Raw genomic sequence first — 72089 nt, 5'->3', positions numbered from 1 at the left:
TTGTGTTTTGTATTTATTATTGCTCTAACTCGTTCTGTGAAGCACTTTGGCATACCTGTGTTTTTTTAAATGTGCTATATAAATAAAATTGTATTGCATTGTATTGTACACAGGAGGTGATATGGGGAAGTGGGAACAAATGGGGAAACAGCTGACTGACATTAACATAATGACGGGACAGGAGAAGTGAACCTAATACAAGGAACAAAGAACACAAGACTCAAAATTAAAATAAAACAAAAATAAAACAGAGAAAACGGCCAAAAAATACAATAAACAACAAAATAGCACTAAAATACACAAAACACTGGGTCTCAGACCCAGTACCATGACAGCGATACCCTAATCCCATGAGCCCCCTCCTCTTCACTCTGCTGACCCATGACTGCACCCCATCATACAGCTCCAACCTCTTCATCAAGTTTGCGGACGACACAACGGTGGTGGGTCTCATTAGCAACAGGGATGAGACCGACTACAGAAGTGAGGTGAGACGCCTGGCCACATGGTGTGCTGACAACAATCTCTCTCTGAATGTGGAGAAGACGAAGGAGATTGTTGTGGACTTCAGGAGAATGCACACCCAACATGCTCCTCTGACCATTGACAGAGTGTCTGTGGAGAGAGTGAGCAGCACCAAGTTCTTGGGTGTGCACATCACAGAGGATCTCTCCTGGACGTACAACACCACAGCACTGGCCAAGAAATCACAGCAGCGTCTCTTCTTTCTCCGCAAACTAAGAAGAGCAGGAGCACCAGCCCCCATCATGTACACTTTCTACAGAGGCACCATCGAGAGCATCCTGTCGAGCTGCATCACTGTGTGGTTTGGAGCCTGCAATGCGTCCTGTCATAGAACCCTCCAACGCATAGTGAGAGCTGCAGAGAGGATCATTGGTGTCTCTCTCCCCTCCCTCCAGGACATTTACAGCACCCGTCTCACTAAAAAAGCCCTTTGCATAGCGGCTGATCCCACGCACCCAATGCAAAACTTCTTCAAGCTGCTGCCGTCGGGGAGGAGACTGCGGAGTCTCCAGGCCAGGACCAGCAGACTGAAGGACAGCTTCATCCATCAGGCTGTCAGGAAGCTAAACTCCCTCCCGATTCTGCCCCCCTCTCCCCTCTCTCCTCCACGGTCTCACTGAACTCTGTCACACACACACACACACTCTGACTCACTCACTGGCCTGCACCAGTTACCAGTCACTTGGTGGAGCATTGGACTGCCATTACCTCATAAGCCTTTGTTGTTACACTATCTCTTACCATACATTACTAAATCTCCATTTGCACTATTTGCCTATTTGCACTACTCTGCCTGGTTTACACCCAATGTCATTTACCCTTATATTGTATATTGTATAGCTTTCTTGTTATATGTAAAATTGTATTGTATTGTATTTATTTAAATTTTTACTTTTTAATTATTTTACTTGCATTTTTAATCACTCTTATATTTTAATGTTCATTTGCTATTTTATCTAGGGATTGAGAGTAACGTAGTTTCTATTCTCTGTATGTCCTGTACATGTGGCAGAATTGACAATAAAGTTGACTTTGACTTTGACTTTGACTTGACTTTGACCATGGGTCATGTGGTCGTCTGCGCACCCACTGAGCTTGAACTGGCACCCTGCACAGTCCAGACTGGTCAACACTTAGTATTATATTACAATGTAGGGCTCAGGTTTGCTCTTGAAATATTTTCTTGTCTTCTCCTTCAGCTGAGATGTTTTTTTAAGAGGATTGCAGAAAATATCCTATTTAAAACCATACCTATGTATGATTGTAACCTAAGACACGAGGTTACAATCATACATTCACTCAAAAAAAATTATACAAAATCTGAAATGTCTTTCTAACTAATAATAAAATCAGTTGATTCACCACCAGATCAAGATAAAAAGAATTGAATTTTTCATAGAAGGAGGAAGAAATGTTCTTTTTGAAATAATTTACAGTGAACATCATCAACAGCATCATCAGATCGATCCCACTCCCTGTTGCAGTCATTTCCGTAGAGAGGCACTTTGCATCAGCAGCACCATGCTCCAGTGCTCTGGGAGAGTTTATAGTCCTGAGAGTTGAACACTGGATGACTGACAGCTGTCCTTCATCACAACAGAAGCCACAGAAATCCTCCTCATCAAAAACATGACTTTGATCTGCGTCCTCATCTGGACTCTCCTCTGCTGCTGCTTCACAGGTAAAGTCCAGAGAATCAAACTCCTCTCCTCTATCAACATCTGTCCCTCTGAAATGAAGCCCACAAAACCATGAAGCTGCTTTATGTTTTTGTCTCTGTGTCCTCAGAGTCCAGAGGACAGATCACAGTGAGTCAGCCTGAAGCAGTGAGCCTTGCTGTGGGAGGAACTGTGAGCATGAAGTGTAGGACCAGTCAGGATGTTTATGACAACAATCGTTTAGCCTGGTACCAACAGAAAGATGGAGGAGTTCCTAAACTACTCATTTATGGTGCTAGCACTCGACAATCAGGGATTCCAGCTCGTTTTACAGGCAGTGGATCAAACTCTGACTTCACTCTGACCATCAGTGGAGTCCAGGCTGAAGATGCAGCAGTTTATTACTGTCATGGGGAATTCAATGTTAACAGTCAGTGGGTGAACACACAGTGAAAAACAGTCGTACAAAAACCTCCCTCAGTCAGACTGAACAGAAACTGAAGTGACTGCTGCAGCTGGAAGATACTGCAGAGACTGATACAGTTCACTGAGGACACACACACACACACACACACACATACACACACACACACACACACACACACACACACAAATTTCATTATCATAATTTTAAATATTATGGACCAGGTCCATGAAGCCGATTATAAATGCGATAATTAATAAGAGCAACTTCTCCATGAACGTTATCAAAAATGAGAGTCTGAAAATAAATCATAAAGGAAGAACTTCCCCAGCAGTTGGAAGCTTTCATTTTCTAAAATGAATAAAATGCTCAAAATGTCCTTCTTCTCAGATTTTAGAGATTTAAGTTAGTTAATTTTCATTTACAACTCTATAAACTTTATGTGCTGTTTAAGGTCATGAAATACAAACCTGAGGATCAAATACTGAATGGTTTGTTTTTACACACAAAACCTACTTTTAAAGATTTTTAAAAGTTTTTTGAGCTCTAACTGAAGATAATTTCCTTTTTTCTTTTGCACACATTCATTCTTTATGGTTGTAATTTGTTGAGAAAGTTCAATTAGGGATCCTCAACTAAGCCTCCACCTGCTTCACCTCTGCCACCACCAGCTTCTAGACTCTTCTCTGCTTTGGTGCTTCATCACAGTTTCACTGCCAAATAGTTCATTAATCAAACATCAGTAAATCTTCTCTTAAACTTGATTTAAATGATCTCTGTTTAATCATACAGATGACATCCTGCTCTTTAATTTTACTTATTAGGTTTTAGATCAGATTAAAATGTAGATCATAAAACAGCTTTGAGACTAGAAATTATGAAGAGCACACAGATAATCTATGGTTGACATGACCTCAACATCTTATAGAGAAATATTTAATATGTGGATTTAAAAATATATTAAGCTATTTGAACTGCACATTACACTTGATGTGTCTGCTGACATTTTTTTTGGTCCTTCTAACTAAATTTTACAACATTTTTTATTTTTTGAAGTGCATTTATTAAACTCAAAGAACATGTTTCCTCGTTACATTTTTATTGTTTTAAGTTTGAAATATCAGCTTTACAACAGACACAAAAGGATGAAACTAGAGGAGATTGATGCTCTGATTGTTGTCATTATGAGATGGAAACATGACTGTTTAATGAGTTTATTTTTTAAATCTGCAAACACAAAGAAACAAAGAGACAGAAGAAAATCAACATCAAAGACTCAGTGATTGACATCAGGACTGGGAACACTGGTCTCTCCTCAGTATCTCTGAGACCGGAGTGTGGGAGCCCTGGGTGGCCTCACAGGTCACAGAGCCCACCTTCCCCCACTGGTCTGCAGTGAGCGTCAGGGTGCTGCTCCAGCTGTAGAGGCCGTCATTCTGCAGCACTCCAGGAGTCCTGCTCTCCTCCCCTCTGATGCTGCTGCTGCCACTGCTGTCGCTCGTCTTCCAGGACAGACTCCAGTCTGAGGGGAAGCCCTTGTTGGCCACACACATGAGCGTGGCCTTCCCCTGCTCCAGCTCCTTGTTGGAGGGACCCAGCACCTTCAGGGCGGGGCGGGTATCACCTAGGAAACACCAATCAGCTTAGAGGACAGGAACCACAATTTGAATTTCTCCGTTAAGAAGTTTCTGTCAGGTGTTTTTTCTGCTCCACCAGTCATTCACTCACACATTGTTTCACTTCCCTTTAAGAAACCTCTCATGCATATCAGCACAGAGAGAATCATCACACAGTTTGAGCTGAAATATGTTCAAACTACACTGGAAATAAAAGAAGCAGATGTGGAAACATTTACAGCAGAAGTTTGGCTTTAAAATGATTAGAAGTCTAAATCATGGACGACTGAAGACATTAGTGGACACAAGCACAGAGCAGCTACTCATTCATACAGATTCAAATGTTATTGAACAGCTCACATGATTTCAAACTAAATCTGAAACATCTGACACGATAAAAACATCAGAAAGCAAACTTTAACTCATCCAAACAGCAGCTGATGTGGTGGAAATTTACAAACTAATCATAAGATGATGAAGTTTACTCTTGTCTACAAATATTTCAAAGTGACAGAAATGTAGATTAAACAAGAGAAACTCGCAGAGCTCATCTGAATTAGTCCAGTAAAAAGGACAAACATCAAACACTAAATTATTTTAATAAAAAAAATAGTTTTCTCTCATCTAAGCAGCCTAACAAGTAGTTATAAAAGAAAATAATAAACACAGTTAATTAACTTACTTCCAACATCCAGTCTGGTTCCTCCACCAAAAGTCCACCACAGTGATACAAACTCATTGAGGCGCCGTACAAAAACCTCTGACTGTAGAGAGACACGGCTCTCTGACTCTGAAACAAACAAACTCAACAAAATCATTCACTCCTTCCTTTTCAGTTTTACCAACTGATCTAAAAAATGAAATTATTGCAGTGCTACATATTTAAAGAAGATATATTTTTATTTTGAATATATGAGTTTTGAAAATGGGACTTCTTCCTCTGATGATATCAAATCAATCAATAATGAAATCATCAATTTAAATGGAATTTTAAACTTGATTTAATATGTGTCAGTATAAACTGAGACCTTTTTGATTCCCTCAAATATCTTTTGTTTTTAACTTTTCACGTGATTTACAGTGTAGGTTAATTGTGATAAATCCATAAATACTGAAAAATACATAAAGACATATTTGCCTCCAATAAACTGAATATATATATATATATATATACATTTTAAAACTAGTGTCTAGTTGGCACTGAAAGGAACATCTTCAGTGCTCCTTGGCACTGATTCTCAAAGAATTTGAACTGTACTGGAGGGATGAGGCCCTTTCTCCCAAATCATGCAGACGAGAGCTCTGTCTAACACATCGGCCCAAAATCTCCTTGACATTTAGATTAAACTCTAATGATTGTAAAACACATAATTTCACATAATTTCCATCCTCATTAAAGCATTAACTGATCCCTAGTGTCAGGGGCTGAGTCTGTGACCCTGTGTTTTGAGTTTATTTAGTATTTTTGATTTCTTAGCTTATATTAAAATATGTTACGTTCTTGTGGTGTTATGCTTAGTTAGGGTTTAATTGAAGTTTAGCCTAGTTGTGTTACCACCTAAGTCTCCTTGTTTGTGAGTCTTTTCCTGTCTTCTGTGTTAGTCTATCACATGTTATCATGTCTATGTCTCTCCAAGTTTCCTGTTTTACTTTGAAGAGTCGAGTATTCCCATGTTCATGGTGTTTTTTTTAATTTTCCCTGTGGCATCATTGGCTGTGTCCCAATTCAGGGTCTGCAGCCGTAAAGTACGCATTTCAAGGCCGATTACGTCACAGCGGCGCGCCGAAGGCTGTCCCAATTCAAAGGCTGCTCGAAATGCGGCCCTGAAATGCGTCCTTCATTTCCCTGAATTTTAAGGCTGTGGCGGTGTAGACTTCGTGGCCCAACATATCCCAGAATGCATAGCGCGGCGATGGGTGTGGATAAATTTGCAGAAAAAAACGGCGGATGAGGGGCGGCCGAAGAGTAAACTTTGAGTAAGTACTGAATATCATGTCACTTATTTATGTGCAAATGTTTAATAACGAAGAACATTAAACATTACTGTTGGCCACATGTCGGCAAAGTCATGTGACATTAGTGACGTTTGTACTAACTTGGTTTTAAAGCCTTTACTTTAAAATATACGCCGTTCAATAGCTGAGCTTAATCCTACAGAGAACGATCAAAGCTCATGTAGAAAGAAACAAATGAACCAAAGATTTTCTCCTTCATTTCTGTCAAACACAGCTGTATGACACGTTTCCAGCTGTTAGTATCATGGTTGCTAGGCAACCTGGGCAGCGCAACGGAGGCTAGACTGTCCCATTTCACAAGCCTCACACTTCCGGCCTTAGCGGTCTTTGAGTACGCGGCCCTTGAGGATCGTTGAGGCTGCGTACTTTAAGGCTGCAGACCCTGAATTGGGATACAGCCATAGTTCCTCCTGTCATCTTGGAAAAGCTCACTCAACTCAAGATTGAAAAGTTTAATGACAGTAGTGATCACTCAGAACAAATATAATAGATGTCGTTTAAGTCTCCATTTATGAAAAGGATCTACATCTTCCTCTGCATTCTTCAGTAAAATCTTGGCTTTTTTATATTTATTGATATGACACTGACAGCATGAGAAAGCTTTTTAATATTCAACAGCTGGAAAATCTTTGGCTCACAAAAACTCGATTAACTAAAGAAAGAGTCATCTTTAAAAGAGCAAAACAGACAAAAGAACATTTTTCTATTTAGTTTTGTTAAACGTCAGGATAGGATCAGAGATGAGAACTTTTTAAACAGAGAGCTGATCCAGACTTGCTGTATTGGGGTGCTGGTCCTGCAGATCGACACTACGTCTTTACTAGGTTATGGATTGGCAGTGGTGTGTGGGATTGTAGTATCAGGACATTTTCATGAAAGGTAACAATTAATGCATTTATGTATATGTTTCAATAATTATTTATATTCATGGCTACCACAGCATGAGTCATCACACACTCTCTGAAAGTAAATGATGGAAGAAATTGGAAAAGAAAAATTGGCCAAGTTTAACCTTTTAAACGCAAATTGATAAAACATTGTGGAGATTTGGATACTTAAGTAAATATACGTGTTCCTGTGTGCTGAAATATCTTTAATTAATAAATGCAAATTAAATAAATTAAAAAGACAAATGAAAAAAATCAGGATGAACATGTCACCTGACACAGGATGAAACGATGAGGAAAGATGACTGACTCTGTGTGTTTGCATATGTGTCCTGCCTCTCTGCTCACAGCTGTTAAGAGGCCAGTGTTGATCAGTGGCTGTCCAGGCCTTTCAGAGCCACTCACACACCAGCAGCACAATGATGATGTCACTGACTCTACTGCTGGCCACCCTGGGGCTCCTTGTTCAGGGTGAGACTCTCTGTGAAAACTTTGCTTCAGCATACAGGATCAACAGATGTTCACATTTTAAAGCATCTTTTATACTTTTTTTAAATTTTGTGATCATTTTGGCTGTGTTATAACTTGTGACATGGATTTTTGCAGGAAATCTTCTTTTTGCCTCTCCGTGAATTGCTACCTTATCGTGGTGGAGGGGTTTGTGTGTCCCTGGGATCCCAGTGGCTATGTTGTCTGGGGGCTTTTGCCCCCTGGTAGGGTCTCCCATGGCAAATTGGTCCTGGGTGAGGGACCAGACAAAGAGCGATTCAGAAGACCCTTATGAAGAGAACATTGAGGGAACAGTTTACCCTGCCCGGGATAGGGTTACCGGAGCCCCGCCCTGGAGCCAGGCCCGGGGAGGGTGCCCGAGGGCGAGCGTCTGGTGGCCGGGCCTTAGTCCATGGGGCCCGGCCGGGCACAGCCCGAAGAGGAGACATGGGCCCATCCTCCCGCAGGCCCACCACCCGCAGGAGGCGCCATAGGGGTCGGGTTCAAGGTTCAAGGTTCAAGGTTCTTTATTTGTCACATGCATAGTTATACAAGTATAACACACAGTGAAATGTAGCCTGACACGCTCCTCAACATGTGCAAAAATTGGGGGGGGGGGGGGGGGGGGGGGGTGTAGAGGAAGAACATTATATATATATATATATATATATATATATATATATATACATATAGTATATACACTGGGTGAATGTGCAGTAGTAGCAGCAAGCAGGTGAATTCTGTACATTAATATGAATAGACATCTGACTATTTTACAGGATAGACAATATAAACATATTTAAATTTAAAGGAATTTGAAATGTACATTGTGCCTTGGTTTAGTGTCTGGAAGAGAGTCCTGTCTCAGTCAATTATAGATGATGTGAGAGGGCGGGTGTGTGTGTGTTTAGGGCACGGATGGCTTGGGGATAGAAGCTCCTCTTGAGTCTCTCTGTCCTTGCCCGGATGATGCGGAACCTTCTACCAGATTGCAGAAATTGCAGATTGCAGGGTGCATTGTGTGCCGGGTGGCGGCCAGGAGCGGAGGCCCTGGCGGACTGACCCCCGGCTGCCAAGACTGGCAATAAGGACATGGAATGTCACCTCTCTGGTGGGGAAGGAGCCTGAGTTAGTGCGTGAGGTTGAGAGGTACTGGCTAGATATAGTCGGGCTCACCTCTACGCATGGCTTGGGCTCTGGAACCAGTCTCCTGGAGAGGGGCTGGACTCTGTCTCAGTCTGGAGTTGCCCCTGGTGAGAGGCGGCGGGCTGGGGTCAAGGTCAAGGTCAAATTTATTGTTAAGCACATTTCAAACAGCCGATGCTGCACAAAGTGCTTAACAATATAAAAATGGTATTAAAAAGCAACAATGTAATACAATAATAACAGTAAAAAACAATAAAAGGACAGTAAAAGAATTAAAACAATAACTAAACTAATTCAAATAAGACCAAAATGCTTGGGTCATAGTGTGTTAAAAGCCAGGGCATAGAAATGTGTCTTTAGTAAAGATTTAAATTGCTCAAGTGTTTGTGCAGATCTAATATTTAAGGGGAGACTATTCCAAAGTCTGGGACCTGCCACAGAGAAGGATCTATCACCACGGGATTTGAGGTTAGTCCGTGGGATGGACAGCATTAGTTTTGAGCTAGACCTCGTGGCTTTTCCTGGAGCACAAACAGAGAGGAGCTCAGACAGGTAAGGAGGGGCTCGGGCATTAAGTGACTTAAAAACAAAAAGTAGAAGTTTAAATTGGATCCTGTAGGAGACAGGAAGCCAGTGTAAAGAAGCTAAAACTGGGGTTATATGCTCTCTCCGTTTGGTACCAGTTAGCAGGCGAGCAGCAGCATTTTGAACCATCTGAAGACGATGGATGGTGGCCTGATCTAGACCATAATACAATGAATTACAGTAGTCCAATCTGCAAGTAAGAAAAAGGTGAATAACACGCTCAAAGGCTTTACCTTGGCTAGCTGTCTTAACGGAAAAAAACAGGACTGAACTACTGCACTCACCTGCTTATTCAATTTAAAAGAACCATCAATGTAGACACCGAGGTTTTTTACATGTGTTTTACAATACGAGGAAAGGGTGCCCAGAGTGCTGTCGATATGATTAAAGTTGCCAAAAATGACAACCTCAGTTTTATTTTCATTTAGCTTTAAAAAAATGTAATGAAAACCACTGTTTGTCATCATCAAAACACCATTAAAAACACCACAGCACTTTACAGGAAGGGCCAGAGTCGTCTCTATTTTTTGAGGCGACTGAGGTCCTTCAACATCTGCCAGAAAATGCTGAGGATTTTCTATGAGTCTGTGGTGGCCAGTGCGATCCTCTATGCTGTTGCATGCTGGGGGAGCAGGCTGAGGGTCGCAGATGCCAACAGACTCAATAAACTGATCCGTAAGGCCAGCAATGTTGTGGGGATGGAGCTGGACTCCCTCAAGGTGGTGTCGGAGAGGCGGATGCTGTCCAAGATAAAGACAATGTTGGATAACACCTCCCACCCACTCCATGACATGCTGGTCAGTCACAGGAGCACGTTCAGTGAGAGACTGAGATTACCCAAAAGCACCACTGAACGACACAGGAAATCTTTCCTGCCTGTGGCCATCTCCCTGTACAACTGTCAATGGAAAAGTGTATTTAGTAGTCAGTATAATCTTTTAGTGATATAAGTTTGCTTATGGTAGGATGCTGTTTGTAGTTATTTGTATTAGGAAATGTTTAACCATGTATACTTAGAGGCATATAATTAATTGTGTAGTGACAGGATGTGTGCACCCCAGGAATGCACCCCCACGTCCTGGGAGCATGAGAGCTCGTACCTTGTCTTATTGTTTTATGGTAGGATTAACGTAGCTATGTCTGTTTTAGTTTAAGTGCTTCTTTACATATAGATGAACTGCTGGACTTCCTCACTGTGTTATCCAGGGTGAGGGGGGGTCACCCTTCTCCTGACCAAGGATGTACCTTTTGTGCTTTATGACCCTTTGATCAGAGACACACACACACACACACACACACACACACACACACACACACAGCTCAGAGCTGCCCTTGCTAAGCAACAAGTAAAACTGTCTGTGTTTCTCGTCTCTGAGTCTTTACTGAAGAAGTGTTTTAGAATATTTTCCTTAACAACAACGCATCCACTTAACACACTGTTTACTGCTACAACTACACATGTTTCTTTTCCAGCTATTTATTTATGAGTGACTTATGTATGTATGTATATATATGTATATATTGTACTATTCTTAGTTAGTGTATTGTCTGTCTTGTCTTAATGTTGGTTATAATGGAGCACTGTAACAAAAAATAATTTCCCCCAGGGATCAATAAAGTATTCTGATTCTGATTCTGATCAAGGCAGCGTAATAAGAGCTGCGGATGGTCTGACCCTGCTTTTAAAGGTAGATAAATCTGCAAATCATCAGCAAAACAATGAAATGAAATGCTGTACCGCGAGAAGATGGAGCCCAATGGCAACAAATAGAGTGCGAACAGGGCAGGACCCAAAATAGAGCCTTGAGGTACACGGTATTTAAGAGGGGCTATTTTGGAGTTGTGGGGGCCCATATTGACATAAAAAAAACTTTCTGACAAATAGGAACGAAACCACTGTAGGGCAGATCCTTTTAGGCCAGCATGAAATTCTAGCCGTGATAACAGGATGTCATGGTCGACCGTGTCAAAAGCTGCTGACAAGTCCAACAATAAAAGGGCAGCAGGGCTGCCAGAGTCCAGAGTTAAAAGAATATCGTTAAAAATCCTTAAAAGTGCCGTCTCAGTGCTATGTAGTGATTTAAAACCAGATTGAAATTTTTCAGAGATCATATTAAAATCAAGGTGTGCCTGCAACTGTAGGTAGACCACTTTCTCCAAGACTTTAGATAGGAAAGGAAGCTTTGAGATAGGCCTGTAGTTGGACAGAACAGTTGGGTCCAGGTTTTGTTTTTTAAGAAGAGGCTGAACTACAGCTTGTTTAAAGCATGATGGGACGCAGCCTGCAGCAAGGGACGTATTAATTAATATCAGGATAAAAGGCCCAACAGTATTAAAAGTGCTTTTAAGCAAGCTCGGGGGAGACAATCAGAGGGGCAGTGTGATGATCTTAGGTTACTAACTACCGCGGTCAAGTCCTTAAGGGAGACGGGATCAAACTGCTCTAAGACAGCTGAGCACACAGGAGAAGGACTCTGATCTGAGGCAGCAGACAACGAGACAAGGGCCCTGATCGATAGGATCTTGTCATTAAAAAATGCTAAAAAATCATCGCACATACTTGGTGAAGAAGTGACTCCAGAATTATCACATAAACTAAGAAAGCGATTAAGAACATTAAAAAGTACCTGAGGCCTGTGACTGTTTACTGACACTAAGTTTGAGACAAACTGTGTCTTTGCAGTTTTTACAGCTTCTTGGTAAGCAGAAAGACGAGTCCTTAAAATCTGTAGGGAAACATACAATCTGTCCTTTTTCCATCTCCTTTCAGCGTGTCTGTAGTCACGTCTGAGGGAGCGCGTATGTTCATTCAACCACGGCTCTGATAAATGCTTAGGGCGCACAGTCCTGAGCGGAGCAATAGAGTCCAAGATATCAGTGCAGGTAGAATGAAGAATGTCCGAAAGGTCCTCAACACTTTTACAGTTGGAGTTCATTATTCCAGAGTCCATAAAGGCAGCAGAAAAAGCGTCGCTGTTAGTACATTAAGCGATCGCTTTTTGTGCGCTGGGACGTACGGCTTATCCATCGAGCAGCGCAGTGTTAGAGTGAACAACACAGGAAGATGATCGGAGATGCGCAACTCGGATATTTCCGTGATGCACACATCCAACCCGTGGGAGAGCACCAAGTCCAGTGTGTGACCTTTTTCATGCGTGGGACCAGTAACCCACTGGGTCAAGTTAAAAGAGTCAATAATATTTAAAAAGTCCTTGACCAAAAGTTTAGAGTCACAGCAGACATGGATGTTAAAATCACCAAGGATTAAAAAACTGTCAAATTTAAGAACGATTCCAGCCATAAAACCTTAAAACTCTTTGATAAAATCCTTGTTAAACTTGGGAGGGCGATATATGAGGGCACACAGCAAAGGTGCAGCAGAATTCAGGTGTAACTCAAACAGCTGGAGTTCAAAACTAGAGCAACTTTAATACATTTTCAGTGACCCTTCACTCTAAGAGGACAACTGGTTCCAAGTCAATGCAGCAAACTGACTCACAACAAAAGAGTCAGATGATTTCCATAGAGAGTCACTTTGCATCAGCAGCACCATGCTCCAGTGCTCTGGGAGAGTTTATAGTCCTGAGAGTTGAACACTGGATGACTGACAGCTGTCCTTCATCACAACAGAAGCCACAGAAATCCTCCTCATCAAAAACATGACTTTGATCTGCGTCCTCATCTGGACTCTCCTCTGCTGCTGCTTCACAGGTAAAGTCCAGAGAATCAAACTCCTCTCCTCTATCAACATCTGTCCCTCTGAAATGAAGCCCACAAAACCATGAAGCTGCTTTATGTTTTTGTCTCTGTGTCCTCAGAGTCCAGAGGACAATATACAGTGACTCAGCCTGGAGCAGTGAGCTCTGCTGTGGGAGAAACTGTGAGCATCAAGTGTACGACCAGTCAGGATGTTTTTCTCTCTAGCTATTTAGCCTGGTACCAACAGAAAGATGGAGGAGTTCCTAAACTGCTCATTTATCGTGCTAGCACTCGAGTATCAGGGATTCCAGCTCGCTTTACAGGCAGTGGATCAAACTCTGACTTCACTCTGACCATCAGTGGAGTCCAGGCTGAAGATGCAGCAGTTTATTACTGTCAGAGTTATCACAGCATCAACAGTCAGCATGTGTTCACACAGAGAAAAACAGTCGTACAAAAACCTCCCTCAGTCAGACTGAACAGAAACTGAAGTGACTGCTGCAGCTGGAAGATACTGCAGAGACTGATACAGTTCACTGAGGACACACACACACACACACACACACACACACACACACACACACACACACACACACACACACACAGTCTAACCCTAAATGTTAATGTGGGTTTGACTCAAAACATCAGACTTGTGTCCATCCTGACGAGCTCGCACAGAAGAACATGTGAAACACAAAACAGTTGATACTGTGAGTCAGATCTGTGATGAAGAAACTCTCCTGTAAATATTCAAACTGGGAAGTAGTTATTAAATGAGAATATTTTAGTAAACTGCAGTACTGATATATGTATGTATGCAGATTGCTCAGCTACATTCTTGGTCACAGAAATATTTCACATGATTTGATCTGAAGATTTAAAGTTTAGTTCATCAAGTCTTTAACTTCATCTTTGTGACATAAATTATTCTGACATTTACACTTTTTAACCTGCACTGATGTTCTGAAAGAGACATTTTTAGTGTCTCCTATGTTGATAAAGAAAGTTTAGTTTTTCTTTGGGTTATTTTATCAATTCTGACTTTGAAGAAAACCAGGACGGGTCTCATCACGGGTCACATGCAGGTTACAATAATCTGTCACCATGATTTCTACTTCTTCTACACCCAACAGCAAAGATCATCACAAAATCCAACATGATGGAAAATAATGCAGCTGCAAAAGACCTTAAAACTATTTATAACAGGGAGCAGCTGTTGGCTGTGATTCTATTTTACTTATAGCTTTTGTTTTCTTTTTTTTAGTTGTTTTCATTTTTTTTACATTTACAGTCTGATGTGATACAGCACATGTGATTCTCTCAGTCAAAGTTACTGAAGCAGAGATTTTCAGTGTATGGAAGCATCACTGCTGAAGCTGAAGGATGATTATCAGACAGAAGAGCAGCTGAATGGAAACACATGAAAACCACTATTTGAAGACCTCAGTTTTTATTTGAAGTATTAAAACCATCAACAGTGCCACAAGCATGAAAACATGAAAACTATCAAAGCAATACAGACACAGAGGGAGCAGACTGAGAGAAGCTGCAGACTAAAGCCAGTATCAGAGTCCCAGTGAGTCAGCTCAGGACTGGGAACACTGGTCTGTCATCAGAGTCTCTGAGAGTGGAGTGTGGGAGCCCTGGGTGGCCTCACAGGTCACAGAGCCCACCTTCTCCCACTGGTCTGCAGGGAGCCTCAGGGTGCTGCTCCAGCTGTAGTGGCCGTCATTCTGCAGCGCCCCGGGGCTCCTGCTCTCCTCCCAGCTGATGCTGCTTCTTCCATCCACCTTCCAGGACAGCCTCCAGTCTGAGGGGAAGCCCTTGTTGGCCACACATATGACTGTAGCCTTCCCCTGCTGCAGCTCCTCACTAGAGGGCGCCAGCACGGTCAGGGAGGGGGGGACTCGGCCCACTGCAGAGAGAGAGAGAGAGATGTTAGAGAAACTGGGAGTTGAAACTGCTCTCCAGCTGTTTCACTTCTCTATCTGAGATTGGTAACCATGGTAACAGACAGGCTTCACTGCTGAACCATGGCAACAGACGAGTTTCAGTACCAAAGATAAAAATATTAAAGCGTTTCTTTGACTTCTGATGTACTCATGTGCGTTATGTTTGTATTATTTATTAGTTTTATAATTAGAAAACAAACAGAAATTAACATGTCAGATTTTTCTCATAAACTTGTCATAAACAATTGTATGTAAAACAGAAAAAAGCATAGACCTTTTTTTGCTCTATTAGGGAACAATAAAGATAACTGTACTTACTCACACATTAAAATTCATAAAATCATCAAATCTCAGACAGCAAACTGTTAATGTGTCGTTAATAATGTTAAATCTTTAAGAACTATTAATTTTAGTTTGCAGCAAAAGGTTGAAGACAAAACTTTTATGAGAATGTAAAATATATAAACGTTTTCTACTTTTCTTCAAGAAAAAAAAAACTTTTGAAAGTTTAATTTCCAGTGAAAATAAATACACAAGACGATTTTAGTCTGAATTCAAAATTTACACTGATATTAGATTTTATATTTATGAGAAACATGAAGTATTTATGTAGAAGGAAATGAAATGAACCTTAATGATACAAGTTTGAGCTTCATAAATGAGTGAAATGTACTTACAGTTAACATCCAGTCTGGTTCCTCCACCGAACGTGTACCACAGTGATACAAACTCATTGAGGCGCCGTACAAAAACCTCTGACTGTAGAGAGACACGGCTCTCTGACTCTGAGACAAACAAACTCAACAAAATCATTCACTGTTTGCATAATGTTATAAAAATAAAAAAGAAACAGTGCAACATGCTTTTATAAATTGCATTTTTAAAATTAGATTCACAGTTCAGATAATTTTATTAATTCCAAAGTTTGTTTGCAGCTTTCCCACACTACCTGCTCACACAGTCAAACTCACACAGCCTACAGTCTTTAAACAATAATCACGAGCACTGTTGCACGTCAAGGCAGAGATAAACAAGCAATGAGGTCAAGGAAAAAGTAAATAAATGCATCAAAATGAACAAAAATGTTCGAAATAAATAAACAGAATATGAAGGGTAAATGTCTGAAAATGAAGAATCACAGAAACATTCATCTAAACGACTCCTGTCAGCGTTCAGGAATCTAACAGCTGAGGGAATGAAGGATCTGAAGTTTCTGTTTGTTCTACACTGAGGTTCAAGGTAACGGTGACCTGAGAACAACTTCCTGAACTCAGATGACAAAACAAGTTCAGGATGGATAATAATGTTTTTGTCCTTCATTTTCAGAGTGTCTCTCTGCCTGACCTCCGTGGTTTTGGAGCAGGTATTTATAAATAAAACACTGAACCAGCAGTTCAAGAAATGACTTTCTATAAATGGACATTAAAAGTGTCATGGTCAGGGGGAGCTGGCTGTGTTTTTCCATGATGTCTCTGTGCTTCCACCTCTGGGCGGAGCCCTCGTCAGCACACCTGCCATGCTCACCTGATTGTGATCCAGGACAAGCGGCAGTGTTTAAGACCAGCATCAGCATCTCTTCTTTGCTGGTCCGTCTGCTCAAAACATGTTAGTAACAGGCTGCCTTTACGTCTCGTGCTGTGTTTACCTTTCCTTGTTCTCCTTGTGCTCTCAGGAGCTTCTCAGATCCACCAGTCACATTATCAGCAGTTTGCATACCGACCTGTACGCAGGTCATGCTCACGCTGCTTCATGTTCACAGACTCACATTTCATCACCTGTCTGCTCTCCTGCCTTCAACTGTTCTTCATCACTGGATTAATCATGTTGAGCTCAGTACACTCATCCATCCAGCTCACTCAGCCAACATCACTCCCACTGGAGCGACCCCCACTCCACCTGCCAAAACCTTCACTTTTGTGATCCCCACACTAAGAAATCGTCTCCAGTGCCATTGTTCATTATTGTGTTGCATAATAAAGCTTCTGAGTGAACTTTATCCTGACTTCCTGTGATTGAATCTGCATTTCTCTCCACATCCATGTGCCAGCCTTTATTAACTTTTTTTATTGACATCAAAAAAGTTCAACCTTCTTCTTCTTTTTCTCTAAATAAATAAATAGGTTTGTTTTAAATGCCAGAGGCCCACCGGAATGTTTGCCTGTCGGCTCTCCACTGCTGTATTCAGAATCAGAATCAGAATACTTTATTAATGCCAAAGGAAATTATTGCCAGATGGAAGAAATTCCACATGGCAACTCTGCTTATTTGTTTTTTCTATTCAATCATTTATATCAATGTATTGACACCAATAAACTATACCAACAACTACACCTACATGACCTTCTGTGAAAGGACTGCTGCTACCTACCTGAATGAGTTTGTTTTAGAATTTAGATTTTATGTTATTTATCCCTATCTATATTGTTGCAGTTTATTACTGCCTTTTTTATTATTTATTGCTGCTCTTTTTTAAACGTATTCTTTTTAAACTGTATTGTTTATTGCACTGTAGAGGCTGGTGAGAAACAGTATTTTGTTTCAGCCCGGGTAACACCATACGAAATGACAATAAACTTCTTGAGTCTTGAGTCGTAGAGCTAAACCTTGCCAAGCTAAGTATTTGATGGAGCCTACAGTCTTCAATAATCCATAACTTGCTTCCTCCTTTTATCTGGCAACAGCTGAAGAAAGCTGTGAAGCTACAGTTGTCATATGCCGTGGGAGTGTCTGGTCGGGTGTGGTCCAGGTTCCTGTTGCCCGTCCCCTGGGGTGGAGTTGGCCAGCTCATCACCTGCTTCCAATTTCTGGGCCTCCATCTGGAGGGTTTTCAAGCCAGCGCTGCCTGCCACTCCTCGCCAGTTCGTCCTGCTATACTAGTGGTAAACTAGCCTCCACTGTGTTTGGACTCTGTTTGTCTGGACCGTGGGTAAATGTGTTCTCCGTCTCCTGTGTTCTCCAGATACATCACCCGTCGTGCTCTGTTTCCACTCCGTTCTCCAGTCTGCCTAGAACCCTAGGACTACACACTCACCTTCTCCTCAGCCTGCCCTCCAGCCCGTACTTCAACGGTGGATCCCTCTCCCCTGGACACCCTGGAACCTGGACCAGCTTCCCCACATTCTCAGCCATCCCTGGGATGCTCCCACGGCAACCCCTCCTCTGCCTAATAGTCGGTGTTTTCAAGTAAGCACAAGACTCTCCACTAGTACCACTCACCTCAGCCCTTTAATTGTTTACCAGATCAGTAAAACCTCTTTCCTGTGTTTGCAGAAGTTCCCGCCCGTGTTCTCTTTGTGTTCCACGTCTGTTTTCCCGTCCTCTGGTCTCCTTCAGTTCCTGCGAATAGTTTCTGTTAGACCCAGCCTTGTTTAAGTACCTTTTTCCTTCAAATAAATTGTACATAGTTCGAGCAATTGAGTCTGCTCTCGAGTCCACTGCATCCTTGTTTGTGACAACAGTATTCTCTTTTTGAGCAAAGATGTTAATGGCATGGATATGTAACTGACTTTTTGCATGTCCTGAGAACCTGAAGATAGCCTTTTCCCTAAATTTCTAAAGCCTACACGGACAAAGGCTGGGTCACACTTGTTGACTGATTTGAATAAACTTTGGCACAGTGGAAAATAAGCCCCCTTGTACAATGTTATGCAACCAAGGAAAAGTTGTGAATCGTTATTGTTGAAACGACAACACACATTCAGCTCGCTTCTGCACTACTATAAACTTCGGCTTTGAGAGTTTGGAGAACGCTCTCGAAAACGCATACATTTCAAAACGGAGCTGTCCCGTCGCAGTGTGGACACTCTAAAACGTCGACTTTCTAAAACGATGACGCATTTTAGTCATGTGATGCAGTCATGTGACCAATTAAACAAAGATAGCAGAGGGCATTATACAGCAGTTGTTTTGATTGCTCTCAATTTTGACAGCACTAAAAAAAGATTAATATCAGTTTGTACATGCTCCAGATAGCTTTTCTTCAAATTCTTTAATTCTCACTCGCTTTTGCGCAGGACTGGAACGTTTTCAATGTGGACGCACAACTCTGTGAAAACGACTGAAAACGCTAGTGTGGACGCGGAGCATTTTCAGAAGAAAAGGCTGTTTTCAAATCTATCCGGGCTAGTGTGGACGTAGCCTTAGGATCAGGTTGTGCAGGCTTTGTGCAGGTGATCATGTCTGAAACATCAAATTCTTCTCTGTCCCTGTCACCTGCGTGTGACTGGTTCCTGACATGGAGCTCATGTCCCTGACGTAAAAATGAGGAGAAAACTTGTCACTCTATGAAATGCCTCTGACTGTGAAAAGGTGCGGCTGTAAGGAAAACTGGAGAGGACCCCGCCTGGGAGCAGTGTCATGACCAAACATGGCGAGACTCTCCCAGGCCCCTGACAATCTGCTCCTATATAAAGGAATAATACAATGTTTGTGTAAAAATCCATCATTCTACCCTTATCTGACTTCTACAGCACTCCAAACTTCTTAAAATGTATTTATTTTAAAAACCAAGAAAACAAAATATAGAAAGAAAAAAATACAAAACTATTTCCTTCAAAGTAAATACTGCCAGTAGAATGAGCTGCCTTGGTGGAGATTTATGTTCTTGGAGGGCCTCTCGTCAATGACAGATATTAAATTTTAAAAAAAAGAAAACTCATTAAATTAGTTAAACTCGGACAACATGCTGATTAAGTGCTTTTATTTCTGCTATGCAAAAGTAAACCTTTGACAAAGGGAGCACAAAATGTAAAATATATTATCTCTGAAATTGAAAAACTTCAAACAATATTTGCTTTAGAGACAAAAGTTCTACTGAAACATTTTCAGGGAGACAAAAGAAGAAGTGAAGAAGATATTACTCTGTCTGAAGACAAAATGTAACAAATCCAAGAGTCAGAATATATAATTAGTAAAGTTCAACAAAATGTAGCAGCAGCATCAGGGTTTTAAAATGAATCAATAAAAGTACAGAATTTAGTTCTTTGAGTGACTCAAATCTACTAACAGTTAACTTCCAGCCTGTTGCTCCACCAAAAGTCCACCACAGTGATACAAACTCACTGATCAGCTCTCTGACTCTGAAATCGATAAAATGTCAAACTTGTGTTCAATCAAATCTAAGGAAGACAGTGAATCATGAATTTAAAAATAATCGCGTGACCCTCAATGATCTAATGATCATAAATTAAATGATCTCATTTAATAATAGTGACAGGACTGATTTTATCCATTTTCCTGAAAATAGTTTTCTTCAGTTTTCTCTGTCATTTTGTAAAACTATAAAGTGGGAAATGTTTAACTTCTTTAAGGCGCTTTAAAGTGGTATGAAAACCATAATGTTATAGAAAAATTAAGTGGGTTTAAATAACAGACATTCAGAAAGGAACAATTTCAACACAAATGCGTCTAATTGGAGACTGTTGGTCAATATTATCATGAAGTGATTGATCCACTGATAGAAATCATCAGACTGATCCAAGTCTCTGTGTGAGTCAGTCAGATGATTTCCATAGAGACACTTTGCATCAGCAGCACCATGCTCCAGTGCTCTGGGAGAGTTTATAGTCCTGAGAGTTGAACACTGGATGACTGACAGCTGTCCTTCATCACAACAGAAGCCACAGAAATCCTCCTCATCAAAAACATGACTTTGATCTGCGTCCTCATCTGGACTCTCCTCTGCTGCTGCTTCACAGGTAAAGTCCAGAGAATCAAACTCCTCTCCTCTATCAACATCTGTCCCTCTGAAATGAAGCCCACAAAACCATGAAGCTGCTTTATGTTTTTGTCTCTGTGTCCTCAGAGTCCAGAGGACAGATCACAGTGACTCAGCCTGGAGCAGTGAGCTCTGCTGTGGGAGGATCTGTGAGCATCAAGTGTACGACCAGTCAGAATGTTTATAACAACAACTACTTACACTGGTACCAACAGAAAGATGGAGGAGTTCCTAAACTGCTCATTTATGTTGCTAGCACTCGACAATCAGGGATTCCAGCTCGTTTTACAGGCAGTGGATCAAACTCTGACTTCACTCTGACCATCAGTGGAGTCCAGGCTGAAGATGCAGCAGTTTATTACTGTCAGAGTTTTCACTGGCCTGGCAGTCAGCTTGTGTCCACACAGTGAAAAACAGTCGTACAAAAACCTCCCTCAGTCAGACTGAACAGAAACTGAAGTGACTGCTGCAGCTGGAAGATACTGCAGAGACTGATACAGTTCACTGAGGACACACACACACACACACACACACACACACACACACACACACACACACACACACACACACACAGCATTAACATTGAGTGTATTGCTGTAAATTAAAAGACCACCAAATACTTTGAACACACAGAAAACATCAGTAGATAAATTAAGTATTTATTAATTAGCTGCTGTAGAAATTTAAATAGTAAACTTTTGAATCCAGCATTCGTTTCCTCTTTCCCATCATTGCTTAGACTCCACTTTGTTAATTGCTTTATCAGAGCATAACTTTGAAATCTTTAAATGATTTTTTTAGTTTGAATCTTAAGTCTTAAATTTTAAAGCAACATGAATAAATAAGGAGCTACAGAAAAACCACTTTACTGCTCACAGACGTTCCTACATGATAGAGAACAAATAAGTTTAGAGTTCAGAGTTATCTCAGCACAGATGTGTTTACACATTTTAATATTATTTTACCTCAGACTGAATAAGAGCTGAACTGACTGCTGCAGAGACTGATGGATTTCCTCCAGATTTACCTTAAACAGCATCATAACCACTCATAGCAACACTATTAATAGAAGCAGTAATAAACATGCATTTCACTCTTTATACAATGTAATCAGAGTATACAATGAATGCATTGTAACTGTATTTGGTATCAATAAACACAGATTTGTGTGTGATTGTGATTCATGACTTCAACTTGGAAGCTGATCTTCTCTGAGCTGAAGACTCTGCCTCTCATTCCACTTTTCAAAGTCGTGCCAGGTGGTCCTTGGGCACTGTTCTCGGCTCGTGCTAGGACATCCGACTGATGCCTGTTGCCTCTGGTTCTCTGAGACTCTCACCCTCTGGGTGCCTCATCTGGGGCCTTCCTCCTTCTCCTGCTGTGGGCTCCTGGATCTCCTGGATCTCCTGGATCTATCGCTGTCTGACTGTCACGGACCCGGCTCTGGAGGACTCAGGGGTCCGTGAGCAGTGGTTATTATTATTGTTGTTATTATTATTATTACGACTATTATTTGGGGTCTGTCGTCTACTGTTCTGTCCACGTTTGTATGTATGTGTCTGCTTCTCTCTCTCTCTCCCCCCGTCCTCGGGGCTGTTGACGGAAGCGTGCGTCGTGGAAGAGGCGTGTCCGGGCAACTGTCGTCATCGGGAGTCGCTCTTTGCTGCTGCAGCTGATTACCTGACCAGCTGGTGGTGATCATCCCTCCCAGCTAGGAAGAGGTATTTAACCTGGACTCGCGGCGACAGTCGACGTGGGATTATTACTCTTGACCGGTATAGTCGGCTAGCGTGTGTGGCTTATTGTGGTTTTTCATTCTTCCTCCAGGAAAGTCGGGCGAAGAAGCGAGTTGGGGAGCACACAAACTAAGCGAGCTACAGCACGGGACGCACTGGGAGCAAGGGATGAGCACCATTGGCAAATTACATCTCTGAGTTAATTGTTGGACTTACCTGTCTATTCACTGTAAATAAAGTGCACTGTGGCATCGCAGAGTCCTGCGTTTTGGGTCCTACTTTCCTCATCCCCACGGTCTGCCAGCCAGACCGTGACACTGCCTCTGACACCCAGGAGGGCATTATTGCACCTCCCTGCCCTCATTATTGTCTACCTTTTGTGACAATGACACACACCACAAAAAGATTGTTAATTTATGTATCTGTGCATTTTCATATCTTTGTGTTCCAGGTGCTGTATGTTTTTGTTCCCTTTGTTTTTTCTTACAGGTGCAGCAGTTGGTGACACATTGTTGGACAACACGACAACAGGCAGAGGAAACAAGAGGAACCATAGAGAACTTATAGAGCTGATCTTGCAACATGTTTTTGGCACCACAGTGCATTCAGATCATAATTCAAATTGCATAAACTGCCAGACATGACAGGATTAAACAACATATATTAATAACATGTTTCTGTACAGGAGTATTTGAGTAAAGTAGCTCAGAGGTAAGGCAGGACAAAACCATTTAAGAATTTAAAAAGAAACACAAAAACATCAAATTACCAGGACAATATCTCTGTTTCCCATTTTAATATCATGATTCAAACAGGAATTAAATGCAATTTGTAAACATTTAGATATAAAATTAACTAAACTGAAGCAAAGTGGTAAAAAGTAAAATATTTATAGCTTTCAGGCTCTCGGACGCTAAAAGTTTAAATACACTGATATCCTGGAAAGATGAAATGGATATGGATATCGTGAATAATTAAATGAAGTGCTCACTCAGGTTAAAACACCATCACATGAGACACATCACACTTCTACATCTGGCTGGCTCTGTGTATACTAATGTTTGTTATTCAATGTCCTGTCATGTTTGCTGTATGGCAGGCAGCATGAAGGTTCCTGGATTCAGGATTCTTACACGGAAACAAATTTAAAGAGGCAGCTTTATTTGTTGGGAAATAATGCACAAAATAAACATTTACGAAAAACAAACCAAAACTTGAACATGGAAAATAAGAACTAGACTCTGGGGGACTAGAGACAGAAACACTAGGAAATAAGGAGCATGGAACTAGGAATGATGGACAGAAACATGGAGAAACTTACAGCACATGGGACAACATGACAACAGGCAGAGGAAACACACAAGGGAATGACACACAGGAGGAGAGCACAGATGGAAATAATCACACATAAGGAGACCAAGGGGAAGCAAAACTGAACACAGGACAAGGACTATCAGAAGAAAACAGGAAGCATGACGAATATGTAGATGCAGAAAAGACACTGTGACTGGGGGAACAAAAACAGAGACAGACACTAGACACTGAGACATGGAGACATGACTGCCTGTGCAACAGAGGGAACAATAAACATGGAGACAAGAGCTTATACACAGGCTTGAGATGGACACTGAGGGAGGGAGAACTAGGATCACTAAGAACTTAAGAAAAAAAGATAACCAAAACCATGAATAAAAGTAATCAAAGAATATAAATTAACAACACAGACAAAACACTGGGTCACAGATCCAGCACTGTGACATGTCCGCTTCTAAACAGGACTTTTTTTTTACATACTTAGCATGCTAAAACAAAAGCAGAAGGACAAAGTATTGTTTAAAATACTCATTTAAAATTGATTTATTTCCAGACATCCAGTCTGGATCCTGAAAGAAAAGAGTTTGTATCATCATGATTGAGCTAAAACCTCTGAGTGTAAAGAAACACAGCTTTCTTCTTAATCGTACAGTTTGGTTGTCTGAAATCAAAAATGAAAAAACTGTAATAAATAAATGCAAAATAAGAAGGCATTTTACTATTTTGGTATTATATCCACATTATCACATGCTGATGATCTGACAATAATAATGAAACTATACATGCATCCCATCCTATTCCAGCTGTCTTAAGGTCAGAGGCAGGGTACACCCTGGACAAGTCAAATAGTGAAACTAATAAAGACTTTAACAAAAAGAATGAATAATTCAAATAATGTCACGATCTGCAGCAGCAGATTGTGTGGAGCGGAGAGTGAGAGGACCCAAAATCAGACACGTGGAAACAGGATGGAATTTACCAGAAAGCGAGGCGTTCATTGAGACTGCATGAAAAATACAAAGCAAAGGAAAAACAGGACTAAGACACAAATACCTAAACTGGGCAAAAACCAACACTGTGAATGTCGTGCATGAAACATGAAAGCTGTAACTTCAATAACTCTGATATTCTTTATTATTAACTGGGAGAAAAAGTGCCGACTCAGTCTTTTGTTCCAGGACAGACTGTCTCTGTCAGATGTAAAACCAGCAAGCGTCCTCCTGACAGACCGTGGTCTTTTTCTTGTGTTAAGAGGTTTAGTGAAGTGAGTTTCTCTCATTTTGCTGTGAACACTAGAAGAGATTAACTTCTATATAAGTTGATTAAAGCAGACCTGTAGTCTCTCATCTGCCTGCATTCCTGTGTTTGTTCTGTTAGTCTGTTCTTAACATCATGTCCACTTCAAGCTCAATTCTGTCGTCATTATTTGAGTCCAGTTATTGTCTCGCTGCCTTCTGTGAGTTACTCAGCCTCTGTTTTGTGTGCTTTAACTCTCAGACTCCTGATCTCATCCTGACAATTAGAGATCCTCAGCTAAGTCTCCACCTGCTTCACCTCTGCCACCACCAGCTTCTAGACTCTTCTCTGCTTTGGTGCTTCATCAGAGTTTCACTGTCAAATAGTTCATTAATCAAACTTCAGTAAATCTTCTCTTAAACTTGATTTAAATGATCTCTGTTTAAACATACAGATGACACCCTGCTCTTTAATTTTACTTATTAGGTTTTAGATCAGATTAAAATGTAGATCATAAAACAGCTTTGAGACTAGAAATTATGAAGAGCACACAGATAATCTATGGTTGACATGACCTCAACATCTTATAGAGAAATATTTAATATGTGGATTAAAAAATATATATTTAACCATTTTCACTGCACATTACACTTGATGTGTCTGTTTACATTTTTATTTTGGTCTGGTTTTACTAATATTACAAAATCTTAATTTTTTAATGTGCATTTATTAAACTCACAGAGTCAAAGAACATGTTTTCTCGGTACGTTTTTATTCTTTTAAGAGTTTGAAATATCAGCTTTACAACAGACACAAAAGGATGAAACTAGAGGAGATTGATGCTCTGATTGTTGTCATTATGAGATGGAAACATGACTGTTTGATGAGTTTATTTTTTAAATCTGCAAACACAAAGGAACAAAGAGACAGAAGAAAATCAACATCAAAGACTCAGTGATTGACATCAGGACTGGGAACACTGGTCTCTCCTCAGTATCTCTGAGACCAGAGACTGGGAGCCCTGGGTGGCCTCACAGGTCACAGAGCCCACCTTCCCCCACTGGTCTGCAGTGAGCGTCAGGGTGCTGCTCCAGCTGTAGAGGCCGTCATTCTGCAGCACTCCAGGAGTCCTGCTCTCCTCCCCTCTGATGCTGCTGCTGCCACTGCTGTCGCTCGTCTTCCAGGACAGACTCCAGTCTGAGGGGAAGCCCTTGTTGGCCACACACATGAGCGTGGCCTTCCCCTGCTCCAGCTCCTTGTTGGAGGGACCCAGCACCTTCAGGGTGGGGCGGGTATCACCTAGGAAACACCAATCAGCTTAGAGGACAGGAACCACAATTTGAATTTCTCCGTTAAGAAGTTTCTGTCAGGTGTTTTTTCTGCTCCACCAGTCATTCACTCACACATTGTTTCACTTCCCTTTAAGAAACCTCTCATGCATATCAGCACAGAGAGAATCATCACACAGTTTGAGCTGAAATATGTTCAAACTACACTGGAAATAAAAGAAGCAGATGTGGAAACATTTACAGCAGAAGCTTTAAAATGATTAGAAGTCTAAATCATGGACGACTGAAGACATTAGTGGACACAAGCACAGAGCAGCTACTCATTCATGTAGATTTGAAATGTTATTGAACAGCTCACATGATTTCAAACTAAATCTGAAACATCTGACACGATAAAAACATCAGAAAGCAAACTTTGACTCATCCAAACAGCAGCTGATGTGGTGGAAATTTACAAACTAATCATAAGATGATGAAGTTTACTCTTGTCTACATTTTACTGTGACAGAAATGTAGATTAAACAAGAGAAACTCGCAGAGCTCATCTGAATTAGTCCAGTAAAAAGGACAAACATCAAACACTAAATTATTTTAATAAAAAAAATAGTTTTCTCTCATCTAAACAGTCTAACAAGTAGTTATAAAAGAAAATAATAAACACAGTTAATTAACTTACTTCCAACATCCAGTCTGGTTCCTCCACCAAAAGTCCACCACAGTGATACAAACTCATTGAGGCGCCGTACAAAAACCTCTGACTGTAGAGAGACACGGCTCTCTGACTCTGTTAGACTGAACTAAACCTACAAGCCCTCAAAATACAACTTTATCATCAGAACTACAAATAATAATTAATACTATGAAACATCCCAGATTTTCATTGTAAATTGTCCCGAGTGTCTGAATATTCATTTCCAAAGCTGACTTTGTTTCTTAGGACAAAATTTATGAATAAAATAATTAATCAGTTACACAAAAAGTTTCCTAGCCTTTTATATTAAATGAAATTAAAGAAAAGAAAATTACATTAAAGAGAAAAAGGACATAGAAGTAACTTTGTTTTTGACTTACGTCCAACATCCAGTCTGGTTCCTCCACCAAAAGTCCACCACAGTGATACAAACTCATTGAGGCGCCGTACAAAAACCTCTGACTGTAGAGAGACACGGCTCTCTGACTCTGAGACAAACAAACTCAACAAAATCATTCACTCCTTCCTTTTCAGTTTTACCAACTGATCTAAAAAAATGAAATTATTTCAGTGCTACATATTTAAAGAAGATATATTTTTATTTTGAATATATGAGTTTTGAAAATGGGACTTCTACCTCTGATGATATCAAATCAATCAGTAATGAAATCATCAATTTAAAATGGAATTTTAAACTTGATTTAATATGTGTCAGTATAAACTGAGACCTTTTTGATTCTCTCAAATATCTTTTTTTTTTTTTTTTTCACATGATATACAGTGTAGGTTAATTGTGATAAATCCATAAATACTGAAAAATACATAAAGACATATTTGCCTCCAATAAACTGAATATATATATATATATACATTTTAAAACTAGTGTCTAGTTGCCACTGAAAGGAACATCTTCAGTGCTCCTTGGCACTGATTCTCAAAGAATTTGAACTCTACTGGAGGGATGAGGCCCTTTCTCCCAAATCCTGCAGACAGAGAGCTCTGTCTAACACATCGGCCCAAAATCTCCTTGACATTTAGATTAAACTCTAATGATTGTAAAACACATAATTTCACATAATTTCCATCCTCATTAAAGCATTAACTGATCCCTAGTGTCAGGGGCTGAGTCTGTGACCCTGTGTTTTGAGTTTATTTAGTATTTTTGGTTTCTTAGGTTATATTAAAATATGTTACGTTCTTGTGGTGTTATGCTTACTTAGGGTTTAATTGAAGTTTAGCCTAGTTGTGTTACCACCTAAGTCTCCTTGTTTGTGAGTCTTTTCCTGTCTTCTGTGTTAGTCTATCATATGTTATCATGTCTATGTCTCTCTAAGTTTCCTGTTTTACTTTGAAGAGTCTAGTATTTCCATGTTCATGGTGTTTTTTTTTTTATTTTCCCTGTGGCATCATTGGCTGTGTCCCAATTCAGGGTCTGCAGCCGTAAAGTACGCATTTCAAGGCCGATTACGTCACAGCGGCGCGCCGAAGGCTGTCCCAATTCAAAGGCTGCTCGAAATGCGGCCCTGAAATGTGTCCTTCATTTCCCTGAATTTTAAGGCTGTGGCGGTGTAGACTTCGTGGCCCAACATATCCCAGAATGCATAGCGCGGCGATGGGTGTGGATAAATTTGCAGAAAAAAACGGCGGATGAGGGGCGGCCGAAGAGTAAACTTTGAGTAAGTACTGAATATTATGTCACTTATTTATGTGCAAATGTTTAATAACGAAGAACATTAAACATTACTGTTGGCCACATGTCGGCAAAGTCATGTGACATTAGTGACGTTTGTACTAACTTGGTTTTAAAGCCTTTACTTTAAAATATACGCCGTTCAATAGCTGAGCTTAATCCTACAGAGAATGATCAAAGCTCATGTAGAAAGAAACAAATGAACCAAAGATTTTCTCCTTCATTTCTGTCAAACACAGCTGTATGAAACGTTTCCAGCTGTTAGCATCATGGTTGCTAGGCAACCTGGGCAGCGCAACGGAGGCTAGACCGTCCCATTTCACAAGCCTCACACTTCCGGCCTTAGCGGTCTTTGAGTACGCGGCCCTTGAGAATCGTTGAGGCTGCGTACTTTAAGGCTGCAGACCCTGAATTGGGATACAGCCATAGTCCTGTCATCTTGGAAAAGCTCACTCAACTCAAGATTGAAAAGTTTAATGACAGTAGTGATCACTCAGAACAAATATAATAGATGTCGTTTAAGTCTTCATTTATGAAAAGGATCTACATCTTCCTCTGCATTCTTCAGTAAAATCTTGGCTTTTTTATATTTATTGATATGACACTGACAGCATGAGAAAGCTTTTTAATATTCAACAGCTGGAAAATCTTTGGCTCACAAAAACTCGATTAACTAAAGAAAGAGTCATCTTTAAAAGAGCAAAACAGACAAAAGAACATTTTTCTATTTAGTTTTGTTAAACGTCAGGATAGGATCAGAGATGAGAACTTTTTAAACAGAGAGCTGATCCAGACTTGCTGTATTGGGGTGCTGGTCCTGCAGATCGACACTACGTCTTTACTAGGTTATGGATTGGCAGTGGTGTGTGGGATTGTAGTATCAGGGCTGATACATGTTCAAGAAAGGTAACAATTAATGCATTTATGTATATGTTTCAATAATTATTTATATTCATGACTACCAAAGCATGAGTCATCACACACTCTCTGAAAGTAAATGATGGAAGAAATTGGAAAAGAAAAATTGGTCAAGTTTAACCTTTTAAACACAAATTGATAAAACATTGTGGAGATTTGGATACTTAAGTAAATATACGTGTTCCTGTGTACTGAAATATCTTTAATTAATAAATGCAAATTAAATAAATTAAAAAGACAAATGAAAAAAAGCAGGATGAACATGTCACCTGACACAGGATGAAACGATGAGGAAAGATGACTGACTCTGTGTGTTTGCATATGTGTCCTGCCTCTCTGCTCACAGCTGTTAAGAGGCCAGTGTTGATCAGTGGCTGTCCAGGCCTTTCAGAGCCACTCACACACCAGCAGCACAATGATGATGTCACTGACTCTGGCCACCCTGGGGCTCCTTGTTCAGGGTGAGACTCTCTGTGAAAACTTTGCTTCAGCATACAGGATCAACAGATGTTCACATTTTAAAGCATCTTTTATACTTTTTTAAATTTTGTGATCATTTTGGCTGTGTTATAACTTGTGACATGGATTTTTGCAGGAAATCTTCTTTTTGCCTCTCCGTGAATCGCTACCTTATCGTGGTGGAGGGGTTTGTGTGTCCCTGGGATCCCAGTGGCTATGTTGTCTGGGGGCTTTTGCCCCCTGGTAGGGTCTCCCATGGCAAATTGGTCCTGGGTGAGGGACCAGACAAAGAGCGATTCAGAAGACCCTTATGAAGAGAACATTGAGGGAACAGTTTACCCTGCCCGGGATAGGGTTACCGGGGCCCCGCCCTGGAGCCAGGCCCGGGGAGGGTGCCCGAGGGCGAGCGTCTGGTGGCCGGGCCTTAGTCCATGGGGCCCGGCCGGGCACAGCCCGAAGAGGAGACATGGGCCCATCCTGCCGCAGGCCCACCACCCGCAGGAGGCGCCATAGGGGTCGGGTTCAAGGTTCAAGGTTCTTTATTTGTCACATGCATAGTTATACAAGTATAACACACAGTGAAATGTAGCCTGACACGCTCCTCGACATGTGCAAAAATTGGGGGGGGGGTGTGTAGAGGAAGAACATTATATATATATATATATATATATATATATATATATATATATATATATACATATAGTATATACACTGGGTGAATGTGCAGTAGTAGCAGCAAGCAGGTGAATTCTGTACATTAATATGAATAGACATCTGACTATTTTACAGGATAGACAATATAAACATATTTAAATTTAAAGGAATTTGAAATGTACATTGTGCCTTGGTTTAGAGTGTCTGGAAGAGAGTCCTGTCTCAGTCAATTATAGATGATGTGAGAGGGCGGGTGTGTGTGTGTTTAGGGCACGGATGGCTTGGGGATAGAAGCTCCTCTTGAGTCTCTCTGTCCTTGCCCGGATGATGCGGAACCTTCTACCAGATTGCAGAAATTGCAGATTGCAGGGTGCATTGTGTGCCGGGTGGCGGCCAGGAGTGGAGGCCCTGGCGGACTGACCCCCGGCTGCCAAGACTGGCAATAAGGACATGGAATGTCACCTCTCTGGTGGGGAAGGAGCCTGAGTTAGTGCGTGAGGTTGAGAGGTACTGGCTAGATATAGTCGGGCTCACCTCTACGCATGGCTTGGGCTCTGGAACCAGTCTCCTGGAGAGGGGCTGGACTCTGTCTCAGTCTGGAGTTGCCCCTGGTGAGAGGCGGCGGGCTGGGGTCAAGGTCAAGGTCAAATTTATTGTTAAGCACATTTCAAACAGCCGATGCTGCACAAAGTGCTTAACAATATAAAAATGGTATTAAAAAGCAACAATGTAATACAATAATAACAGTAAAAAACAATAAAAGGACAGTAAAAGAATTAAAACAATAACTAAACTAATTCAAATAAGACCAAAATGCTTGGGTCATAGTGTGTTAAAAGCCAGGGCATAGAAATGTGTCTTTAGTAAAGATTTAAATTGCTCAAGTGTTTGTGCAGATCTAATATTTAAGGGGAGACTATTCCAAAGTCTGGGACCTGCCACAGAGAAGGATCTATCACCACGGGATTTGAGGTTAGTCCGTGGGATGGACAGCATTAGTTTTGAGCTAGACCTCATGGCTTTTCCTGGAGCACAAACAGAGAGGAGCTCAGACAGGTAAGGAGGGGCTCGGGCATTAAGTGACTTAAAAACAAAAAGTAGAAGTTTAAATTGGATCCTGTAGGAGACAGGAAGCCAGTGTAAAGAAGCTAAAACTGGGGTTATATGCTCTCTCCGTTTGGTACCAGTTAGCAGGCGAGCAGCAGCATTTTGAACCATCTGAAGACGATGGATGGTGGCCTGATCTAGACCATAATACAATGAATTACAGTAGTCCAATCTGCAAGTAAGAAAAAGGTGAATAACACGCTCAAAGGCTTTACCTTGGCTAGCTGTCTTAACGGAAAAAAACAGGACTGAACTACTGCACTCACCTGCTTATTCAATTTAAAAGAACCATCAATGTAGACACCGAGGTTTTTTACATGTGTTTTACAATACGAGGAAAGGGTGCCCAGAGTGCTGTCGATATGATTAAAGTTGCCAAAAATGGCAACCTCAGTTTTATTTTCATTTAGCTTTAAAAAAAATGTAATGACAACCACTGTTTGTCATCATCAAAACACCATTAAAAACACCACAGCACTTTACAGGAAGGGCCAGAGTCATCTCTATTTTTTGAGGCGACTGAGGTCCTTCAACATCTGCCAGAAAATGCTGAGGATTTTCTATGAGTCTGTGGTGGCCAGTGCGATCCTCTATGCTGTTGCATGCTGGGGGAGCAGGCTGAGGGTCGCAGATGCCAACAGACTCAATAAACTGATCCGTAAGGCCAGCAATGTTGTGGGGATGGAGCTGGACTCCCTCAAGGTGGTGTCGGAGAGGCGGATGCTGTCCAAGATAAAGACAATGTTGGATAACACCTCCCACCCACTCCATGACATGTTGGTCAGTCACAGGAGCACGTTCAGTGAGAGACTGAGATTACCCATGATGCACCACTGAACGACACAGGAAATCGTTCCTGCCTGTGGCCATCTCCCTGTACAACTGTCAATGGAAAAGTGTATTTAGTAGTCAGTATAATCTTTTAGTGATATAAGTTTGCTTATGGTAGGATGCTGTTTGTAGTTATTTGTATTAGGAAATGTTTAACCATGTATACTTAGAGGCATATAATTAATTGTGTAGTGACAGGATGTGTGCACCCCAGGAATGCACCCCCACGTCCTGGGAGCATGAGAGCTCGTACCTTGTCTTATTGTTTTATGGTAGGATTAACGTAGCTATGTCTGTTTTAGTTTAAGTGCTTCTTTACATATAGATGAACTGCTGGACTTCCTCACTGTGTTATCCAGGGTGAGGGGGGGTCACCCTTCTCCTGACCAAGGATGTACCTTTTGTGCTTTATGACCCTTTGATCAGAGACACACACACACACACACACACACACACACACACACAGCTCAGAGCTGCCCTTGCTAAGCAACAAGTAAAACTGTCTGTGTTTCTCGTCTCTGAGTCTTTACTGAAGAAGTGTTTTAGAATATTTTCCTTAACAACAACGCATCCACTTAACACACTGTTTACTGCTACAACTACACATGTTTCTTTTCCAGCTATTTATTTATGAGTGACTTATGTATGTATGTATATATATGTATATATTGTACTATTCTTAGTTAGTGTATTGTCTGTCTTGTCTTAATGTTGGTTATAATGGAGCACTGTAACAAAAAATAATTTCCCCCAGGGATCAATAAAGTATTCTGATTCTGATTCTGATTCTGATCAAGGCAGCGTAATAAGAGCTGCGGATGGTCTGACCCTGCTTTTAAAGGTAGATAAATCTGCAAATCATCAGCAAAACAATGAAATGAAATGCTGTACCGCGAGAAGATGGAGCCCAATGGCAACAAATAGAGTGCGAACAGGGCAGGACCCAAAATAGAGCCTTGAGGTACACCGTATTTAAGAGGGGCTATTTTGGAGTTGTGGGGGCCCATATTGACATAAAAAAAACTTTCTGACAAATAGGAACGAAACCACTGTAGGGCAGATCCTTTTAGGCCAGCGTGAAATTCTAGCCGTGATAACAGGATGTCATGGTCGACCGTGTCAAAAGCTGCTGACAAGTCCAACAATAAAAGGGCAGCAGGGCTGCCAGAGTCCAGAGTTAAAAGAATATCGTTAAAAATCCTTAAAAGTGCCGTCTCAGTGCTATGTAGTGATTTAAAACCAGATTGAAATTTTTCAGAGATCATATTAAAATCAAGGTGTGCCTGCAACTGTAGGTAGACCACTTTCTCCAAGACTTTAGATAGGAAAGGAAGCTTTGAGATAGGCCTGTAGTTGGACAGAACAGTTCGGTCCAGGTTTTGTTTTTGAAGAAGAGGCTGAACTACAGCTTGTTTAAAGCATGATGGGACGCAGCCTGCAGCAAGGGACGTATTAATTAATCTTAGGATGAAAGGCCCAACAGTATTAAAAGTGCTTTTAAGCAAGCTCGGGGGAGACAATCAGAGGGGCAGTGTGATGATCTTAGGTTACTAACTACCGCGGTCAAGTCCTTAAGGGAGACGGGATCAAACTGCTCTAAGACAGCTGAGCACACAGGAGAAGGACTCTGATCTGAGGCAGCAGACAACGAGACAAGGGCCCTGATCGATAGGATCTTGTCATTAAAAAATGCTAAAAAATCATCGCACATACTTGGTGAAGAAGTGACTCCAGAATTATCACATAAACTAAGAAAGCGATTAAGAACATTAAAAAGTACCTGAGGCCTGTGACTGTTTACTGACACTAAGTTTGAGACAAACTGTGTCTTTGCAGTTTTTACAGCTTCTTGGTAAGCAGAAAGACGAGTCCTTAAAATCTGTAGGGAAACATACAATCTGTCCTTTTTCCATCTCCTTTCAGCGCGTCTGTAGTCACGTCTGAGGGAGCGCGTATGTTCATTCAACCACGGCTCTGATAAATGCTTAGCGCGCACAGTCCTGAGCGGAGCAATAGAGTCCAAGATATCAGTGCAGGTAGAATGAAGAATGTCCGAAAGGTCCTCAACACTTTTACAGTTGGAGTTCATTATTCCAGAGTCCATAAAGGCAGCAGAAAAAGCGGGAGCTGTTAGAGCATTAAGCGCTCGCTTTTTGCACGCTGGGACGTACGGCTTATCCATCGAGCAGCGCAGTGTTAGAGTGAACAACACAGGAAGATGATCGGAGATGCGCAACTCGGATATTTCCGTGATGCACACACCCAACCCGTGGGAGAGCACCAAGTCCAGTGTGTGACCTTTTTCATGCGTGGGACCAGTAACCCACTGGGTCAAGTTAAAAGAGTCAATAATATTTAAAAAGTCCTTGACCAACAGTTTAGAGTCACAGCAGACATGGATGTTAAAATCACCAAGGATTAAAAAACTGTCAAATTTAAGAACGATTCCAGCCATAAAACCTTAAAACTCTTTGATAAAATCCTTGTTAAGCTTGGGAGGGCGATATATGAGGGCACACAGCAAAGGTGCAGCAGAATTCAGGTGTAACTCAAACAGCTGGAGTTCAAAACTAGAGCAACTTTAATACATTTTCAGTGACCCTTCACTCTAAGAGGACAACTGGTTCCAAGTCAATGCAGCAAACTGACTCACAACAAAAGAGTCAGATGATTTCCATAGAGAGGCACTTTGCATCAGCAGCACCATGCTCCAGTGCTCTGGGAGAGTTTATAGTCCTGAGAGTTGAACACTGGATGACTGACAGCTGTCCTTCATCACAACAGAAGCCACAGAAATCCTCCTCATCAAAAACATGACTTTGATCTGCGTCCTCATCTGGACTCTCCTCTGCTGCTGCTTCACAGGTAAAGTCCAGAGAATCAAACTCCTCTCCTCTATCAACATCTGTCCCTCTGAAATGAAGCCCACAAAACCATGAAGCTGCTTTATGTTTTTGTCTCTGTGTCCTCAGAGTCCAGAGGACAGATCACAGTGACTCAGCCTGGAGCAGTGAGCTCTGCTGTGGGAGGAACTGTGAGCATCAAGTGTAGGACCAGTCAGGATGTTGGTGTTTGGAACAACAACCATCTTTTAGCCTGGTACCAACAGAAAGATGGAGGAGTTCCTAAACTGCTCATTTACTTTGCTAGCACTCGATATTCAGGGATTCCAGATCGTTTTACAGGCAGTGGATCAAACTCTGACTTCACTCTGACCATCAGTGGAGTCCAGGCTGAAGATGCAGCAGTTTATTACTGTCAGAGTGTTCATGCTATCAACAGTCAAGCTGTGTTCACACAGTGAAAAACAGTCGTACAAAAACCTCCCTCAGTCAGACTGAACAGAAACTGCAGTAACTTCCAGCTGCATCAGAGACTGACACAGTTCAATGAGCACAAACACAATTTCATGAACTGACTGAATTTTTCATTATAAAACTTAAAAATCTAAAGTTCACTGTTAAATGATTATTATTGTGGAAACGGAGATTTCCTGAGTTTTGAGTGGGTAGAAAGCATTTTCCATCATAATAATCATTTTACAGTGAACTTTTGATTTTTAAGTTTTATAATGAAAAATTCCAGTGTGGTTCCTCCAGCAAAAGTGGATTCTGAAACTGAACAGCCAATCAGAGCAGAGTTCAGGATGAATAAAGTCACTTAGTGCATTAGTGTGAACTCATCTGCCTTCTGCAAAGAGGACCTTCTGTTCATTTAGATCAGCCACAGAAGAACTCAGGCACACATTTCATAAACAGCTTCATTATCATTAGCTCACACACTGATGCTAAATCAGTAGCATTTCAAGCCAAACACCACCCAGCCGAGTTACAGCATCTCCAACACCACCACCCTGAGCCCTGGAGCTCCTCAGGGTTGTTTGTTTCCTCAGCCCACTGCTGTTCAAGGTCAAGTTTCAAGTTTCAGGTTTTATTGTCATGTACAGATAAACAGTGTAGCCACATTAATCCATAATGAAATTCTTTGGCTCCTCAGCTTTACAAGAGCATATAGAGAGGGTGCAGTTATATTAAGAAGAAAATAACAGAATTTAGCAGTAGAAACTGATTCTCCAAGACTCTGAAGCTGTGTCGTCCCTCTGATGTATTCATTTTTCATCTTGTTCGTCCTGATCACTCCCAGTGACAAGCTCAACATCTGCACCTGTGCCACCTTGAACTCGGCCTCCTGTCTTTTTGTCAGTGCCCTCGTCTCCTAACCATATATCACAGCAGGTCTTCCTTCTGTCACAAATCACCCCTGACACTCGTCTCCACCCACTCCACCCTGACTGCACTCTCTTCTTCACCTGCTGTGTGCACTTTCCGTTGCTTTGGATGGAACAGGACACAAGGCTGTAGCCTTGTATCCTCACTGTAGGGGGTCAGCACCCATTGTAGAGAAAGAGAGAGAAACTGTTCAGTGTTTCACTTCCCCTGCTAAGCTCAGTAACCATGGCAACAGATAGGCATCATTGCCAAATCAGAACAAAGTTGTAAGCAGACATTTGGTTCATTTCACATATTTGTGTTTAAACAGTTAATTAAAAATATCAGATCAAAGAAGCAGAAATGTCTAAAATGATAAAAGTTTGAATCCAAATGTCAAAGACGGGAGGCCGTGGTGGAGGTGGCAGAGATTTCCATTAGGAGTGGCCAGGATGGATAAGATTATAACTAAGCACATCAAAGATTAGAATGATTACACCTAAGAGAGCTGAGGTGATATGAAGCTTCCAGGCAGGAGGAAAAGAGGAAGATCTCAGAGTTTGTTCATGGATGAAGGAGGACATGCAGAGAGTTGGTGGGACAGAAAAAGATGATCTACTCTGGTGACCCATACAGGGAGCAGTGAACGTCAGACAGACGTGATGATCATGTCTATGTTGGGTCCGTCGGTCCATGATCAATTCTGGGCATTTGGTTGTCCAACTATGACAACCTGGACGTCAATGTGACCTTCAACATTTAAACTTTGGACTGGGTCATTTTTCAGACATCATGTGCACGTCTATTACAGGTAGTGGTCAAAAATCTCACGGTTGGGATCAGATCACGGTTTTAAGTGATGGATCGGATCAATTTTCAGATCAGCAAAAAAAAGACAAAAAGACAAAAATTTAACATTTACTTATTAACTTATTTAAGTATTTTTTGCCTATTAAAAAATTCAACTCAAGACTCATTCCACGCAATTATATAAAAACAAATTAAGGTACAGTATAGGGCAGTACAGGGCTTTGTATCTAACACTCTGCTGTGATATAACGAGCGGTCACGGTCACGTAGCTTTCCGTTGCCATGGAGGTCCACCCATTTGTAGTTGGGCAAGAGAAGAGGACAGTTCAGCCATAGCTTTAAACTTTTCCTGCTCATACATGCCTGGGTACAATCTTTTCACTGAAGTGGACACGCAACGGGATATCATAGCGTGGCTCAAGCATGTTCATCATAGTTTAAACAAGTGCTGTCCACGTAAATCTCGTTAAAATGACGTTAATGCCATAACTGCATTAACGCGGCAAATCTCCGTTAACTAGTTACCACAGATCACACCGTGCGTGGGGCTGCACGGCATCAATGCGTCAACTAACGCGTTGACTAGTTGTTTTGCACAACGGAATACGGCCTCCCGTCTGCAGCTAAACACCCCGATAGCTTCCGAAATAGCTTTAGCCCGGTCGGATTGGGCAGGAAAGGGCTGCTTAAATACCACAAACTCCTCTGCTCCTCCACTTGGACCGCTAGCGCTGACCATACCCATATGGAAAAGAAATAGAAAAAACTTGCATCAGATGTGGCCTACTTCATATAGTGAATCATATAAGGCTTATATGATTTACTCATGAAAGTGGCCACTTTCATATATTGTTTTAGGAAGTATCCAAAACATACAAGGTTCATTTATAGGGATCTTATATCTGTTTTCACTCTTGTATGCTTTCATCCCAGTTTCACACAAGACAGATACAAACTTTATAAGATTTATATATATCTTTTCCATATGGGTAGCTATCGCTTGACAGACTGACCACGCGCACCATACACACACTTTTTCTTCTTTTTCGAATCTTCGGATCACGTGCGTACCAAACCGTGGAGTGGGATCGGCTCGGATTACGGATCAACCGTGATCCGTTGCACCACTAATTACAGGTGCAGGAAAATTACATCATTAATAAATATAATATTTTTATTTACAAATATCATCATTGTTGTTATCAACACGATACATATGAATGCAGATTATTTACAAACAAACATGATTTACTGTGTCAGCCTGTTGATTTTTCCAGTATATATTTTTTCATTGACATTTTCCTGTTTTTCTTTAACTGGTTTATATATTTTAATTAGTCAACTTAATTGTTTGTAACCAGATTGAAAATGTTATCTAATAAAATATGTTGACATTAAAAATGTAAAAATCCATGTTAATATATTTATACATATATAACAAACAGAAGAAATAACGAGGAATGTTTGGTTGAAAAATCTTTATTGCTGTAAAATCTTGAGACAAGTTGTTAAAGCAGGCAACTAAGAACTTAAGAATAAAGAGACTGAGATTGAAAAAGACTACAGACTGAGAGCTGTAGCAAAGTTAAAAAAAAAAAACAACAACACCCCCCCCCCCCCCCCCCCCCCAAAAGAAAAAAAAAACAAAACAAAACAAAACAAAAAAAACTGTATCATGCCCAAGTGATTTAGCTCAGGACTGGGAACACTGGTCTCTCCTCAGAGTCTCTGAGAGTGGAGTATCGGAGCCCCTCGTGGCCTCACAGGTCACAGAGCCCACCTTCTCCCACTGGTCTGCAGGCAGCATCAGGGTGCTGCTCCAGCTGTAGAGCCTGTCTGTCTGCAGCGCCCCGGGGCTCCTGCTCACTTCCCAACCAATGCCGCTGCATCTGCGGCCGTCAACGATCCAGGACAGACTCCAGTCTGAGGGAAAGCCCTTGTTGGCCAGACATGTGAGCGTGGCATTCCCCTGCTCCAGCTCCTTACTGGAAGGGGCGAGCACCGTCAGGGTGGGACGGACATCACCTAGGAGACACCAATCAGCTTAGAGAAAGGGTAACAGGTAGTTTCTGTCAGATGTTTTTCTGCTCCAACAGTCACTCACACGTTGTTTCACTTCCCTTTAAGAAACCTCTCAGCACAGAAATAACAGCAGTGAAATATGTCCAAACCACATACAGAAGGAAAAAAGTGCAACATTTGACAAAAGAGTGTTAAACTCACAAAAATCTGACTCACTCATGATTTTAAGGATTACTGGGAAATACGTTTAGAAAACAACTCAAACTATTTACTTCATAAACAGAGATATTTACTATACAGTTAACCTTGATCTGAAACTATCTAAGTTTAGTCTGTTTAATTTCATTTGAAGATTTTTATTCAAGTAAATGTTGTTTATCCACAACTTACCGTGAAGATCATATCGTTAGCTTCATAGCATAATTGCCTAAGTCATTGGACTAAGTCATTGACTTAGTCCAATGACTTAGGCAATTATGCTATGAAGCTAACGATATACAGAAAAATCACTGAAGGAACAGTTTTATCAACAGCAAGTAGGTTAACGTTTCAAACACAAATTTAGACAGAAATTTCTGTCAGCCTCCTTGATATATCAGGGGGAAAAAAGTTTTTAAATGTTTTTCTCTCAGCCAACAGTCAACAATTGAAGCAAATAAAAGATCTTATTTTTACAACAGTAACTTACTTCCAAATTCCAGTCTGGTTCCTCCACCAAAAGTCCACCACAGTGATACAAACTCATTGAGGCGCCGTACAAAAACCTCTGACTGTAGAGAGACACGGCTCTCTGACTCTGTTAGACTGAACTAAACCTACAGGCTCAACCAGTTAAAGCAAATAATTGTAGTGCATAACCTTGTGTTTTCCAAATTTAAATAATTTTTTATGGTTACTTTTCTAAAAGTCAGTTTGTTTCTCAGCCTACCAAAACCAAACCCCCAAAAAATAAAAATGCTAAACATAACTTGGACATTACTCAAGATATATATTTTTTCTAAAAAAAAAAAAAAATAGGACATAGAAGTAACTTTGTTTTTGACTTACTTCCAAATTCCAGTCTGGTTCCTCCACCGAACGTGTACCACAGTGATACAAACTCATTGAGGCGCCGTACAAAAACCTCTGACTGTAGAGAGACACGGCTCTCTGACTCTGAAACAAACAAACTCAACAAATAATTTTTTTGCACACTTTATTAATCCTGTAGGGAATAAGTCCTCTGCATTTAGAATCAGAATCAGAAGCAGAAAGACTTTATTTATCATCTCGGGGCAATTAAGATACAACAGAGCAGCATGACGTTGAAGATAAGGACAGGGCATAAACAGGCAATAGAGTGAGATAATAAATACACAGAATATACATTATGTACACAGTTTTAAATTAAAGTGACTGAATAAGTAAATATATAACTGTAAGTGACTAAAAGTGAGTAAAGTGTCGGCAGTATAAAAAGAGTGTAGAGTAGTTTATGTTTATGGGTGTGGGAAATGTTCTTATTGGCTGGAGTTAAAAAGCAGAGTGGCTTTGGGGACAAAGGTGGCTCTCCTCCTCCTCTCAGTCCTGTAGGAAATGCAGCAGGGGCGTCGCCCAGAGGGAAGCCATTGAATTCCGGGGTGAAGAATGTGAGAGGGGTTGTTGATGATTTTGGCTGCCTGTCTAAGGACCTGTTGGCTTAAAACTTGTGCCAGAGTTCTGACAGGCAGGCCAATGATTTTAGAGCACACTGATGCCGTGTGCTGCAGTCTGTTCCTGTTCTGAAGGCTGAGGGAGTGGAACCAGCAGGTGAAGGAGAAGGTCGTGATGCTTTCCAGGAAGGCATCGTAAAAAGTCATCATGATGGCTGTGCTGACTCCAAAGGAGTTAAGTTTCCTAAGAAGGTGTAGCTGTTGGTGGCACCTCCTGAGAATCTCCTCTGTGTTGGCAGAGAATTTCAGGAAGTTGTCAAAGATGGTTCCCAGGTAATTGTACTCCTCAACTACCTCCACTGACTTCCCGTGGATGGTGGTGGTGACTGAAGCAGCCAGATCCCTCTGCCTACTGGAGAAGGTCACCACCATCTCTTTGGTTTTGCTCACGTTCAATTCAAGTTTGGAGCTGTCACACAACTCTACAAACTCCTGCAGAGCGGGCCCGTGGTGTTGAGAGGGCCTGACAGCAGTGACAGGAGAACTGTCGTCAGCATATTTAACCAGGTGACAGTTGGGCTGTGTGGATCTGCAGTCATCAGTGTAGAGGATGAAGAGCAGGGGGGAGAGCATACAGCCCTGGGGGGGAGCCAGTGCAGGTGGAACAGAGACCGGAAAGAGACTTGTTGACCCGAACTTTCTGAGTCCTGTTGGTCAAAGGGTCCAATATCCACAGGATCAGCTGATCATCCAGGTGAAATCGGGAGGAAAGTTTAGTGGCCAGGATATGAGGCTGCAGAGTGTTGAACGCTGGTGAGAAATCAGCAAACAGAAGTCTGACGGAGGAGTCAGGGAGCTCCAGATGTTTGTGGATGGAGTCCAAGATGAAGATTGTTGCATCATCGACACCTCTGCGTGCACGGTAAGCAAACTGGAGTGGGTCCATCAGGGGGTCATTTGCTTTACGATGTGCTGTTTTATGATCTTCTCCATGGCCTTCATCACAAGGGAGGTGAGGGCCACAGGACGAAGATCATTCAGAGACTTTGGGTTGTTTCTTTTGAAGATGGGGATGACTGTGGAGTGTTTCCACAGCTGGGGGACGGTTTGACTGCCAATTGAGTGTTGAAATAGAGTCTGGAACACGCTTCCTAGTTGCCCTGCACAGTGCCTCAGAACTGCTGATGTTCTCAGGGCCGGGTGAGCTCCTCTCCCTGGTCCTCCTGAGGGCTCTCACCACGTCCTCAGTCCTGAAGGTGAGTGCAGAGCTGCCAGGTGTGAATGAGGATCTGGACTCCTCAAGCTGGGTGATGTTGTCAGTCTCAAATCTGCTGTAGAAAGCGTTAAGGTCATCAGGTAGGGAGGAGGGGTTGCTGCCCTCCACCTGGATGGTTCTGGGGGTGGTGACCACAGTATTTACAGAGGCCATGGTTTTGAGGCCCTGCCAGACTGAGCGGAGATCCCCTGTGGTGAAGTTTTTCTTCAATTGTGTTTTTATACTGCAGTTTAGCAGTTTTTATGGCTCTCTTCACCTCCCTGTCGAGGGAGAAAGAATGCTGTCCCAGTCAGTGGCTTCGAGACATCCTTGTAGGGTGAGGATACTTTCTGCTGCCCACTGCTTGATGTTTTTGGTGACCTTTTTAGGGGGGCCAGCAGGATGGTGTGGTGGTCTGCTGAGCCGAGAAGGGGGAGGGGGAGGGCTTTAAGTGCATCTGGTACAGAGCCATAGCATTTATCCAGAGTCTTCCCCTGACATACCGTTGGTATCCTTTAAGCGAATTGTCAGGGGAACAGTGACTGAAATCACCCAGGATGAACTTGGGAGAGTCCGGAGTTAATTACTCTAGTTTGTACAGAGTGTTGATGAAGTACTTTGTGGTTTTAGCTGCATCAGCTCTGGGGTGGATCTAAACCAGGTTGATGGAAACCTGTGGGAATCCTGTGGGGAGGTAGTAGGAGTACAGGGAAACAGCCAGAAGCTCGATGTCTGTAGTGCACAGCTTCTCCCTCACAGTGACTGTAGAGCACCAGCTGTTGTTTACATACAGACACACGCCGCCGCCATGTTTCTTCCCGATGCGTTTGCGGTCTCTGTCCAGATGAAGGGGTGGTGAAAAGCCATCAATGTGAAGCGTGCTGTTGTCGTCGCTGTTGTTTAACCACGATTCTATGAATGCCAGAATGGAGGCAGTTCTGTACTCATGCAGGTGATTGACGCAGGCTTGCAGCTCGTCCAGCTTGCAGCTCGTCCAGCTTGCAGCTCGTCCAGCTTGGAGCGGACAGACCGCACATTAGCGAGGATAATGGACGGGAGCGCTCGTTGTTTGTGTGTCTCCCTCTTGGGTCTGGCTCTCACCCCACTCTTCTTTGATCTCCTCCTGGTTACCTTGTTATTGTGAGTTTTTTGATTTCCGTGTCCACAGAGCATTTCCTCGGGAAAGTAGTCCGTAGGAGTGGAGAGGAAAGCCGGAGGCCGGGCTGCAGCTGCAGCTGGATGAGGGAGTCCCTGGTGTAGGTGAGCCTTGGGGTCATGCCGAGTGTCGAAAACAAGTCCAAAAATCACAAAAATGAGGAAAAGGAAGAAGGAAAAGAATACAAATATACCGAGTAGAACAACAACGAAAAGAGCATTCAAGTTAGAAAAAGAACGCAAAACTGCTCAGCTGACTGGCCGGTCGACCACATGAGCAGCGACCCGGAACCATTGCAACCCATTAAATTAGTGAAGCAGTGGGAAGCTGCCAATCCAGCACCTGGCGAGCAGTTAGTAGAGGGTACCTCAGGGGTACCTCAGGTGGCTGTTTGGTGGATTTAAACGCCTGACCTTCCGATCATGGGCCAAGCACACTACGTACTGAGCTATCCCCGCCCTTTTTTTCTCTTTCCTTTTTTTTCGGTAGATTTACTCCTTGTGTAATTCTGATAGCTGATATGAAGCATTCTTTAGTAAAATCTTTAAAAAAAACACCCGATTTTTATTTTTCCATATTGTTTACTCATTTCAGTTCTATCCATATAAAATATTGACACCTGCAATATTGTGACAAACTGGCTAATCCCTCATTCAACTGCAGACAAAAGTAAATAACAGAGCATTGAAGAAAAGCGTTTACTAAATTCAAGTCTAATAACATGACATTTGGTTTTTTCTTAAGAGAGACCACTGCATCCACTGATCTCAGCCTCAGAGGGAGAGAGTTCCAGAGTCTGGGGTCACTCTGGTAAAAGCTCTGTCTCCTTTAGTTTTCAGCCTCGTATGACGTAGAGTAAACAGACCCTGATCACAGGCCTAACCCGCTGTGGACGTATGGCTGAAAAAGTTCAATGACGTAAGCTGGTGCTTGCCCATGATGATACATGAGTGAATAATGAATTACAATGAAGAAATAAATGAATAACATCCATCCATTCACTTCCGCTTGTCTTTTTCAGGGTCATGGGGAGCGTTGGAGCATATCGCAGATGTCTAAGGGCGAGAGGCAGGGTACACCCTGGACAGGTCGCCAGTCTATCGCAGGGCACTAAATGAATAACAATGAATAACAAAAGAGAGAACCAAAGATTTGACATGAAAATCCGAAATGTATGCAGAGTCGAGAGGTACCCCAAGAGTCCGTACACACGAATTAAATGTGATTAAATGACACAAAGACCTTTTATTTCACTGGCAAAAATCTGTCCTGGAAACAGACAAGAGCTTCCATTTTATCTTCGTTAAGTTGAACCGCTAATCATTCTTTAAAAGACTTGTATTCAATAACATGTGAGCTGATTGATCTAAGTCTGTGTGACAGTCAGATGATTTCCATAGAGAGGCACTTTGCATCAGCAGCACCATGCTCCAGTGCTCTGGGAGAGTTTATAGTCCTGAGAGTTGAACACTGGATGACTGACAGCTGTCCTTCATCACAACAGAAGCCACAGAAATCCTCCTCATCAAAAACATGACTTTGATCTGCGTCCTCATCTGGACTCTCCTCTGCTGCTGCTTCACAGGTAAAGTCCAGAGAATCAAACTCCTCTCCTCTATCAACATCTGTCCCTCTGAAATGAAGCCCACAAAACCATGAAGCTGCTTTATGTTTTTGTCTCTGTGTCCTCAGAGTCCAGAGGACAGATCACAGTGACTCAGCCTGGAGCAGTGAGCTCTGCTGTGGGAGGATCTGTGAGCATCAACTGCAAAACGAGTCAAAGGGTAGATGATGGAGAAGATCAATTCTGGTACCAACACAGAGATGGAGAACGTCCTAAACTGCTCACTAGCTATGGAAATCGCAAAGTCTCAGGGATTCCAGACCGTTTCACAAGCAGTGGATCAAACACTGACTTCACGCTGACCATCAGTGGAGTCCAGGTTGAAGATGCAGCAGTTTATTATTGTAAGGGTGAATTCTGGCCAAACAGTCAGCTTCTGCTCACACAGTGAAAAACAGTCGTACAAAAACCTCCCTCAGTCAGACTGAACAGAAACTGAAGTGACTGCTGCAGCTGGAAGATACTGCAGAGACTGATACAGTTCACTGAGGACACACACACACACACACAAATCACAGTTCACTATCAGACCATTCAGTGCCCTCTACATGTAATAATGTTAATATGAAGAGTGATGCTCCGATATTTTCCGTTTTTTAGGCACGCAAACCCCCTGATGACGTTAAGGTGGCAATTCCTCAGGGGGGGAAATTAAAAGTGCAATCAATTACATGACAAACACAGTTATTCAGAGCAGAAGACTCATCACTCTAGAGAACACGTCTACACTGCTCTAGAGTCTGAGCTGCAGAGACTGATACAGTTCACTGAGGACACACACACACACACACACACACACACACACACACACACACACACACACACACACACACACACACACACACACACACACACTATTAGATAAACATGTAGGAGTGTAACACAATCTGAACTTGCAAAGTTGAGAAGATCTAAAGTGCTGTACAATAATAATAACTCACTTTTACATATTTTTCTCAATAGAAGGAAATATCTAAGGAATAACGATCAGTCAGTTATTTGTCATTAATGGAATTTGAATCACTAAATTCTTATCAGTTCACATCTTTAACTTTGAATCAACTTTTCAGGCAGTTTTTAGGATATCCTGATAATAGTGAACTCCAGTAGTCCAGAGTCAGTCAGATGATTTCCATAGAGAGGCACTTTGCATCAGCAGCACCATGCTCCAGTGCTCTGGGAGAGTTTATAGTCCTGAGAGTTGAACACTGGATGACTGACAGCTGTCCTTCATCACAACAGAAGCCACAGAAATCCTCCTCATCAAAAACATGACTTTGATCTGCGTCCTCATCTGGACTCTCCTCTGCTGCTGCTTCACAGGTAAAGTCCAGAGAATCAAACTCCTCTCCTCTATCAACATCTGTCCCTCTGAAATGAAGCCCACAAAACCATGAAGCTGCTTTATGTTTTTGTCTCTGTGTCCTCAGAGTCCAGAGGACAGATCACAGTGACTCAGCCTGGAGCAGTGAGCTCTGCTGTGGGAGGAACTGTGAGCATCATATGTAGGACCAGTCAGGATGTTTATAACAACAACTACTTACACTGGTACCAACAGAAAGATGGAGGAGTTCCTAAACTGCTCATTTACTATATTAGCACTCGACAATCAGGGATTCCAGCTCGTTTTACAGGCAGTGGATCAAACTCTGACTTCACTCTGACCATCAGTGGAGTCCAGGCTGAAGATGCAGCAGTTTATTACTGTCAGAGTTTTCACTGGCCTGGCAGTCAGCTTGTGTCCACACAGTGAAAAACAGTCGTACAAAAACCTCCCTCAGTCAGACTGAACAGAAACTGAAGTGACTGCTGCAGCTGGAAGATACTGCAGAGACTGATACAGTTCACTGAGGACACACACACACACACACACACACACACACACACACACACATACACACACACACCAGGTTTCAATTAAACTACTAACATCTGTACATTAGTAAGTTTGACTTCATTAATAGAATTTCTTAGAATCAGTCATATTTCTCCTTTAATAAAATATAAAAACAAATAAATACAGACAAAGGATCTTTTAAGGTGGTCACACTCTTCAGTCTCTCTAGAAACATCTACAGCAGGGTTCTCACAAAGTTAGTCAAAGTTTGGATTCATGAGGAAGAATAGGTGCTTAGTCCTGTTTGTGGATCACAGGATCAGCTCTTTACACTTTTGAAGACACTCGAGAGTGAATGGAGAGTTTGCCCAGCAGTTCAGTTCAGTGGACTTGCAGATATTTGACTGCGTCCCCTGTAGTGTCCTGTGGGGAAGAAGCTGGAAGTATGAGCTATCAGACCTGTTGATGGGCTGTTCAGAGTTTTCCTCACATTACTGCAGACTCATTCCTGATAGGCTGAACCTTTTCACCAATTCTGTTCATAACCTTTATATAAATGATTTATAGATGTGAGTTGATGTTTGATGGTCTCAGGATTATATTTTAATGTTTGTCATTTGTGTTCATTCTTTTTGTTCCCTTACTGCTAAAAGTCACAGATTCTGAAAAAGTGTTAAGGTTAAGATGAAAAGTTAGGGTTAGCTTTACTCTTCAGTGATGACTTAGACCACACGAGGTTACAGTGGAAGTAGTTTTTTAATTATTAATATATTAATGTCTTCATGTATCAAACAAACAGTCTGGAGTTTCTGATCATTTCAGTGAGAATCAGTGTGAGGTTGACTTCACTCTGACCAACAGCTGCACTCAAACAGAAACACTTTAGAAGTTAGCATTGATGCTACGATTATCATCCAGGACAGACTCCAGTCTGAGGAGAAGACCTTGTTGGTCAGACACGAGCATGATCTTCACCTGCTGCAGCTCCACCCACTGCTCAGAGAAGGACTGCCAGCTGTGGATTTCAGTAGAAGTTTCAACTCTGCTGATCTTTCATTTCCCACTCTGAGCTCAGTAACTATGGCAACAGACAGGCATCACTGCTGAACCATGGCAACAGAAGGTTTCAGTACTAAAGATAAAAACACAAACACTGACTTCACGTTTGACATTGTTTAAAATAAATGCACAAATTCAAAGGTCAAAGGTCAATCACATAAAAAATACAATTAGATGAATTAGTCGACTTCATCTTTATCTCTAGTCTTAATCCTTGAGCTCATTGGTTAATCTAATCAAAATATCAAGTTGTAAATAATGTAAATATTGTGATGTTCTCAGCTCTGAGCTGTAAACAGCTGCAGCTGACTGACTCTGTGTGTTTGCATATGTGTCCTGCCTCTCTGCTCACAGCTGTTAAGAGGCCAGTGTAGATCAGTGGCTGTCCAGGCCTTTCAGAGCCACTCACTGGTGACTCTGTAAGTTAGTGAGAGTCTGTTTATATCTCCTGTTTAGTTTCATCTTTTCCAAAGTCTTGATTTGACTGAAGAAAGCGAGGAAGTGTGTCATCACTAGTCAAATACAGGTTACAGAAACTCATTCTGATCTTTTACTGTTTCTGTTAAACCCAACAGAGGAAGCCGTCACAGTCATACATGATGGAAACTACAACAAAGAAACTACTCATACCTGGGTGAAGCTGGTGGATGCAATTCATTGTTCTCTGTTATTCGTCACTTTTTATAAATAACCGAATTAACAAGAATTTGATGTAAAGTGAAACAGCACATGTGAGTGTCATAAATGTGTGTCAGAGACAGATGTGCTGATCTGTGGAAACATCCTTACTGAAACCTCAGGATGGTTTTCAGACAGAACAACAGTTAAATTGAAACACATGAAAATCACCATTTGAAGATTTTTTATTGTTTGTTTTTTTTAATCATTAGCAATACTACAAGCAGTAAAACATGAGATTTGAAATCAGACTGAAACAGAGACAGAGAGAGAACAGACTGAGGGCAGCAGCAGAGTCTCAGTGAGTCAGGTCACAAATGTGAACACTGATCTCTGCTCAGTATCTTTGAGACCAGAGGTTGGGAGTCCTTGGTGGCCTCACAGGTCACAGAGCCCACCTTCATCCAGCGGTCTGCAGGGAGCCTCAGGGTGCTGCTCCAACTATACAGGGCGTCATTCTGCAGCACACCAGGGCTCCTGCTCTCCTCCCCGTCACTGCTGCTTCTTCCATCCACCTTCCAGGACAGAGTCCAGTCTGAGGGGAAGCCCTTGTTGGCCAGACATGTTAATGTGGCCTTCCCCTGCTCCAGCTCCTTAACGGAGGGGGGCAGCACTGTCAGAGTGGGACGGGTGTCATCTAGGAAACACCAATCAGATTAGAGGACACGAACCACAAGTTGTTTGTCTCCGTTAAGAAGTTTCTGTCAGGTGTTTTTTCTGCTCCACCAGTCACTCACTCACACATTGTTTCACTTCCCTTTAAGAAACCTCTCATGCATATCAGCACAGAGAGAATCATCACACAGTTTGAGCTGAAATGTGTTCAAACTACACTGGAAATAAAAGCAGATGTGGAAACAAGTTTTTCTTTAAAACCATGTAAAGTCTGAATCATAGACGATTAGATATCAATCATTAAGCATTTTCGATTCAAAGGCCCATCTGACACAATAACACTTTGGATTTTACACATTTTCTAATCCCCTTTTCAAATAAGAGTTATTATTTGGAAAGTTTAGAAACTAATCGGTGGATAATGAAGTTTAATATTGGTTCCAGATAAAAATTTCCTTTCTCTGTGACAGAAATGTAGACAAAAAAACCATCTGCTCTGAGTCACCTTCTGTCAGCGGTTGGGTGGAGGCGAGGAAGAAGGAACCCAAACGCAGGACTCGCAGGTAGGTGACGATTTATTATAAGGAGTGGATGAACAGAACAAAGGGAGAAAATGGCTGGCTGGACGACTGACTGAAGCACTGACTGACTAACTGAACATACAGACGGAGAGACAACATCACAATAACATCAATGACACGACATTGGACTGGTTGAACTGAGGGACATAAATACACAGGCTGAGTGATGGGAGATTAGAACCTGGTGAGTACACAGCTGAACATAATGAACTAATGATAAACGGGAAGAGGACGGAACATAATGCACATGGACCAAGGCTAACACAATAAAACAGGAAGTGGAACAGGCAGAAGATAAACAGTGAACGTGAACTGAAAATACTGGGTCACCGACCCAGGAACCCTGACACCTTCCATCATATAACAGCAGAATAACAAATGTTAAAATTGTCATAAAAAATTAAAAATTAATCTTTCAAGCTCTCTAAGACTAATTTTAAGATCCACCTTTTTCAAATTTCATAATAAAAGCAGTTTAATTAACTTACTTCCAACATCCAGTCTGGTTCCTCCACCAAAAGTCCACCACAGTGATACAAACTCATTGAGCCGCCGTACAAAAACCTCTGACTGTAGAGAGACACGGCTCTCTGACTCTGTCAGACTGAACTAAATCTACAAGCCCTCAAAATAAAACTTTACATGGAAACTAGAAATAATCATTCATACTGTGAACTACCCCACTCTCAATTATTCACTGTAATAACCTTTCACATATACATTTCCAAATATGACTACCGCTCCTTGTGCCGGCTCCTCCTCCGATCTCTGAATCCCGGTTTAGTTCAACGTTCCAGCGTTGGTTGTGACTCGACTGCACCGTTAAATAGGGCTGCTTCAGATCAGTTGTAGCCGGCGAAATAATTACGTACAGGTGCGACGCTTCCAGCTCCGGACCCTCCCCTCCGGTCAGCTGCCATGCCGTGCCACCGCTTCCGGAGGTACATGTCTCCGCAGCAAAACACATGCACAAGATGGAGAGGAGAACACGACGCAGTACACACAAACACCCCCAAAAAATGGCAAGGTAATCGGTGAGGACCACCTAACCGTGACACTTCTAAAGGAATTGAGAAAGTAAGTAGCTGCCCAATGCTTTTATTCAAATGCATTTTGTATCACCAGCAAGTGTGAGCAGCTCAATAAACACAGAAGTTTGGGTTGTCTGATGATCTGGATCATTGCGGTGTTTCTTAACATAATCTAACAAGTAAAATATCAGAAGTTGTGTTTCTGAGTGGAAAACATTCAAGACTTTCCAGGAGCAAACCTCCCAGAAATGTTCTGAAAGAAAGGTCAGACTGTGCAATTTTTACTATTGGTGTGCGGATCAATATTGAAATATCCAATCCTCTGATACCAGTTATTTATGTTCTAGAATAGATTCACTTATTAAAATATTGATATTTTAGTAATTTGTGGAAAATTGATAGTTTATCATTAACAGGAAAAAGAAACTATATCATTTGGATGTGTAACTTGCAAGAAAATACTTCCTCTTCCGACTTTCATAGTCATATGTGTCGCAGTGCGTGCGCACTCACAATAATTGCTCAGCGTAAACAGAGTCATGTGGGGACGTATTTTACGTCTTTTTTACGTATTTTACAGATGCAAAGAGACGGTACTTGCAGAAAATAGCGTGCATTGGAAATGTGGAGCAGTATGAAATACGGCCGTGGAGTAGAAACCCTGAAGACCAATCGCTATTGACGTAGCTTGACATATTTTCGTACCTTGTCTGTGGAGTCAGCGTGTACAAGGTGAACCAGTTTCGCAATTATAAATCTCTGGAAGGACACATCTAAATCACCAAAGATTGGGTACAAGATTTGTGAGTATGTCGTCATTCAAAGGTAAGTCAGCTCGAGTACTGCGAGTAAAATGCGTTTGATTTTCCCCCAAACATTCGAATTAGTGCAGCATAAATTCATTCATGAGGGGGAAATTAAAGTGAGAACATGTGGAGGCTGTTAGATTGATAACATAGTGAGTTCAGTGCATTGATAGACATTGTCCTGAAGGATTTGGTTATTCTTTATGGTTAAAGAAATTCCAATGATTTATTCATATTTATTATAAATAATTCTAATTATACATCTTGCTTCCGTGTTTGAGTCCTGTGTCACTAAAAATAGATTTTATTATAGTTTTATACATTGATTAATGACCTGCAGAATCTCCTTATCATATTAGGTGTCCATGATTGTCACTTAAAGTCAAACTTTATGCTTTCTCCATCTTGAAAGTGATTACATCCTTGCATTACATGCTTTAGGTTCATTTTCTGCAGGCGGGTTTCTGAAAACCTGCCTGCAGCGGTCCGTCGTGGTGAAGAGGGAGCTGAGTGTAAAAGCGAAGCTCTCAATTTACCGGTCGATCTACGTCCCTACCCTCACCTATGGCCACGAGCTGTGGGTAGTGACCGAAAGAACGAGATCGCGGATACAAGCGGCAGAAATGAGCTTCCTCCGAAGGGTGGCTGGCCTCTCCCTTAGAGATAGGGTGAGAAGTTCGGCCATCCGGGAGGGGCTCAGAGTAGAGCAGCTGCTGCTCCACATCAAAAGGAGCCAGCTGAGGTGGTTCGGGCATCTGACAAGGATGCCCCCTGGGCACCTCCTGGGTGAGGTGTTCCAGGCATGTCCCACCGGGAGGAGGCCCCGGGGCAGACCCAGGACACGCTGGAGAGATTATATCTCTCGGCTGGCCTGGGAACGCCTTGGTATTCCCCCGGATAAGCTGGAGGAGGTGGCTGGGGGAGAGGGAGGTCTGGGCCTCTTTGCTTAGGCTGCTGCCCCCGCGACCCGGCCCCGGATAAAGCGGATGAAGATGGATGGATGGATGGATGGATGGGTTTCTGAAAGAGAACAGGAAGATTTAGAATATAACATGCAGCGTTCTATAGATGGACACATAAAAAAAAAGAAAAATTACATGTATGTGCTAACTTTCTAAACACTTTGTTACATTTATGATAAAGTAGAGGGTGGGCCATTTATATGGATACACCGTAATAACATGGGAATGGTTGGTGATATTAAAGTCCTGTTTGTGGCACATTAGTATATGTGAGGGGGCAAACTCCTCAAGATGGGTGGTGACCATGGTGGCCATTTAGAAGTCGGCCATCTTGGATACAACTTTTGTTTTTTCAATAGGAAGAGGGCCATGTGACACATCAAACTAATTGGTAATGTCACAAGAAAAACAATATGAACATATTTAGAACTTACCGGAATGAAAATGTCTGGAGCACACCTACAGATATTTGGAGATGGAAGAGAACTGCATATCAGCTCATCTCACAGCTGCTATCCAGGCTAGACGCCTTCTTTTGGTAACATCTGATACATGAGCTACCTCATGTTGCTTCCAGGTGGGGAAAGAATGAAAAGATAAACCATTTTCAAGCTTATTCCCTTGCCGGTCGTGCGATCTAACATTACAATGACCTCACAGCAAGTACAAACCATAGCTGGTGTTATCCGAGTGCTTTCGCTCCTCTTTCGTTAGCGCTTTGTTTGGCCCAGAAACATGGTGCCTCAAACAAAAATCATGGCCACGCCCCTCTCGTGACAATTCCCTTATCCTGAATGAAAAGAAAAAGGCGATTGTGGTGCTTGGCAACCATATCCCTTGGGGCCTATCAGCTCATGCCTTTGGTTCCTTTGCCACGTCTTTCTCTGACTCAGTTAGTGACCTAGGTGTCCTGCTGGATAGCTCTTTCAAATTCAACAAACAAGTGTCTTCAGTAATCAAATCTAGCTTTTACCAACTGCACCTTATTGCTAAGGCTAACCACTATGTCCCTCATAAAGATCTTGTAAAGCTCATTCATGCTTTTGTGACTTCTAGATTGGATTACTGTAATTCCCTCTACTTTGGTCTTCACTCCGCTCTCCTTCACAGACTTCAGCTTGTCCAGAATGCTGCGGCTCGCCTCCTGACTGGCACTAGAAAGCATGCCTCTATCACCCCAGTTCTTATTGAGTTGCACTGGTTACCCATAAAATATCGCATTGAATTTAAAATATTGTTGCTCACCTTTAAAATTATAAATAATTTAGCCCCTCGTTATCTTGTCGATCTTCTTAGTCTATATGTCCCTGGACGAGCCCTCGGGTCTTCAGCCCAATTACTCCTCCAGCCTAGATCTAGACTTAAATCTAGGGGTGACCGTGCTTTTGCCCTGGTTGCACCGAATCTGTGGAACAACCTTCCTATCGCTATCCGTGCGTCAGACTCCGTTTTATCTTTTAAATCCCATTTAAAAACTCATTTATTCAACAAAGCTTTTCCATCTCGTTAGCATCCCTGTTTTATATTTGGTTCAATTTCTTATTTATGTACTTTATCTTTTAGCTATATCTGTTCTTAGTAACTTTGTTCTTATATCCCCTTTTATTGCTGTATAATTAGTGCCCTTAACCTGATGACATATGTGGTACTTTGTTAATAGTCTTTTTTTATTGTCTCAATTTTCCTGTTTTTATTGTAAAGCACTTTGGTGTACCGCTGGTCTTTTAAACGTGCTATACAAATAAAGTTGTATTGCATTGCATTGTAAAACACTGGTACAGTGGCCAGGTGTGCCACCCTGACCCCCATCTCCTTTTAAGGTAATGTCCATTGACCATTACCCCTCACCCTCAGTAACTCTTGCTACTGTCCTGGGGGTGGGGGTTAAATGCCCCACTGCCCTGCACCCCAGTTCTTTGTTTCCCTTCCAGGACTATTTTCTATTTTGTATTCCTACATCCTACAACAAAATCCTACTACGACACCCACTAATAAACTGCATTCCCTATAACCTCAACACCTAATAAACAATCTATTATTTCTACAGCTCCTAAACCAGTGAAGAAATAAAGCTCCCCGCAGCTAAAAAATAGATCCTTATACTGCATCTTAGGGTTAGGTTTTTTAATCTGTTATCTGTGTATCAATGCCAGAGACAAGATTTTGATCCACTAAAACTCCAAATATGTTGGAAAACAACATCATCAGATCCACCCAACTCCCTGCTGGAGTCAGTCAGATGATTTCCTTAGAGAGGCACTTTGCATCAGCAGCACCATGCTCCAGTGCTCTGGGAGAGTTTATAGTCCTGCGAGTTGAACACTGGATGACTGACAGCTGTCCTTCATCACAACAGAAGCCACAGAAATCCTCCTCATCAAAAACATGACTTTGATCTGCGTCCTCATCTGGACTCTCCTCTGCTGCTGCTTCACAGGTAAAGTCCAGAGAATCAAACTCCTCTCCTCTATCAACATCTGTCCCTCTGAAATGAAGCCCACAAAACCATGAAGCTGCTTTATGTTTTTGTCTCTGTGTCCTCAGAGTCCAGAGGACAGATCACAGTGACTCAGCCTGGAGCAGTGAGCTCTGCTGTGGGAGCAACTGTGACCATCAAGTGTACGACCAGTCAGGATGTTTATGTTTATAGCAACAACCACTATTTAGCCTGGTACCAACAGAAAGATGGAGGAGTTCCTAAACTGCTCATTCACTCTGCTAGCACTCGACAATCAGGGATTCCAGCTCGTTTTACAGGCAGTGGATCAAACTCTGACTTCACTCTGACCATCAGTGGAGTCCAGGCTGAAGATGCAGCAGTTTATTACTGTCAGAGTTTTCACTATCCTAACAGTCAGGATGTGTTCACACAGTGAAAAACAGTCGTACAAAAACCTCCCTCAGTCAGACTGAACAGAAACTGAAGTGACTGCTGCAGCTGGAAGATACTGCAGAGACTGATACAGTTCACTGAGGACACACACACACACACACACACACACACACACGTTGAATACGTTGTTAGTAACATGAAAAAGAAATGAAGTGGTGTCCCCGAATAAAAACATAAATGTTTAATGAGTCACAGAATACAGACACAACACTGGCTCCAGATGTTCAACACATTAACATTATTTTTAGATGACTGATGTTCTCTGCAGCCCATCAGTCTGACTCATTCTTAGTTTCTACATTTATAACAATAAGTTCAGATGAAAAGATGTAGCTGGAAGGTCCACAAAGAAAAAAATGTTGTTTTTGCTCATTAAAGATTTTTATATTAATCCAAGTTGTAAAATATAACAAGCTGTCATTAGAAATACAAATACTGTTGTCAGTGTTTCTGCACTGATGAGCAGCTCTTTTCTATTTGTAAGCTGTTAAATATTAAACTGATGCTTCTGTGGAGCTCAGCTGCAGTCCTTCATCACACAAATCCAGAAAATCATTGTAGTCACATCACAACTAGTGTCTATAATATTCTGATATTCTGCTGATTAACAAATCAAGCAGGCTGTTATAACAGTGTTTGTAGGGAATGTGTTCAGTGAAGATTTAGCCTCATTTGGATATTTCCAGCACAAATGAATCACTGTTACTGTTGTAAAAACCTAAAGTTATTTAGTCAGTTTCCAAAGTATTAATGTAGACAGAACAAAGAAATAAAAAGTTTCTCTTTAAAATAATATCTTACTAATGCTTAAAAGTGTGACATTAATATAAAGTCCTACCTAAATCTGAAACCAATGAAAATAAGATGTGATCATCATCCTGACAGACCGTGGTCTTTGTCTTGTGTTAAGAGGTTTAGTGAAGTGAGTTTCTCTCACTTTGCTGTGAACACTAGAAGAGATTAACTTCTATATAAGCTGATTAAAGCAGACCTGTAGTCTCTCATCTGCCTGCATTCCTGTGTTTGTTCTGTTAGTCTGTTCTTAACATCGTGTCCACTTCAAGCTCAATTCTGTCGTCATTATTTGAGTCCAGTTATTGTCTCGCTGCCTTCTGTGAGTTACTCAGCCTCTGTTTTGTGTGCTTTAACTCTCAGACTCCTGATCTCCACCTCATCCTGACAATTAGAGATCCTCAGCTAAGTCTCCACCTGCTTCACCTCTGCCACCACCAGCTTCTAGACTCTTCTGTGCTTTGTTGCCTCGTCAGAGTTTCACTGTCAAATAGTTCATTAAAATCAAACTTCAGTAAATCTTCATTTGAACTTTATTTAGATAAACTCTGCTTAAACATGCAGATGACATCCTGCTCTTTAATTTTACTTATTAGGTTTTAGATCAGATTAAAATGTAGATCATAAAACAGCTTTGAGACTAGAAATTATGAAGAGCACACAGATAATCTATGGTTGACATGACCTCAACAGCTTATAGAGAAATATTTAATATGTGGATTAAAAAATATATTTAATCATTTTCACTGCACATTACACTTGATGTGTCTGTTTACATTTTTATTTTGGTCTGGTTTTACAAATATTACAAAATCTTAATTTTTTAATGTGCATTTATTAAACTCACAGAGTCAAAGAACATGTTTTCTTGGTACATTTTTATTCTTTTAAGAGTTTGAAATATCAGCTTTACAACAGACACAAAAGGATGAAACTAGAGGAGATTGTTGCTCTGATTGTTGTCATTATGAGATGGAAATATGACTCTTTAATGAGTTTATTTTTTAAATCTGCAAACACAAAGAAACAAAGAGACAGAAGAAAATCAACATCAAAGACTCAGTGATTGACATCAGGACTGGGAACACTGGTCTCTCCTCAGTATCTCTGAGACCGGAGTGTGGGAGCCCTGGGTGGCCTCACAGGTCACAGAGCCCACCTTCCCCCACTGGTCTGCAGTGAGCGTCAGGGTGCTGCTCCAGCTGTAGAGGCCGTCATTCTGCAGCACTCCAGGAGTCCTGCTCTCCTCCCCTCTGATGCTGCTGCTGCCACTGCTGTCGCTCGTCTTCCAGGACAGACTCCAGTCTGAGGGGAAGCCCTTGTTGGCCACACACATGAGCGTGGCCTTCCCCTGCTCCAGCTCCTTGTTGGAGGGACCCAGCACCTTCAGGGCGGGGCGGGCATCACCTAGGAAACACCAATCAGCTTAGAGGACAGGAACCACAATTTGATTTTCTCCGTTAAGAAGTTTCTGTCAGGTGTTTTTTCTGCTCCACCAGTCATTCACTCACACATTGTTTCACTTCCCTTTAAGAAACCTCTCATGCATATCAGCACAGAGAGAATCATGACACAGTTTGAGCTGAAATATGTTCAAACTACACTGGAAATAAAAGAAGCAGATGTGGAAACATTTACAGCAGAAGTTTGGCTTTAAAATGATTAGAAGTCTAAATCATGGACGACTGAAGAAATGAGTGGACACAAGCACAGAGCAGCTACTCATTCATGTAGATTTGAAATGTTATTGAACAGCTCACATGATTTCAAACTAAATCTGAAACATCTGACACGATAAAAACATCAGAAAGCAAACTTTGACTCATCCAAACAGCAGCTGATGTGGATGAAATTTACAAACTAATCATAAGATGATGAAGTTTACTCTTGTCTACATTTTACTGTGACAGAAATGTAGATTAAACAAGAGAAACTCGCAGAGCTCATCTGAATTAGTCCAGTAAAAAGGACAAACACCAAAAACTCAATTATTTTAAATAAAAAAAATACTTTTGTCTCATCTAAGCAGTCTAACAAATAATTATTAAATAAAATGATACAATATTTAATAATAAACACAGTTTAATTAACTTACTTCCAACATCCAGTCTGGTTCCTCCACCAAAAGTCCACCACAGTGATACAAACTCATTGAGGCGCCGTACAAAAACCTCTGACTGTAGAGAGACACGGCTCTCTGACTCTAACAGACTGAATTAAAACTAAAAGCTCTCAAGTCTTAACCAGATGTATGTATATGTAAAATATCCTCAAGTCCACTCTGATGTTTTATATCATTTGTTAATATTCATTTTAACATTTATTCTGAAGCTAACTTTGTTTCTTCATGAAAATTGATGGAAAAAATATTTTACCGAGTTTTTTTCTGGCACACTGAACAGAAAAGTCAAGATAATTACAAGAAAAAAATCTGTTAAAGTAAAAGCGGTTTAAGTTTGACTTACTTCCAACATCCAGTCTGGTTCCTCCACCGAACGTGTACCACAGTGATACAAACTCATTGAGGCGCCGTACAAAAACCTCTGACTGTAGAGAGACACGGCTCTCTGACTCTGAAACAAACAAACTCACCAATATGAATTCTTTAAATCATAATTTCATGACATATTATTATTATAATTATGAAATAAAAATGAATGAAACACATTAAAACAATTTTCCAAAAATGTAATTTGCATTTATTTTAGAGTTTTTATCCAGTTTTGGTCCTCAGTAACCAAAAGGTTATGGCTGTGATATATTGTGTATTTTAGAGTTAGAAAAATCTAAAATAGTGCTGTCAGCGTTAATCTTGTTAAAATGACGTTAACGCCATAACCACATTAAGATCAAACCTGCACCATTCTTTTGGTCCACTGCAGTGTAGCAGTCAAAAGAAAAGTGAAGTGGCCACAAATGGCCAGGATAGAGCCCAGAGGGTTAATGCATAAAATGTATAAAAATATTATTGATTACAGGGTAATACATTAATGTTAATAGCAACTGTAAGCTTTTTACTTTGAAGTAAGAAGTATAAACAATGCTGTTACTGCCACTGGACCGAGTGGTCTGTACTGAACTGAACTCAGGTGCAGAAACCCAGAGCAGAGACAGCAGATGGTTTAACAATAATTTATTAGGCCTAAGCGCTCCAAATGTAGCAAGGACAAAAAAACCTAACCCTGCAATTCTGGCTTGGAGGCAGAATAAACAGAGAAAAACAGATAAACACCATATACACATTTAAGTTCAGGTTTTAGCAGAAATAACACGTTACAGTTAGCATGTAAGAGATTTGGGAGAAAATTCTTTACAAAAACATAATTTACCAGACACTTTTATTAGTGACATACGTATCTATTGACATATAACAGACAATTTAGCAAAGGCTAACTAACATCTGGGCAATAAAAAACAGAGCAGAATGTAAGTTTGTCTTTGTGACAAACGCTACAATGTTGATGCAGGTGGAATGAGAGACATAAATAAAGTGCAATATGCAGTAAAGGGAACAATGTGCACTGATGTCAGATAGTGAAAAGTAGTGAAGTGAATTTGTTCAATAACAAGCAAAAATCTAATACGTTTGAAACTGACCACTAAAAGCTAACCAGAGGTGTCAAAAGTACACACATTGCAAGTTTAGATACCTCGGGGGTCTGACCGTTGTTGTAACGCTAACAAAGTGCCAACATAATCAGTGTAAGCAAACTAGATGATTCCTAGAATTATATAATTATTAACGGCAAATTTATACATGACAGACTCTGTCCCAACCTTTACGATCCACTTGCAAGGTTTCCACAGACGATGATCCATGCAGGAACGCATTTCCGCCTACTGTAGAGATCACGTGTTTCCTTTTAGTGTGGAGGTCACGTGCTTCCTGTTACTGTGGAGGTCGCAATATGGCGCTCCCCAGTGGCTGCAGCCCTTCTCTGTGCATGGGGCTGCACGCCACTAACACGTTAACGATCTAACTGCGCTAATGCGTTGACGCCGTGCAGCCAACGCACGGGGCGATCTGCGTTAACTCGCTAAGAGAGATTTGTAGTGTTAATGCAGTTGTGACTTCAAAGTCATTTTAATGAAATTAACGCTAACAGCACTACTCTAAACATTAAAATGTACTTTTAACCTACATTCACTAAACTTCAAACTGCATCAAAAAACTATTTTGTGTGTACTCCCACACACAGGTTACAAACGATAAGGAGCAGTTATTACACACTACATCACAAAACCTGTTCAGGGCATGAAACTCAAGTCTGTCCAGTGTCACAGGTTGTCCTGTTATTCTACAAAACATATACAAATGTGAAGTTAAAACAGAGATGAATGATTCTGAGCTGTGGTCAGGTTTAACTTTTGCATCCTGTGGTCAGCATTGTACATCATTGTGAATCACTGAAAGTGTGTTTCACTGAGTGAGTTTTCTAAAAATCTAAAGTAAGTTTTACAAATTGAACCTTTCCTCTGAATATTTTTTAAATGTCCTTCACTTTTGAGGCCCTGTTTACATGTGCAGGCGTCTTTTGGAAAACAGACTTTTCTATTTATTCTGTGCTGCTTACATGTTAACAGCACTTTAGTCCAAGACAATCCAATACAAAAAGCACATGGCCCAAAAATCAAAAGAATGATAATCAATGAAGTTTCAATGAAGCTCCAGAGGACGACCCAGAGGTCGGCAACAGAATAGCCCACGATCAAATAGTTGTGGGGAGGCCTGTGGTGGCGAACTGCATACAAAGTGGTGACGTCGTTGGTGAGGCCATGGCAGAAAAGCCCCCAGTGGCTTGGCTACACACACTCTGCGCAGGTGCATAGCATTGGCTTGGCAGGCGTCAGGCAAGCTGAATGTCACGGCAGCATGAGAGCCACGAATAGTGGAGCTGCTGGCGACGGATGCGTAACTGAGACGAAGCCGAACCAGCAAGCGCGGGGACTGCTGGCGGGGACGAAGCAGAAACGGCAGGCGTGCAGTCCACTGGCAGCTGCAGCCGCAGTGGGCAGAGTAATCCAGCAACTCCCGGGCTTGGATCGTCTCCTTGGCTCGGACCAGATAGCAGATCAGCGCCGAAGCCGACGGGATCTCCAGCAGTTCGGGATTGCCGTGAAGAATCACCTCCATGGTGTTTACTCCCACAAGCTTTGTCCACACATCCGAGGTGCCAGAGATGTATGCTCACAGGTTCCAGAGACGGTGACACCCTCCTCACGAACAGCATCCACTGGGTCCATCTTGCGTCAGATCGTTCTGTCACGGCAGGGTGTGCCTGTGCTTTTTTGATACAGGACCCAAAAGCAGATGATGACAGAGGAGTTGCAGGTTTCAGCAAAAAACGAGCCTTTATTTGGGTTGAGGGCTGAACCAAAAATGAAAACTACGAAAAACTATGAGAACTGTGACAACGGTGACAATTGTGGTGGGTATAACAGACGACCTGTCAATGACATTGTCAGGGCTCGTGGGATGAGCCGTGTGGAATTTAATGAGGACCCAAGATGCAGGCAGCTGAGATGCAGGGGAGTTTTTATAGAGAAGGTGGAGGTACAAACAGAAACGGCAGAGGAGTGGAGGAAACTAAACAAAACCTAAACTGGAAAAAACTAAGAAAACAAACCTGAAGCGCTAACGAACACGGAGAAGTGGGAGCAGGCAGGCACAGAACAAAACCCTAACAAATGGTAAACCTTAACAAAAGATATAACAGATTAAACAAAGAACATAGAATAATATAAATACACACAAAACACAGAGTCGTCAGACTCAGGACCATGACAGACATACAGAAAACACACCGACTAAAATACATACGGCGGACGAAAGCGAAGGCATTTGCCAAGAATGTTTTCATTAATCAAGTGTATGAAAAAAATACACACAGGTCCTTTTCTGTCACCATGGGTACCTACGCCTCCTCCATTGCCCCTGTTACCTCTGGGCCGAATCTTTGATAAATACAATATTTCCACTTTTATGCGGATGACATTCAAATCTATTTTGAACTAGCTGAGGATGTCATGTTACAGCACGATCAGCGGGGCCTATCGCGCGGTGCCCCGCGCTTCACTCGGACTTTCTGACCACGTCATGATCCACCTAATCCCCGCGTACAGACAGAGGCTGAAGCTCTCCAAACCTGTCGTGAGGACTAAAAAACTGTGGAGCAACGCGGCTGTGGAGGAGCTTCGCACGTGTTTGGAGAGAGAGATACTCCCATACAGCTTATGACAAAATTTGATCCGATGTGATTGATGGCCCTAATCATGACCTTTTGACCTCCCCCCCTCCCCCCCCAGAAGTGTATAATTTAATCCCCTAAGCGTGACGAATTGCATCCGGGTTAGGGAGGGGTGGGAAACCCCCAGCATCCGGAGAAGGGGGGTGAACCCCGGAAGCGCGCCACCTGTCCCTAAGCGTGTCGAATTGCATCCTGAGATGGGAGGGGTGGGAAACCCCCGTCATCCGGAGAAGGGAGGGGAAGCCTCCGGAAGCGCGCCACCTGTTGTTGGGAAAAAAAGTTTTTTAGAGGGAGGGACTGCGGCAGGGGAGGGGAATAAAAAGCAGAGAGGAGGCGTCACAATTTCTAAGTCACAGACACAAGATGGATTCTTTCATTCTGCAGCCCAGCAGCGCTCCTGTGTCCAACGAGATCTGCTCTCCTAAAGAAGGCTTTGAATATGACATATTCAAATACAGCATATTTACTATGGAAGGCATCGATCCGGACCTTATGACCCTACCGGAAATACTCCGGAAGTGTCTAGTCATTTTCAGACCTGATGCCTCATGTTCCATAAACATGAGGGGAGGGGTATGGTTCCTGAAGCACAGCGGTGACGCAGCAGATGATTCTGTGTTGTATAGAGAGACAGAGCGGCAGATAGTTTTCCACAAACTCATAGTCTGAACTCTGTTTCAATATTATGACAATTTTCTCTGTTTTTTTTTTTTTACAATAGCGGATGTAATTTTACTTTCTTAAGCTGCACCGGCGTTTGTAATGGGAATAAAGAGTGACTTCCTGTAGAGAACCGTTTCTTTCAATAGTATTTTATTTTCCTATAATACAGACGCAGTAAAAAAAAAAACCTTTAAGATGATCAACCTAGCTTGTGATGAAAAGAACTTTCTATCCGCTTGTAACCTACAGGCTGCCTACCCCGTATGTGTAAAAATGAATAAATATTCCTTAGTGAATACTACTTTTCCTTTTGAGAATCCCTTTTACAAGGGACTGAAAAACAAACCATAATTGCCGTGACAGGCGATCTTGTTTCACACACACACAGACCGCGGGTCAAGAAGGAATGAGACAGCAGATATCAGTTTTTTCTCAATGCTTATAACCTATAACACGTCCTCCAAAAAATTATTATTATTATTATTAAATCATCTATATGAGGTAGCTTTTGCGCAGCCTGCTCCTTGGTAGAGTTTTTTTCTTCATTACTTTTACAATGGGTTTTCTCGATAGACAGAAAATGAAAATGAGGAGTCAACAGCCGATATTATCATTGCTTGTATCCCTGTAAATAATTTCGTACATCTCCTCATAAAATAAACCTTAGTGGAAAAAGCTCATATTCGAATACGTTTATTCCCCGCTGTGGGAAAGAGTTTTTTCTCAGAGTCAACCATGAGGCGAGTTTTGTCAACAGCAAGAACAAGGTCAGACAACTGTTGCCCATAAGGTAAAACAAATATCCGCCTCAAAGTCATATTTTACCGTTGCAGACAGCCCTCACAAGAAGGCATTCAAAAAAGGAAATAGGATACCTCATCTCTCCCGACTGCACACACACACACACACACACACACACACACACACACACACACACACACACACACACAGAGACCCGAAGGATGAGAAAAAACCCCTCTCTAACTGTCAATATTGTCAGGAGAAAGATGCGAAAAACAGATGCACCGCTAGACGGGGATAAAATGAGAGAAGAAACGCGAGGGGAGTCAAAAAGAGCCGATATCTGCTCAGCCCCTACTGTGAAAGTTCTACCAATCGCGAGGAAGAATCCATGAATATTATGTCAGCATTCCGTTCAAACAACGCCGCCGATCAGAGCGCCAGGGCCATCTCGCCAGAACTGTTCGTACCTCACCCCGGTAAGTTTTTTTTCTTTACGACTTTAAATTATATATCAACAGAGATGTCAATAATTTGATTACTTTCTTTTAGATTTCTACATCAATGATTTCACGCAAGTGGACTACGGTACGATTAAATAAGTATATATCATTTTTTAAATAAGTTTAGATAGACTTGATTTGACGAAATTTACTTGCTTATAGAGGCTATTGATATCGCTGAGAATAGCGGCAAAAATCCGGCCGTTTTCCGTGGCGAATTAGACGCCATACTCCCCGCAGAACCTCCGCTGCCACCGCGTCGAAAAGAAGAACGAGAAGACGGCGCTATTTTCGTCTCCGCAGACCAGGAGAACTGCAGAGAAAAAAGTTTTAAATCCAAAGGTAAACAATATGTTTCATTATCCGTCATTTTGTTGAATAACAGGATGTGACGGAGTAATTCGAGTGTGCTATACCGCCCCTCCCGACCCGGAGCGGATTTTTAAAAGTTTGTTTTATTTCTCGACAGCGGTAATCGAGAATATACAGACCCCGCCGCCGCAGCGAAAAGAAGAAGAAGAAGAAGACGACGTTATTTTCGTCTCCGCAGACCAGGAGAACTGCAGGAAAATAGATTTTAAATCCGAAGGTAAACAATATGATGCATTATCCGTCATTTTGATGAATAACAGGATGTGACGGAGTAATTCGAGTGTGCTATACCGCCCCTCCCGACTTGGAGTGGTATAAAGTGTGCTAGAAAGTTTTTATTTTTTTATTTATTTTAAATCTTTCTCTTTTTTGTTTTATTTCTCGACAGCCGAGATCGTCAATTTACCTATCCAAGCCCCCGCTACAGACAATAGGGCGGAGGAGGAGCGGGGTAAATAAATGTTTTTTCATTCTCAAAAAATAGGGAGGAGGAGATTGTTTTCTTAAATCTTTTCTCTCTTCTGTTTTATTTCCCGACAGCCGAGATTGCGGATATACCTATCCAAACCCCCGCTACAGACAATCAGGCGGAGGAGCGGGGTAAATAAATGTTTTTTCATTCTCAAAAAATAGGAAGGAGGAGATTGTTTTCTTAATTCTTTTCTCTCTTCTGTTTTATTTCCCGACAGAGGCCGATACAGAAAATCAGGCGGAGGAGGAGGAGGAACCGTCCAGAGCTCCTCCTCTCAGGAGACTGAGAGGTAATTGACGGGGGATGAATCGATCCTAATAAACTTCTCCGCTCTATAAAAAATGTAAGTTTTAAAAATACATTCTGTCCGTCTTTTCTTACAGCTCGACGACTACTTCATAAGAAGAGAATCCTTGAAGACCTCGCTTTCATGTACGCCTTAACAGTTCGCACATATGCATCGATATACAGACACAGGGACCTGTAAAGGAATGCAAAGTAAAAGCATACGCATGTAAAAGTCTGTGAATTAAGAAATAAAGAAAATCATGTCGGAAGAACGCAGCATTCCTGACGCTTTGTTGGAAGCCGTGGCAGAATTAAACAGAAACGATGAACATTTAGCCCCACCGATAGAAAACAATATAGCCCCACCACCGATCGATCCCCTACAGCCTTTAGAAAACGCTTTGCAAGCCCTCCTTCAAAACATTGAAAACGAACGGCTTGCCGGTCTACTGAACTTTGACCCCCTGCAACCGTTAGAAAATGCTCTTCATCTCTACGACCAGCAGAGGGAGGCGCAGCAGCAGGTGCAGCATCATCATCATCAGCAGCCCAGGGAGGAGGAGCGGCCTGCGGAGCATCAACAAGGAGGATCTCGGGTACAGAACGATGCGGTGACTCGCCGCGAACAATTTAATAATTTTGAGGCGTGTTGAGGCGTGTTTGGGTAGTCTGTTTCGAATAATGAAAGAGTTCTGTCCACGGGCGGGCGGTAAAACACAACGATTTTACGATTTAGTATTTGTTCGAATTTACCTATGTCGGTGAGAGTTACCTGAGTGCGATCGCTCAACCCCGCTAAACGCTGCAGCTCTCTGCCGCGTTCCAGGGCCTGTTTATCTGTGAAATGAGGCTGAGTGAGGTGGATCAGGTTAATGGCGAAACACAGATTATCGTTTTTGTTTCTTACCACGTACAGACAGCTTCGCTTTTTGACTAGAATTTCATCATCTAACGTTTTGCAAATCTTTTTACGCGGGTCATTACTGCCACCGCCTCTAGGATTTCTAATTACTTGCACAACAATTTCTAGGGGAGAGCCCGCAACGATCGCGCCGTTTGATTGTATCAGCCTGGCTAGCAGGTCCTCAAAAACCGGTACAATGTTTTCAACGCTTTCGTCGACGTTGAAAACAGAGTGATTTCGCGCGTGCTCGCTGATGATCTCCAGTTGAACCCGGTCGTTACGACTAACTTCCTGTCTGACCCTATCCGCTAGATCTACAAAATTATCCCTGACGTCGAGGTAAAATTGAGCGAGGTCGCTCGCTTCATCCGGAGAGGGAATGTTAAATACTCGCCTTATTTCAAAATTATTAAATTGTTCGCGGCGAGTCACCGCATCGTTCTGTACCCGAGATCCTCCTTGTTGATGCTCCGCAGGCCGCTCCTCCTCCCTGGGCTGCTGATGATGATGATGCTGCACCTGCTGCTGCGCCTCCCTCTGCTGGTCGTAGAGATGAAGAGCATTTTCTAACGGTTGCAGGGGGTCAAAGTTCAGTAGACCGGCAAGCCGTTCGTTTTCAATGTTTTGAAGGAGGGCTTGCAAAGCGTTTTCTAAAGGCTGTAGGGGATCGATCGGTGGTGGGGCTATATTGTTTTCTATCGGTGGGGCTAAATGTTCATCGTTTCTGTTTAATTCTGCCACGGCTTCCAACAAAGCGTCAGGAATGCTGCGTTCTTCCGACATGATTTTCTTTATTTCTTAATTCACAGACTTTTACATGCGTATGCTTTTACTTTGCATTCCTTTACAGGTCCCTGTGTCTGTATATCGATGCATATGTGCGAACTGTTAAGGCGTACATGAAAGCGAGGTCTTCAAGGATTCTCTTCTTATGAAGTAGTCGTCGAGCTGTAAGAAAAGACGGACAGAATGTATTTTTAAAACTTACATTTTTTATAGAGCGGAGAAGTTTATTAGGATCGATTCATCCCCCGTCAATTACCTCTCAGTCTCCTGAGAGGAGGAGCTCTGGACGGTTCCTCCTCCTCCTCCGCCTGATTTTCTGTATCGGCCTCTGTCGGGAAATAAAACAGAAGAGAGAAAAGAATTAAGAAAACAATCTCCTCCTTCCTATTTTTTGAGAATGAAAAAACATTTATTTACCCCGCTCCTCCGCCTGATTGTCTGTAGCGGGGGTTTGGATAGGTATATCCGCAATCTCGGCTGTCGGGAAATAAAACAGAAGAGAGAAAAGATTTAAGAAAACAATCTCCTCCTCCCTATTTTTTGAGAATGAAGAAACTTTTATTTACCCCGCTCCTCCGTCCGATTTTCTGTATCAGACTCTGTCGGGAAATAAAACAGAAGAGAGAAAAGATTTAAGAAAACAATCTCCTCCTCCCTATTTTTTGAGAATGAAAAAACATTTATTTACCCCGCTCCTCCTCCGCCCTATTGTCTGTAGCGGGGGCTTGGATAGGTAAATTGACGATCTCGGCTGTCGAGAAATAAAACAAAAAAGAGAAAGATTTAAAATAAATTAAAAAAATAAAAACTTTCTAGCACACTTTATACCACTCCAAGTCGGGAGGGGCGGTATAGCACACTCGAATTACTCCGTCACATCCTGTTATTCATCAAAATGACGGATAATGCATCATATTGTTTACCTTCGGATTTAAAATCTATTTTCCTGCAGTTCTCCTGGTCTGCGGAGACGAAAATAACGTCGTCTTCTTCTTCTTCTTCTTTTCGCTGCGGCGGCGGGGTCTGTATATTCTCGATTACCGCTGTCGAGAAATAAAACAAACTTTTAAAAATCCGCTCCGGGTCGGGAGGGGCGGTATAGCACACTCGAATTACTCCGTCACATCCTGTTATTCAACAAAATGACGGATAATGAAACATATTGTTTACCTTTGGATTTAAAACTTTTTTCTCTGCAGTTCTCCTGGTCTGCGGAGACGAAAATAGCGCCGTCTTCTCGTTCTTCTTTTCGACGCGGTGGCAGCGGAGGTTCTGCGGGGAGTATGGCGTCTAATTCGCCACGGAAAACGGCCGGATTTTTGCCGCTATTCTCAGCGATATCAATAGCCTCTATAAGCAAGTAAATTTCGTCAAATCAAGTCTATCTAAACTTATTTAAAAAATGATATATACTTATTTAATCGTACCGTAGTCCACTTGCGTGAAATCATTGATGTAGAAATCTAAAAGAAAGTAATCAAATTATTGACATCTCTGTTGATATATAATTTAAAGTCGTAAAGAAAAAAAACTTACCGGGGTGAGGTACGAACAGTTCTGGCGAGATGGCCCTGGCGCTCTGATCGGCGGCGTTGTTTGAACGGAATGCTGACATAATATTCATGGATTCTTCCTCGCGATTGGTAGAACTTTCACAGTAGGGGCTGAGCAGATATCGGCTCTTTTTGACTCCCCTCGCGTTTCTTCTCTCATTTTATCCCCGTCTAGCGGTGCATCTGTTTTTCGCATCTTTCTCCTGACAATATTGACAGTTAGAGAGGGGTTTTTTCTCATCCTTCGGGTCTCTGTGTGTGTGTGTGTGTGTGTGTGTGTGTGTGTGTGTGTGTGTGTGTGTGTGTGTGTGCAGTCGGGAGAGATGAGGTATCCTATTTCCTTTTTTGAATGCCTTCTTGTGAGGGCTGTCTGCAACGGTAAAATATGACTTTGAGGCGGATATTTGTTTTACCTTATGGGCAACAGTTGTCTGACCTTGTTCTTGCTGTTGACAAAACTCGCCTCATGGTTGACTCTGAGAAAAAAACTCTTTCCCACAGCGGGGAATAAACGTATTCGAATATGAGCTTTTTCCACTAAGGTTTATTTTATGAGGAGATGTACGAAATTATTTACAGGGATACAAGCAATGATAATATCGGCTGTTGACTCCTCATTTTCATTTTCTGTCTATCGAGAAAACCCATTGTAAAAGTAATGAAGAAAAAAACTCTACCAAGGAGCAGGCTGCGCAAAAGCTACCTCATATAGATGATTTAATAATAATAATAATAATTTTTTGGAGGACGTGTTATAGGTTATAAGCATTGAGAAAAAACTGATATCTGCTGTCTCATTCCTTCTTGACCCGCGGTCTGTGTGTGTGTGAAACAAGATCGCCTGTCACGGCAATTATGGTTTGTTTTTCAGTCCCTTGTAAAAGGGATTCTCAAAAGGAAAAGTAGTATTCACTAAGGAATATTTATTCATTTTTACACATACGGGGTAGGCAGCCTGTAGGTTACAAGCGGATAGAAAGTTCTTTTCATCACAAGCTAGGTTGATCATCTTAAAGGTTTTTTTTTTTACTGCGTCTGTATTATAGGAAAATAAAATACTATTGAAAGAAACGGTTCTCTACAGGAAGTCACTCTTTATTCCCATTACAAACGCCGGTGCAGCTTAAGAAAGTAAAATTACATCCGCTATTGTAAAAAAAAAAAAAACAGAGAAAATTGTCATAATATTGAAACAGAGTTCAGACTATGAGTTTGTGGAAAACTATCTGCCGCTCTGTCTCTCTATACAACACAGAATCATCTGCTGCATCACCGCTGTGCTTCAGGAACCATACCCCTCCCCTCATGTTTATGGAACATGAGGCATCAGGTCTGAAAATGACTAGACACTTCCGGAGTATTTCCGGTAGGGTCATAAGGTCCGGATCGATGCCTTCCATAGTAAATATGCTGTATTTGAATATGTCATATTCAAAGCCTTCTTTAGGAGAGCAGATCTCGTTGGACACAGGAGCGCTGCTGGGCTGCAGAATGAAAGAATCCATCTTGTGTCTGTGACTTAGAAATTGTGACGCCTCCTCTCTGCTTTTTATTCCCCTCCCCTGCCGCAGTCCCTCCCTCTAAAAAACTTTTTTTCCCAACAACAGGTGGCGCGCTTCCGGAGGCTTCCCCCCCCTTCTCCGGATGCTGGGGGTTTCCCACCCCTCCCTAACCTGGATGCAATTCGTCACGCTTAGGGGATTAAATTATACACTTCCGGGGGGGGGGGAGGGGGGGAGGTCAAAAGGTCATGATTAGGGCCATCAATCACATCGGATCAAATTTTGTCATAAGCTGTATGGGAGTATCTCTCTTTGGAGTCTACAGACTGGGACACAATGAAGGCTGCTTCTAACAGCTTGGACGAGTTTACAGACACTGTCACCTCCTATATCCACTTCTGTGAGGACAGCATTGTGCCATCACACACCAGGGTGAGTTATAACAATGACAAACCCTGGTTTACTCCTAAACTCAAAAAGCTGTGGCTGGAAAAGAGAAAGGCGTTCAGAAGCGGAGACAGGGACTGCTACAGAGAGGCCAAGTACAGGTTCACTAAAGAAGTGGACATTGCTAAACATCAGCACTCTGAGAAGATGCAGCAGCAGATCTCAGAGAATGACTCGGCCTCTGTGTGGAAAGGTTTTAGGAATATCACCAACTACAAGCCTAAAACCCCCCACTCCACTGATGACTTGCTCTTGGCCAACACCCTTAACGACTTCTACTGCCGTTTTGACGAGCCATCAGGCAGCCTTCACACCTCCAACGGCCCCAACAATAGAGACACTTTGGATACTAATTCCCCCACCTCTCCCCCCTCCATAGAGCCATCACCACCTTCAAACCGTTCACCTACAACACCCCCCTCCTCACCCCACACAAAAGAGGATTTCACACCACCTCCTCCCACCACAACTCTTCATATTCATGAAGCAGATGTGAGGAAGCAGTTTAAGAACCTGAATGCTCGGAAAGCTCCCGGCCCAGACGGCGTGTCTCCTGCCACCCTCAGACACTGTGCAAACGAGCTGGCCCCAGTGTTTTCTGGCATTTTCAACTCCTCACTGCAGGCATGTCATGTGCCAGCCTGCTTCAAGTCCTCCACCATAATCCCTGTCCCCAAGAAACCTAGGATCACTGGACTAAATGACTACAGACCCGTGGCTCTGACATCTGTGGTCATGAAGTCCTTTGAGCGCCTAGTTCTCTCCCATCTCAGGACCCTCACGGCCCCCCTCCTGGACCCCCTGCAGTTTGCATATAGAGCCAAGAGGTCTGTAGACGACGCCATCAACATGGCCCTACACTTCATCCTGCAGCATCTGGACTCCCCAGGAACCTACGCCAGGATCCTGTTTGTGGACTTCAGCTCTGCCTTCAACACCATCCTTCCAGACCATCTCCGAGACAAGCTTTCCCAGATGAATGTGCCTGATCCCATCTGCCGGTGGATCACTG

General features: G+C 42.0%; 3 long non-coding RNA genes and 1 gene segment (V, D, J or C); 1 reads left to right on the top strand and 3 right to left on the bottom strand.

The window, feature by feature from the left end:
- Positions 1-14478: 14478 nt before the first annotated feature.
- Positions 14479-15972, bottom strand: LOC309699547 (Ig kappa-b4 chain C region-like). The segment is given in 2 exons: positions 15675-15972; positions 14479-14960 (listed from the first exon to the last, which is right to left on the bottom strand).
- Positions 15973-21241: 5269 nt separating this feature from the next.
- On the top strand, positions 21242-24269 carry LOC309698779. The gene is made up of 3 exons (XR_014274178.1): positions 21242-22434; positions 22541-22980; positions 23796-24269. It is a non-coding gene; the product is annotated as an uncharacterized lncRNA (long non-coding RNA).
- A 1483-nt stretch (positions 24270-25752) lies between these two features.
- LOC309699572 lies at positions 25753-41219 on the bottom strand. Its single transcript, XR_014274396.1, has 2 exons — positions 40726-41219; positions 25753-26298 (listed from the first exon to the last, which is right to left on the bottom strand). It is a non-coding gene; the product is annotated as an uncharacterized lncRNA (long non-coding RNA).
- LOC309699557 lies at positions 39120-40716 on the bottom strand. The gene is made up of 2 exons (XR_014274379.1): positions 40367-40716; positions 39120-39681 (listed from the first exon to the last, which is right to left on the bottom strand). It is a non-coding gene; the product is annotated as an uncharacterized lncRNA (long non-coding RNA).
- Positions 41220-72089: the final 30870 nt, after the last annotated feature.

Source organism: Aulonocara stuartgranti, assembly GCF_965226115.1.
Source record: "Aulonocara stuartgranti genome assembly, chromosome: 22".
Taxonomy (NCBI): Eukaryota; Metazoa; Chordata; class Actinopteri; order Cichliformes; family Cichlidae; genus Aulonocara; species Aulonocara stuartgranti.
This window is presented reverse-complemented; position numbering and strand designations above follow the sequence as displayed.